The sequence below is a fragment of the Colobus angolensis genome, unplaced genomic scaffold, assembly GCF_000951035.1.
Source record: "Colobus angolensis palliatus isolate OR3802 unplaced genomic scaffold, Cang.pa_1.0 Scaffold140, whole genome shotgun sequence".
NCBI classification, from domain to species: Eukaryota; Metazoa; Chordata; class Mammalia; order Primates; family Cercopithecidae; genus Colobus; species Colobus angolensis.
In genome coordinates, this window is record NW_012114489.1 from 5,900,650 (window position 1) to 5,972,738 (window position 72,089).

General features: G+C 39.3%; 2 protein-coding genes and 2 pseudogenes across 3 annotated transcripts; all 4 read left to right on the plus strand.

The window, feature by feature from the left end:
- The first annotated feature begins 12,506 nt into the window (after nt 1-12,506).
- On the plus strand, nt 12,507-26,152 carry LOC105506864 (melanoma-associated antigen B10). 2 transcript variants are annotated; one of them, XM_011935150.1, is made up of 3 exons: nt 12,507-12,584; nt 20,663-20,811; nt 24,397-25,787. In XM_011935150.1, exon 3 carries the CDS (start codon nt 24,446-24,448, stop codon nt 25,487-25,489), a length of 1,044 nt encoding a protein of 347 aa, XP_011790540.1. In that variant the 5' UTR covers nt 12,507-12,584; nt 20,663-20,811; nt 24,397-24,445; the 3' UTR covers nt 25,490-25,787. The 2 variants fall into 2 exon arrangements, with proteins under 2 accessions (XP_011790540.1, XP_011790539.1); XM_011935149.1 differs by lacking the exon at nt 12,507-12,584 and adding an exon at nt 13,063-13,107 and having other exon boundaries at nt 24,397-26,152.
- LOC105506877 lies at nt 14,666-16,061 on the plus strand (annotated as a pseudogene).
- Nucleotides 26,153-35,372: 9,220 nt separating the features above from the next.
- LOC105506878 (melanoma-associated antigen B10-like) lies at nt 35,373-36,413 on the plus strand. Its single transcript, XM_011935158.1, has one exon. It carries the CDS (start codon nt 35,373-35,375, stop codon nt 36,411-36,413), a length of 1,041 nt encoding a protein of 346 aa, XP_011790548.1.
- A 32,343-nt stretch (nt 36,414-68,756) lies between these two features.
- LOC105506865 lies at nt 68,757-69,300 on the plus strand (annotated as a pseudogene).
- Nucleotides 69,301-72,089: the final 2,789 nt, after the last annotated feature.

Sequence of the window (72,089 nt, forward strand, 5' to 3'; positions counted from 1 at the left end):
TGGTGGCAGGCACCTGTCATCCCAGCTACTCGGGAGGCTGAGGTAGGAAAATTGTTTGAACCCGGGAGGCAGAGGTTGCAGTGAGCCGAGATTGCACCATTGCACTACAGCCTGGGTGACAGAGTGAGACTCCATCTCAAATAATAATAATAATAAAAATTCCATATGTAAAAATATATGTGGGAAAGTATCTGCAACTAATATTACAGAAAATTTAAAATATTGTTAATACATTTAAAAATACATATATTGGCTATCTCTTGTTGGGAAATTATGATAATTTTTATTTCTTCTTTGAACAATTCCTTACTTTTAAAAATAAACATCTGAGTGTAAATATCTGAATAGCATATAATGAATATTTTAAAATATATATTCATAAATCAAGAAATCTCAACCACTACTTCAAACGTATTTTTATTTCTTAATACCAGATGACTTTTATTTCACTAATTAGAATGTACTTCACCCATTACCTCACACTATCCATATTGTTCCATTCTGGGTGAATATATATTTTAACATTCAAACTGTTGCTTTCTCAACTTTTCTGGGTACTCTTGAAATCTTAAATACATATCTAACATTTTACTAAAGATACTATTTGTCACAGTCAACAAATAAACAGCAGGTTTTCTTGTTTTAGAAAAACATATTGTAAAGTGATAAAAATCACTCTAATCACATACCATAGTAAAAATCAATAAAAAGATGTGCACTCCAGGAAAACTGTCTTTTTAATAGGGTTTTTGTAATATATAAAACAAACTAAACTAAAAACTTTAATCTTCCTTAAACACCAATATCATAGATAATAATTTTATACCTTACAGTCTCTTCTAATCTTGTGAGCTTTGCTCCACTGCTACTGTCATTTACTAAAGTACTGACACTTCTGTGATTCCAGTATTTGTCCCATCATTGAAATATTAAGCCTTAAGAGCTCCCTATCTGTGTCTCTATCAACTTAATTACTTTGTTCCCTAAAATGTTCTTTCAAGTGATTTTCCTAATACATCCTTATTATGACTGTCATATTCCATGAACTAATACTAGATGTGTATCCATACCAGAGTTTCTAGCATTCTTACCATGAGTCTTGAGACTTAGGCACCTACACACTAGTTTTGTTTGCCAGTTGTAAACAAGGATATTACTACCAATCTGAAATTCTTTAATATGGCGTTCCAATTCTCTGAAATTAAAAAGTAATACATTTGGCTTGGAATTGGTGTAAGTGAAAAAAATCACATCGATCATGAGTTTAAACTAGACATTCATGTATCAAATGAACCATGAAAACCATAGAGAATAAGCATTTTAGAAATAGATGGCACATCTGCAACATTTTTCTTACAGAACTATCTCTGCTGTGGTTTCTTTCTCAGTTATTAATGTCACCATGACACTCAACTGACATTTTGAAATTATTAATGATAGTGCCACATGTCAATGAACTTTTTGTCAGGGTATCGACCAAAGCATACAAATGTGAGTGACTGGATTCTAGCCTCACTTTTTCCTTTTCCATTTTGGTTTCCATCTTCTTTTAAAGGATCTTAAGTCAAGCACTCTGATTTGCTGAATGAGAGCTAGGCTGTTCAGTCTTTTTTTTTTTTTTTTTTCAGTTGACTCTAGCTCTCAATATGTAAACAACTCAAGAAGGAAATATTGATATGAGAGTTAAATACTGGAATTTCATAACCTAATAAATACTCACGTGTGCAGTGTAAGTAATGGATAAGAGTTGTTCTCGGATGTATTCCAGAATTTCAAAATAAACATATGAGGCTCGAGGGTCTGCTGGTGGCATTTATAACTCATTATTTCTAAAAGGATTCTATTCAGCAAATATTTATTTCATGTTTACTATGTGCAAGACACAGCAATAGATATATACAGGTGCGTAAGGTACAATTCTTAACACTCTAGGAATGCAAGTGTGTATGCTGATTTGGCTCTTACAAGAAGTGCCTCTTCTAACTAGGTTTTTTTTTCTTCTAAATCAGTGGAGTAGTACCTTCATATTTTTGGAACTTCTCATCAGAAATGAGAACCAGCTGTCCTATCACATTCATATCATTCAATTAATGTATGATTTAAACAATGTATTTAATTAACAAATGAATACTATGTATGTCAACATTACATCAAATATTTTGTCATTTCCAATATTTTATTTTATTTTATTTTATTTATTTTTGAGACGGAGTCTTGCTCCATCACCCAGGCTGGAGTGCAATGGTTCAATCTCAGCTCACGCTCACTGCAACCTCAGCCTCCCGGGTTCAAGTGATTCTCCTGCTTCAGCCTCGTAAGTAGCTGGGATTACAGGCATGCGCCAAAACGCCCGGCTAATTTTTGTGTTTTTAGTAGAGACGGGGTTTCACCAAGTTGGTCAGGCTGGTCACGAACTCCAAAATTTTAATTCTTAATCAGTGAGTTGTTAACTTGTTTCCAAACTACAAGCTATTAAGAAATGTAAGTACTTAGAGGATAAAAGGACAGATTAACTATTAATGTAATGTGCCTGCAATAGTTGACACCCTACTTAGCATGACCATTATGTACTACAGCCTACAAAATTATTCTTCATGCTCCCACAGCAGAGCTAGTGCACCATATGGCCATGCTTGTTTTTCATCAAATAATTTTTACATAAACAGCTGGTGAACTGTTTTTATTGTAACAGTGCACATATTTTTTGAGACAGTTGGGAAGGACTGATGCAACTCTAGTCACTGCCTGTTTTTATGTCAGTGTTAAAAAGAAATTTGATTTGATATTTTAAAAATGTAGACTTTTGTATTTGTTTGATCATGGTCAGTTCATAAGAAAGATTTTTTTTTCATTTAGTTCAGTAATTATTGGCATGTTTACACACTTGCAGCAAGAAATAAAAAGTAATCATAAGGGATCTTCAACCTAACATGGTATATGCAGTGTTTATTTTTATGCTCTTTTGAATTTTTAGAAGCAGAGCTGATATGTTGTGGACAATTTTATAGGCAGTTTTAATGTTACTATATTTGGTTTTGAAACATAGCTTCAACACATTCTGATAAGTGACATAATAACCAGAAGATTTTTTAGCAGTTTTGTGTATATCTGTGATTTGAGTTGATCTGATGACTATTTGCTCCAGAAGCACCCCCTCAACCTCCATAACAAGAAATTTTATCTGTGAAAGTCACTAGTGGATTCAAACATACAAATAGAGAAATTTTCTTTTAAATCCTAAGTAATGAGGACCACTCAGATTTTTTTTGTAAGGAGGTTATCACAATGCTTACAATGTTAAATTGTAAATCTTTAAATCTTTACATAAAATTTTATATTTAACGCCTCAAAAATCTCCCTGTAACCAGAAGTTACTCCCATTAGAAAACTGGTAAGGAGTCACGTATCATGACACCTAATTGATCACTTTTTCGTAGAATATTAGAAACCATGCAATATATTTCATTGTGGAGGAGAATGAATGCTTACTATTGTGCCATTGAGAATTTTAAAACCTTGAGGTAAGAACAATTAAGAACATCTACCTGTCACACACTAATGATAATTGTATGTAAAATGTAAGATGAAGAGTTTTCCCAACCCTACGACTTCCATTATATTCACCTATCTGTCCTTTATAGCTTCAATTCATTTCATTTAGTGACTCATATTTTAACAAAATATTTTATTTTATATATAAAATGGAAAAAAGGGACCTTATTACAATTTGCTTAAACTATAACTTTCTGTTGAAGAAACTCATCTGAAATAAGCTTTACAATAGTAAATGCATTTTGCAACTTGTCACTTAAACATATCATAATTCAAACCAATTTCTTTATGTGAATTTTAACTGATGTCCTACTGTTTCTTTTCTCCCAAACATATGATATTCATGTGGATGCTTAGAAAACGAATTAGGTGAGACAATCGTCTTTGGAGAGGTGTTCCCCCCCTCCAAGTAAATCCATTTATATTACCAAAAGTTTAAGTGAAAGAAGGAGAAAATCAGCCACACTATTAAATATGCCACTGTTGGGAGACAATTCTCTATGGGTCACTTGCATTTCTGCACGTCTTGTGAGACACTAGTTGCCCTTTGTTCTAGACTATCTTTTCGAGGAAGTTTGTGTAGAGAACAGCCTTGAAAATACATATAACAATCTCCAGATCACAGGGAAGCTACATTTGCTGCCCATTATGCAAAATCAGGTTTCCTAGGCTCAGGATTCCTCTCCTGTAATGCAATCCACCGCATGTGCCTGTGTCACCCAGACCTTTTCACATCACTCTGTGGGAACTATGGATTGAGGAATCAGTAGAAGAAAATGCTGATACTCTGAAAAATGCTGATACCCTGTGGGAACTGTGGGTTAAGGGATCAGTGGAAGAAAATGCTAGTACTACTGCTATGGTTAATAGTTTTTTTGTCTCTTACCCAAGAGCTTTGTGTCTTCTGCCAGCATAAATGAAACAGTGGCAAGCTAACTTGTTAGTTGGCAAGAAGGGCAAAGTCTCAGACTCTTTACAGTTCTTGACAGCAACCACATATCTCTGTTTTTCCTGTTTGTAAACGAAAACCTATTAATAGACTTTAGGAGATGTAAACATAGATAACGTTTAAATTTTTTTCATTTTTTCATTTTTCTCCTGTTTTGCCTTATGATGAACAATGTGTATTACCAGTTCAAACTTCAAGCCAATTAACTGGCTTAAAATAGCCCATTAAAATTTGATATATGTAATACAGTGAGGAGTAGAAGTAAAACAAGGAATACAGTTTTGACATCAGTTATTTATCAAAGTGAATTTACAACTATTTTAACGTGTCTGCTTATAGTACTGCATTTTAACAGAACACCAAGCTCACTGAGGTTAAGAAATCATGATAAAAGTAAATTCTAGACCCAGTACACTGGCTCATGCTTGTAATCCTACCACTTTAGGAGGCTGAGGCAGGAGAATTCCTTGAGACCAGGCGTTCCAGAAAAGCCTGGGCAACATAGCGACACCTCATCTTTACAAAAACTGTTTTTTTAATTAGCTGGGTGTGGTGACACACACCTGTTATCCTAGCTACTCAGGAGGCTGAGGCAGGATGATCACTTGAGCCCAGCAGTGGGCTATGATTCCAGTGAGCTATGATTTTCCTACTGAGCTCCAGCCTAGGCAACAGAGCAAGACCTTGTCTGTAATAAATAAATAAATAAATACATACATACATACATACATAAATTCTATATTGTTACATATATTATTTTTACTTATTTATGTTCATTTTTACTTTAAATAAATGTCAGAATGTTAAAAATAGTCTATTTATAATAAATTATTATACTATGTATAATATTTAAATTGTATATATAAATATACAGTTGGAGAAATATATGTGAATATTTAATCCATATCACTCTAAGTTCCTTTGTTAATTACTTATATAAATTTTTGTCTTCTTTCTTCTATGAGTAAGTAACATAGACAATTAAGAAAGGTAGGGAACAATTCATTCTACTTACAATTTGCATTGATTATTTTACGAAATTCTCTAAGGTAATTGCATGCAACTTTTTCATAGGATTATATTCAAGAATATAGGGGGAATACAAAGGTACTTAACTACTGAAAATCTGCATGACTTTCTGTCATAGGTTCTTGTCCTACTCTCTTCTCCATGATTTTGTTTTTTAATTTCAGGTACTGCACAATTTCAAACATTTACTCTTGTAAGAGAGGACGTGCAGTTTTACATGCCTGTGTGGTACTGCAAATATTATCGTTGAGTTCTGCATACACATGGGAAGTAGTTTTACTAATTCCATGTCACAGTTATCTACTACCATAATGCTTGCTAGTATTTCAATCTCTCTGTATTTCAATAACATCAGGATTAACTTGCTGGCCCCAATGTTAATCAGAATACTGATGCTGGTGGAGTTAGAGCTCTGGGCAAGCTGACAGATTTGTTTCTATCACCAAAGAACAAGGACTTGCCTGAAGAACAGGTATAGTTTTAGTCAATCATTTTTATGCAGTTACACTTGATGTCTTTATGGTAATCTTGGAAGATAAAATTGGATTATATTTTTTAACCTTTAAGAAACTTTTCTACCTCAGTAGACTATGAATACTGTTAAACGTCCTTCAGATTTGGTCTCAGCATCACTCCACGCTTAGGACTAGACCCTAAAAACCCAGACATAAGTAGACATGAGAAAAGAAATGTTTGGGCATTCCCCCACAGGATTATTAGTTTGAGGATGTTTGATGTCCTTGCTTCCTCTTGTATTACTCCTGTTCTCAGACCTAGAAATTCACAGAAAAGGCAAAACTAACATTTGCACTTAATTTCTAGGCAGTATGCTAAAATAATATGGATGTTAAAAATTAAAACAAAAATGTTGATGATTGGAATATCTAAGTTATAGATGATGAAAGTATTTACTTTCTTTTTAAAACTAATTCTATACTGCTAAATATCTCAACTCATCCCCAAGTCTAATTCTTGGAAACATATAGAAACTGGGTCAGTAATTGGTTAAAGCTTAAATAATGGGACAAAGATTAAGGAGGTGGTAAATATCAGGGCATGAAACACTGTCAATGAAGTAGTGTCCATAAAGTCACTGATTAGATAAGGATTTCAGGAATGGTGGAAGTATCAGAGAGTGAGTAAAAGGATGGATGCCTTCTGCATGAATTACTTGCCAAAATAATCTTAGATCTTAATAGCTGGTTTGTGATTGTAAAATCAATGTGAATATCAAAATATGATTTATATGAGAATAACCACATCAAATACATAGGTAAAGCACAGTAAAGCACAGCTATCAATCTAGTTGCCATTCTCAAAGAGGAATAGCCCATTTTGAGCAAAGTATCACTTATATGTGATATGAACAGCCAAAAAGCTAATCCTTCTAAGCAAGGCCTAGCCAATATATACATGGGTCACATACTATATCTCACTCTCTTTGGGGCTTATGCCTTGTAAGTGCTGTGTATAATTATTTTAGCTCACAGAAATGTGTTTATTCATGACAAGTTAATTATTATTTTTGTTTAAAATAACGTATTGAATATTTCTTATACTTTTGTGGTAGTTATTCAGTAATAGGCTTCCATTATGGGTTTTTTTTGTTCTTTTTTTTTTATTTGTTTGTTTGTTTTGTTTTGTTTTGAGATGGAGTCTCGCTCTGTCGCCCAGGCTGGAGTGCAGCGGCGCAATCTCGGCTCACTACAACCTCCGCCTCCCGGGTTCAAGTAATTCTCTGCCTCAGCCTCTTGAGTAGCTGGGATTACAGGCACCCGCCACCATGACCCGCTAATTTTTGTATTTTCAGTACAGACAGGGCTTGACCGTCTTGGCCAGGCTGGTCTTGAACTCCTGACATTGTGACCCACCCGCCTCAGCCTCCCAAAGTGCTAGGATTACAGGTGTGAGCCACCGTTCCCGGCCCCATTATGGTATATGAATGGATGTTTATTAGTAACATTACATGGTTATGCCACCTATATGATTGTCTTATAATAGTTCTGGCCTCAAAAAGTTACTCACCTAGAACTTACTTAGCATTAATTACAAAGCACCATCACCTTGTTATTTTTGTTATTGTGAAATTTGGAATTTGGTTAATTATGACCAAAAATATTAGGAATCAATTGTAGACTAAGCAATAAAGTGAGTCTTAAAACGTCTGAGATTTCAAAAATCAGTTGAATGATATACAATACTATCACAGTTATAGGAAATTGAAAATCTAGTGAAATTACTCAAATATTGGGCATCTACAAAGCTAAAAATAATTAAGTAATATTTGACCTATGCTTATTAACAAATTAAATAAAGTGGCTAATTAAGCATAACCTATATATAGCTTATTGGATATTTGTTTTCCTTAAAGTTCTTTGTGGTTCTATTCTGATACAATATGTGTATTATTATTATTATGAAATAGTATTAATAGGACATATGCCAGAACCTAAATGTACATATGCATACATCTGTGTAACCAATCCCCAATCAAAATATAGAGTAAACTTTTAGTGCATCATAAAGATCAATCACGTCTTTCACAATAGAACACCTCCACATCACCCCTCCTCTACAGTTTTGATTTCAACTGTACATTAGATTTGCTTGTTCCAGAATTTGTAATGGCTTTTTAAAGATGCAATTGGAATACAATAAACTGCATACAGTTGGTAAGTTTTGACATTTTGGTATTTCTATTCTGTTTCGCTGATCTATTTGCCTGTCTTTACAAAAATGCCACACTATCATGATTAATTTTATAATAAGTCTTGAGATTGGGTAGTATTAGTCCTCTTATTTTGCTCTTGTTTTGCAAAGTCGTTTTGGCTATTCTTGGTCGATTACATGTCCATATTAACTTTACAGTCAGTGTATTAACTTCTACAAAAATCCTTCTGGGATTTTGATTAAAGATAATTTGAGAACTGACATCTAAATCATCTTATTTTCCAATCCTTTTTTTCATCTGTTTCCCATTACTGCATTGGCAGGAACCCCTATTATAATCTGGAATAAAAAGAGTGATAGCAGCTATTCTTATCTATTTTCCAATAGCCAATGTTTTTCTACTAAGTATAATATTTGCTATAGATGTTGGTAGATATCCTTTATCCACTTTGATAACATATCTTTTTATCATGAATTAATGCTGATTTTTACAAAATACTTTTCTGTATCAATTTAGGTATGATTTTTTTCACAATATGTCAAAGCAATATGCCAGTCCTTGATCTGATTGGCCTCAGATCCATTTCTCACTCTTTCCTTGCTCTGTTCTCCAGTGTTCAGGAGATGATTGCAGGCTGCAATTCCTATGTTCTCAAACATTTGGCTGCCATCATGGTTCAGGCAACATAAGGCACCAGCAGGAGGTTAGTACAGTACAGGAGGACAGAAGCAGCTAAAATTTATTTTTTATTTTCTCTCTCTGCATCAGTTGCCTTCAACTGTCTTCTCCATGGCTCTCACCCTCATCATACTTATCCACCTTAGTTCCAGATCCTGTTGACCCCAACTCCAAGGCTCCATTAACATTATCTCCTTTATTTGTTTCTACCCTAGAGACTGAAGAAAATTTCTTAAGCTGCCAAATATTGGCTTGCTCACCTCTCCCCTGTTTGGCTTCTCCATCACTTGAGTAACCAATTTCGTGCATCATATTCAACCTGACTTATGTATTTAAAGTAATTTCTGTTTTCCTGGATAATCTTTAACAGTTATACTTAGCTAATTACACTGATTGATTTTTCTAATGTGAGACCATTTCATTCATAGGAACGACTCAACTGAGTCACTAGCAGTAAAATGTGTTCAAGTCTTTTATATTATATGTAACCAAAACAAAACACCCCTGGGAGACTGAAACCTCCTCTAAATAACTATGTCTCTCTTCTTCACATCATTCCCCAAAATAATTTTTGCACTCACCAGCATTTGCACACACATATTCAAAAAATTCTAAGAGCATAAGGAATACAGAGATATATTCAGCTTGTAAAATAGTCAAGCACTGCACATAAAACTCTATAGCATTACCTGTGGGAAACGAATAAGGTGGTACACAAAGGGATATTTACAGCCTTAAATAAATTGATTAGAAAAAAACAGAATTATTGTAAACATGCAAAACTTCAAGAAGCTAGAGAAATAAAACCATATTTTACCCAAAGAAATAAAACATAGGAAATAACTAAGATAAATGCAGAAATGGTTAATTAAGACAGTGGAGCCTACTAACAAAAGCCTATTCTTTTAAAAGATTTATATAGGAGACAATTTTATAGGCATCTTCATTACAAAAGAAAACTAAGTGATAGTATTTTTTAAATATTGTACAAAATATAGGTGCAGAAGGAACTTGAATACCATAAGAGAACACTGTAAATATTAACAAATGATAGACAAGGGATGATTTCTACATAAAGATGATTTCATCTAATGAAATCAGAAGGAATGGTAGAATTAGAAAAATTAACATTTTGCAACCCCTAATTAATTAGTGGATAAATATACTAATCTTCCAAAGACTGCCAACATCAACAAAAAGGGAGACAAATATTCGGTCTCCCACATAATGGAAGTTACTTCCTTGTAATGAAAGTTCACATCACCTGTGAAGTGATCTTTCCAAATAAAACAAGAGAGAGAATAAAAATTAAATTTTAATATGATAAAACCTCTACCAATTCAAAGAAATACAGAGAAGAATGACATTAATGTTGCACAAAGCAAAAGCTAGACCATGTGAAACTGAACAGAGCATAAGATCTGTTTTTTTTGTAAAAACCAAGATTGCAGGGATAAAGAAGTAATGTATGTGTGTTGGGGGGAAGAATGTATAAATTAATGATCATAAAATGCAATGATAATGATTAGATTTATTTGAACCTGGGTTCAAGAAAGAACACACTTAAATGATGTCAGTGGGTAAATGTGAAAATAACTGGACAGTTAATTACATGAAGGAGTTAACTTTTTAAGGTGGGATAGTGTTATCGGTTGATACTTCTGCCTTTAAAAACACATACTGAAATATTTAAAGATAAAATGATGTGATGTCTGGGATTTGTTTCACATTATTCCAGACATGGTGTTTTGTGTGAGTATAGATGAAGCCAGATTGGACATGTGTTGATGATTCTGAGTTCCAGGTATATTCTCTCTACAGTTGAATATATTTGAGAATTTCTACAATAAAAAGAATATATATAACCATTAAATTTGAAACCCCAAATGAAAACAGACCATTATTTAGGAAAATACGAATGGCCCAATTAATCCAAATAGAAATAAAAATCTGTAATTGAGAAATGCAAAATGAAACTGATCAAAGATCGAGCCACCCTCAAATGTTTTGGGACCAGGCATTTTGGGACCAGTTCTACCAAATAATCAGTGAAAAACTGACCATCTTATGTAAACACAAAAATAACCACCATCTTATGATGTTCAACTCATTTTCCCAGGCTAGCTTTCTTTGATTAAAAAAAACCAAAAAACAAAAAAACAAAAAGACAGCTGAGGATACCCTGGGTGGGGGAGGGGAACAATTGAGCCAAGTCCACCCCATACAGAGGCAAAGATCCTCAATAAACACATAGCAGGTCCAATATTGCAGTTAATTCAATGGAAAAAAAAAAGTCTGCATCCATGAAATGTAAAGAAAATACAACATTAGGAAAAACTGCCTAAAATATTCCCACACTAACAGATTAGATTATTATTTTATTTTATTTTATTTTATTTTTTATTTTATTTTATTTTATTTTGAGATGGGTCTTGCTCTGTCGCCCAGACTGGAGCAACCTCGACCTCCTTAGACTCAAGAGATCCTTGGGCTTCAGCCTCCAGAGTGGCTGGGACTACAGGTGCATGCCACCTTGCCCGTCTAATTTTTTTTTTTAATTTTTTATAGTGACTGACTCCCACTATGTTGCCCAGGATGGTGTCGATCTCTTGGGCTCCAGCAATCGTCATGTGTCAGCCTCCCGAGTAGCTGTGCTCGGCCACTAGATTTTTTTTAATGGGCATTTGATCATGTACTGAGGTACAGAAAAATTTTTCAAAACAAAAGTTCAACACAAATGCCTGATAACATTCCACAAACTAACATCAGAAGATAATTTTCATTTCCTAAAACCTATGGCAAACTTAAATGTGAAATGCTAAATGTTGGACGCATTCTCATTAAAGCAAGGAACCAGACATAAATGTATGCTGAATACATGGCCAGAGGATAAGACTATAAAAACAAATGTAACTTGGAAATATTTAATAAAAATAGAAATTATTTGATGAAAATGTGATCATTTTAGAAAATCCAAAGGAAAAACCACACCCGATCCAAATGAATAAATGACTTCTGAAAAGTGGTGTATAAATCACTGTAGCAAAATCAAAAACCTTGCCGCACAAAGCAGTAGTATTAGAACATGCATATAACATATTTGGTGGAACAAATGAGATCACAATTAAAATGAATTTCACTGCACAATACAATGCAATGTTAGATAAAGTCAAGAGATCTGGGTCTCAAAAAACTGTGTACACCTGTGGCTTCTCTATTGAAAGTAGATCCTTTAGAACAGAAAGTTCCTAATGTCTACATTTGGCCAGTGAAGAGACCCCATGGTCATAATGCACTTACTCTGACATCTCAGAATCTGTCTTGGGCACCCTACCTTTTTGCTGCAGCCTCTCTTCTCCCGTCAACGCTGGTACGCAAACCCATTGTCCGTAAGGGTTTATGTTGCGGAACTGTCCAGAGCTTGTTTGGTGGTTTTTTCCCTAAGGAGCTTTTAGTCAATGAACTAGGAACGAAAATACGAATCTACTTCCGAGAGGAGGACTTAATATTACTACTACTCCATAACAAAGAGGGCGCCACAGAAAACACACGCCACACCGCCCTTGCTGGCAGCCCTGCGGGCCGTGGGCAGGATGCCTGGATGTCACGTACACTTCCTCTTCTGCCGTCCGTGGGAGGTGAGGTCTTGCAGTGCGGCGATTGGCATCTGGTCAGCAGAGGAAGGCATCCAGGTCCTGCGAGGAGGTAAGGCAAAGTCATTGAATAACATTTGAGGGGACCTCCTACCGCAAAAGAAAGAACGCCATGCCGTCCGGCCTCGGCCTTAAGCCGCAAAAGCCCCGGGCAGGGATCCTCTTAGGTACCGCACTCTGCATTATTTTTCTGGAGAGTCAGGGAAGTGATAGCATTGGACTAAGGTGTTGGCATCAAGCCACCCGAGATTGGGGTCTTAGAACCCTCCAGGAGTCAATAAAGGGTGATTATTTCCCTGAGGAGCCTTTAATGAATGAACCAGGAGTGAAAATATGGATTTACTTCCGAGAGGAGGACTTAATATTACTACTACTCCATAACAAAGGGGGCGCCACAGAAAGTTGCGCCACAGAAAGCCACACCAGGCCGCCCTTGCTGGCAGCCCTTTGGGCCGTGGGCAGGATGCCCGGATGTCATACACACTTCCGCTTCTGCCGTCTGTGGGAGGTGAGGCCTTGCATCGAGGCGGTTGGTATCTGGTCAGCAGAGGAAGGCATCCAGGTCCTGCCAGTAGGTAAGGCAAAGACATTGAATAACGTTTGAGGGGACCCCCTACCACAAAAGAAAGAACGCCATGCCGTCCGGCCTCGGCCTTAAGCCGCAAAAGCCCCGGGCAGGGATCCTCTTAGGTACCGCACTCTGCATTATTCTTCTGGAGAGTCAGGGAAGTGATAGCATTGGACTAAGGTGTTGGTATCAAGCCACCCGAGATTAGGGTCTTAGAACCCTCCAGGAGTCAATAAAGGGTGAGTTCCGTAAAACTCCCTTTCTGCCATAGCGGACGGGTGCCCACAGAACTCAGCCTCTGCTCTCAGGCCTGGGTGATCCTAAGTAGGAGTAGCTGGAATTTCCACCTTTAACCTCTCAGGGAGGTGAAGGTATTGGACCACGGTGTCTGCCTCGGGCAGCAGGGGAAGGAGTCCTATGCTCTGCCACGTGTTAATGAAATGCCCCAGTGTGGGCTGTGGGGGAAGCTAGCTTCCCATAAATACGGCGGCCTTACAGAATCCTGCCCTTCCTGTAAGTTCTGGGAGATCCCTGGCGTGGCTGTAAGGCCCCCGTGACCCCTCGCTTTATATTCTGGTGGTGGTCCTGGGGAAGGGTACAAACTAAGGCTAGCACATTCAGGTCAGCAGTGGGAGGAGTCTTCGGGGGTAACCAGGAGTTTAGTTTAGAACCCGGAGCAAAGACTGAGGGGACTTTCTTCCCCAGTACAAAGGGGACCCAACAGAATACCACTACTATGAGCCTTGGTAGCCTTTCAGCATGACTCTCAGGCTAAGGTATCCCTCATTTTATCCTTAGTGGTCACAGGATGATGAGGACATAGATTTGACAGGGCAGTCGGTGGCAGGTCATTAGAGGGAGGTGACTCAGGCCCTTATAGAAGTCAAAGTGAGGACTGATGGGGCTAGGCACTGCCTCTGTGGTCAGCCTTGTGAAGCCCTGGGCAGATTTGTCGTTCTGAATGCACCCCACCCCCTCCCTCCAACTGCATACTCTGGGATATCAGGTGAAAGAGGGCCTTTCTCTGATTGGTATAGGCCTCAAGTCCTCAGAGGGGAAGGTATGAGGCTGTCAAGGTGAGGAGTCATTAGGAGGAACCTGAATTTCCAGAAGAAAAGAGGATTCATAGAGCCCTAAGATTGCTGTCATTCCTGATAGGGGGGTCCCTGGGGAAGATACATCTGAGGCCTCCCTAATATCTTTATCAGGAGTGTCAGGGATGTGAAGGCCTTGCTTGGACGGGGTAGGTTTCAGGTAAGCAAAAGGAGGGCAATCAGACCCTCCAAGAAGCAAAAGTAAAGACTGAGTGAGACTGAAAACTAATTACCTCAAGATAAAGAGGGTCTCACCGATCTCTACATTGCTGCCATTCTACAATGTCCTGTACAATATGTGTATTATTATTATTATGAAATAGTATTAATAGGACATATGCCAGATTTGCAGCAAATGTGGTCACATGAGATTCCTCCTCAGTTCCTTGTCTGGGGAGTCAAGGATGTGAGCGCTTTGAAATGAGGGAGTCAGCATCAAAACAGTTAAGCAGTGAGATAACAGGTCCTGCCAGAAGTCAAGGTAATGGCCCTGAATGTGAACTGAAAGAAACATCATCTACCCCAGAAAAAAAGGAAGCTCCATAGAGTCTGGACCTGCCAGTCACTGTATCAGTCCCAGTAAGATGCAAGTAAGACTGGCAGGCTTCAGTCTAGTTACTTCCACTGATTCCTCAGGGGAAGGGCCCATCAGAGAAGAGTAGCCTCATAGGATCCTTGAACCGTGCTCTCAAAGAAACCTACAGAAACAACTTCCATAAAGTCAAAGTGATATCTTCCTGCTGGAGGATCACACCATCTTTCCTTGAGGTCACTTCATCACCTGCCATCTGTCTCACACTACTACTTATCTCTGAGCAGAGTCATCATGGCTCAGGGTCAGAAAAGTAAGCTCTGTGCCCATGAGAAATGCTGCCAGGCTCGAGAAGAGCCCAAGGATGTGGAAGGTGCTCAAGTCACTGTAGCAGAGGAAGAAGAGTCCCTCACTTCATCTCCTCATTTCAAAGATAGTCCTGAGAGGTCATCTGCTGTCAAAACACCCAGCAATGAGCAAGAGCCTGGGAGAGCTCTAGCCACCACCACTGCTGCAGCTGTTTCATGCACAGCATCTAATGAAGGCATCGACAGCCAAGTTGAGGAAAGGTCAAATGCCTCACAGGCCCAGGCTACCACTGGGCAGTGGCCCAGAGGCCCTATAGATAAGAAGATTGCTGTGTTAATGCATTACCTGCTGTACAAGTATCAAATGCAAGAGCCTGTTACAAAGGCAAATACGCTGAAAAATGTAATCCAGACGTACAAGAGCCACTTCCCTGAGATGCTGAGGAGAGCTTCTGATCACCTGGAGTTGGTCTTTGGCCTTGACGTGAAAGAAGTGGATCCCAACAAGAGCGTCTATGTCCTTGTCAACAAATTAGAATTAGGCCATGATACAAGACTGAATCCTAACAGAAGTTTGCCCAAGACTGGCCTGCTGATGACCATCCTGAGTGTAATCTTCAGCCAGGGGAATTGTGCCCCTGAAGAGGAAGTCTGGAAGGTGCTAAATATGATGGGGGTATACTAGAGGCAGGAGCACTTCATCTGTGGAGAGCCCAGGAACCTCCTCACCAAAGATTTAGTGCAAGAGCAGTAGCTGGAGTATCGGGAAGTGCCCAACAGCAGTTCTCCAAGCTATGAATTCCTGTGGGGTCCACGAGCTTTTGCTGAAACCAGCAAAATGAAAGTCCTAGAGTTTTTGGCCAAGATCCATAGTACAGTCCCCAGTGCCCTCCCATTCCATTATGAAGAGGCTTTGAAAAATGTGGAAGAGAGATCCCAAGCCAGAATTGCAGCCAGGACCTGTACTGCTGCCATGGCCAGTGCGCATTCCAAGGCCATGTCCAGCAGCCTTGCCTGCCCCAAGTGAAGGCTGAGGAAAATGCTTTACTGTGTTTTTGAAGAGGACAGTCAGTGTTTCACTAGTGGAGGGTTGGCTGTGTCTCGTTATAACACAGTACATAACATGTTCTGGGTAACTTGGATATTTGTTTAAACGTTGTTCGTTTTAATAGAAGGTTAAAGTAGCTTAAGAATCCAAGATTATTAGTGATAATAAGTCATACATTTATTGATATTTGTGAGGTTTTAGAGTAGAGTTTTACTATTTTATAGAAAAAAAAACAGGAAAAGTTCCATCCTATTTAGTGATCTCCAACAAGATAACATAGTAGTGGATTAGTAATTTCCTTGGAAATATTTTTTTAAAAAGCAGTAAAATAGTTGGAATGAAGAAATAGAGGGAAAATGTAAAAGATGATAAATGCTTGCATTCCCTTATGTTTAGTCTGTTCTGTAAAATTAAGAGATAGATACTTAGATATTATTAGTTTATTCAATAATGTAGGAGAAGCTACATCATAATAAAACTGACTTCTTGCACACTGGCTCACTTATTTCTCAAACATTACTTGGGCATTTGTTCTTTGGAGGGAAGGCACCATGCTGGTACTGGGAATGTCAGGATAAATAAGACCCAAGCGCGCGCACTGAATTTTAGAGTCTAAGAGCAGCTGTCATGTAAGGAAGATGGTGAGATATACCCTAAGTAAAGGATGAATAAGAGAAGGTGGGAAGATCCAGATCAGAGCAGTCAAGTGAAAGTATCCTGAGGCAAGTGGGTTTGGGGCCTTAGGAAACTGCAAACCCTTCAGTGTCAGTCAATTTTGTTAGTCTGGATGGTGGGTTGGTTGAGGCTGTGGGAGTAGTGAGCAGGGGCCAGATCCTCAAAAAGACTAATGCCTGGAATGAAGAACTGCTTTTAGCAGTTATTTTGAGGTAATAGATAAACCAGAAGTAATTGTAAGACGGGAATGGAAGGTCTTGCATCCTTTTCCAGTGTCGTTTTTCCAGTGCAGTTGGGCACAGTCCACAAACTATGTTTTATGCACATCAGCTCCAGGGACCTTCTGAGAAACAAGAGTGATATTACTTGACATGAATGTGCTCAAAAGCCATTGTGTGTCATTATTTGCTCTGGCCTGGGGAAACAAAGCCCACTAAACTCACTTAATTAAAAGGGCTTTTTAAAAAAATTGTACTTTAGGTTCCTGGATACATGTGCAGAATGTGCAGGTTTGTTACATAGGTACACGTGTGCCATGGTGGTTTGCTGCACCTATTGACCCATCATCTAGGTTCCCTCTTCCTGCCCCTCACACCCCAACAGGACCTGGTGTGTGTTGTTCCTAAAAGGGCATTTTTATTAGGTTGTCTTTAGTATCATTTGGCAAACTCAAGTGAGGGCTAGATTTTTGATATGAGTGAAAGAAATGAAAATAGGGGTGGTTTGGATGGAAGGATAGTTGAAGGGATGGAAGGAATTAGTCTTTGACATAAATTATAGGAGTCTTAAATTGAATCCAACTGTGGAGGACTACCCCACACCCGCAATAAATAAGAAATCCTCATATTTGCATAGTAAATAACTGAGTTTTACTTGCTAAGCGGCATTTTTGGCTGATTTGTGTGCTGTATCATAGAATGCTGCATATTTTCAGACATCTGTTGCTTTAAAAACAATCACAGAGATTTTAATAGGACCTGGGGTCAAACTAATAATAGTAACAAATGCTAGTTATTAAATATGCAATAAATTCTAGGCACTGTGCCTGGAGTTTTCATACATTGCATATAACCCAGAAATCCTACAAGGCAAGGCTTATCACGATCACTTCACGTAAAGCCTGAGCCTCATAGAGCTTTGCAATTTTCCTGACTTTATGTGGTTCATAAGTGTCAAAATTAGAACCATAGTCTGAATTTGTTTAGAACCCACATTGTTCCACTCCTTCCTGCATGAAGCAGATGTTCTGTCTTTTAATTCATTTCTCTTCTCACTACTGCACCGTCTCTCTAGGCAATAAAAAGAAGGAACCTGGGGCCAGTGTACTAAATCCAGATATAATAAATAATGGAGAAAATGAGAATTGAACACCATTTGGGGACTGCCTGTGGGCCTCATTTTCGTAGGGCCCATCCACCCCTAGCTCCAGGGTTCTTTGGGAGCTGATTTTGCCCAGGTGCTGGCACATGGGACCAGATCCAGCACTTCCCAAATTACACTGTTCTTTCCTTGAGTCAGCCCCTGTGAGTCCTTGTGCCCAAATCTGGATCCTTACCTGCTGTCCAGCTCTTCCCTGCTTCCTTCCATGAAGGCTGCACCCTGCTCCCTATGGGAAAGGAAGCCCAGAATAACCTTCCTTCCTTTCTCCTGACTCAGAGCATTCCAACTCCCTGCAGATGTCCTCTGTTTTGTCACATTGCTCACTTGGAACTTCTCTGATAACAGCCCCTTCCATGTAATTGTTTACTTTGGCAGTGAACACTACATGCCTACTCATCTGCTCTGGGTAATTTCGCCACACTCAAGATTTTTTCCGAGTCTACCTGTGAGTCAAGTCAGAAAGATAACTCTGAAGTTAGAGAGGAGGTTTAGAAAGCAGATGAAGTTAGAGAGGAGAATGTAATCTGGTGACTTATTTGAGACTAGCACTGAATCCATACACTAATAAGTGAACTTAACTGAATGGTAAAGTATCAAAGCCTCTGTCTCAAGTGGTGGATAAGGAAAGACCTAGGAAATGACTGTGTATCAACCATGTCCAGAAATTGGATTCCTATAAATCCTGGTATACTAGGAGCATATAGTAGATTTCTGTGCTGACATAACAAATGCCATACAGTAAGACACTTTAAATAACATATTGATTATAACACCCTTCTGTAGGTGAGAAGTATGGGTTGGTTCTGCTGGTTTCTTTGCTCGGGGTTACACAGGCCCAAATCAAGCTGTCAAAGCCTGATAATAAGTGTGTCTTATTGGGACACACTGTGAAGAATCCCATTTCAGGCTTATTCAGGTCATTCTATTAGGAACCCAGTTCTTTGTGGTTGTAAGAAGAGTGAGGAGTAAGTCTTCTTTCTGGCTATCAGTTGGAGCTGCTATATTTTCTCCAGGCCTGTCTCTGGTCTTTGCATGTGGGCCTCTACTTTTGAGTCAGACTTGGGACATTGAACCTGTCTCATTCTTGGAATTTCTCTAACTTCTCTCTCTGCCTTCAGATGGAGAAACATCTCTGCTTGTAAGGGCTCATATAATTAGATTTGGCCCATGTAGGCAATCCAGTGTAATCTCCCTATTTTCAGGTTGGTTTCATAATTTTAATTATATTTGCAAAGTGCCTTTGGCCATGTAACATAACATATTCATGGGTTTCGGGAATGAGGATACGTGAAGCTTCGTGGAGCAATTATTCAGTCTCCCACAGAGGTAGAATATGTCTCTCTGGCAGACATGCCAGCTTTGATAAGAAAAGAAAAAACATAATTCGCTATCATTCTCTTGATTCTTGTCTGTATCTGCCCCAAGGGAAAATCCTGGTTTTTCATTGCACCTAAGGGCACCTGTACATGTGCTTAGGTGTACATGTTCATCAGGTGGTGGGTAGCAGAGACTCACAAGTTATGTTTTCATCAAAAGAAAGAAGAAATTTTTCAGTCTCTTGAGATCATAGAGGTCATTGAAAAGGTCAGTGCAGAAAGGTGTTATTGAGTGCAGCGGGGTGAACCCTCCTTGCTGAGATTTACAGGATTGTTTTGAAAATTAGTGTGATTCTGGATTTGAAATTACCTGTCACATATAGACACTAGGAAATGTTGTTTAGCAAAGATATTTGATATTCTCAGAAACTCCTCCAAGACTTAAGAAGGCTGTTGTCGTAACAGATTTATATTAGTAGCTTTTATTGAGCATGTACTATTGTAATAGTTAATTGGACAGACTGCAAGTGCTCATCCACTTTGTGTCTTGCTTTCCATCCTTGGTTCATATGGAGATTACATTGCCAGTCCACTTGTAGTTTGGAAAGGTCATGTGACTACCCCCCCTTCACACTGAAATATGAATAATAGCATGCTTTTCCCTTTCAGATCAAAGTGTTTGAGAGCCAGTGTGCCACCTCCATGATTTCTCTTCCATGCTGAGATATGGAGCCACAGTATAGAAGCAGCATGGATCCCTGGGACACCTGACAACAAAAAACCCCTATTAATTCATGTCAAAATTTATTTGCATAAGAGATAAACTTTTAGTGTGTTAAGCCATTCAGATTTCAGCCTTTTCCCATTGCATCTCATACATACTTTTTCTGTGTAATACACAACTACTAATTCCATTGTTATTATTGATTAAATATTTTAACTACCAAGAAAATAGTGCATGTATTCTTGTTGCCAAAAATTCTAATACGGATAAATCAAAATTTCACTTCATTACTATGTCCCTCCAAAATTCAATCCCTCCTCAAATGTAACCACATTTTTTAAATCCTGCATGTAGTATTTTTAAATGTATTATAGGCTTTTTCTTATATACATGTGCAACAAAAATACACTGTGAGGGTTTTTTTGTTTGTTTTGTTTGCTCTTTTTTCTTCTTAATTTTTATTTACTTATTTATTTTTTTTTTAGAGACGGTGCCTCGCTCTGTTGCCCAGACTGGAGTACAGTGGTGTGATCATAACTCAGTACAGCCTAGAAGTCCTGAACTCAAGCAATCCTCCCGCCTCAGCCTTTCAAGTAGCTAGGAGTACAGTTGGGAGCCACCGTGCCTGGTCATTGTGAGTTTTAAATATACATTGATAACTGTTTACATATTGCTCCACAATATGCACCTAAGGATAACTGTTTACATATTGCTCCACGATATGCCTTAGAATTTTGATATTTCAATAACACATTTCTTTTTACTTTGAGAAGAAAGGATTTACTCGGAATGACAAGGTTCTAGGAAATGTACCTTAACAAGAAAACCTCAATTAGTAAAGGACATTAAGAAAACCAGGCACTAGAACAATTTCCAGAATCCACAAAAGAGATCATAAGCTGAATAAAGTCCAGAGAATTCAGGGCATGAGGTAGTCAGGGATCTGTATCCAGAGTTCAGCCATGGGGTAGCAATGGGACCAGAAGGAGTAAAGGTGAGGAAACTGGTGGTGTCTTGGACAACTTTTCTGAATAGGCTTGGCAATCTCTGAATCATCATTACCAGCATGAAGTTGTAGGCTGAGCTGTCCAGAGGCATGCTCTGCTAGAGTCTTCCCTTCCCACTGCTCAGGCAGAGTGTGGCTTGCTCCCATGCATCACCCAGTTATAATATTAATTGATTCTGGGAGAGCTACATCTCTTCACTACTCTGGTGGTTCATTGCACCCTTTCCAGTGTAGCAGGGTTGAGAGTTGTCTTGATGCCTGATAAGAAAGAGTGTATGTGGCCCTTGGGTATGTGGCCCCTTGAGTATGTGGCCCTCCCACCACTGAGGTTGCAGCTGTGCAAATGGATGTGATTGATGATTAATGACAGTTAAAACAGGGCAAGTAGTACCAATGAGTAGTGGTACTTCAAGTACCACTTGTAGTGTAGATTCAAGGAGGGGGGAATTGGAGGAGGGATTTCCTGAGACTAACTACCTCACTGACTCTGTAACTAAAAGGCTGAGTGTGCATATGTCTTTAAAAAAGGATCCAGATATTATCCCCAGCTCCAAATACTTCCTACCATCACTGACTTCTTTGCAGAACAGAGAGTGGATTTTTTGTTGCTGTGTCTGGTGGCCTTTGTTGCCACCAAACACTGTAGTAGGGTGCTGGTTTTCAAGGCAAGTATTTCCAGAGTAGATGGAGAACCATTGTAGATGCTGCAGTTCCTTATTGAATTGACTACAGGTAACAAGTATAGGTTGAGTCCAAATCTCTATCTTCATTACTGTTATAACCCTGACTTGATTCGAATCAACTGAAAATTTTTATAAAGGTGATTCTGCACTAGCCATTTGCAAAGTTATCAGATGATCTGTAGTAAAATTTACATCACTTCTCACTGTGAGAAAGGGGCATTGGGCCAGGTGTCATTCTCAGATCCACAGAGGGAGGAGTCCCAGACTCTAAAAGGAATAAAAATGAAGACCCTGATGAAGTTTTGAAAGAGTCACCCACTCCATAACAGACTGCTCGACCACCCCTGCTGTTAACGTTTCTAAGCCAATGCCTCAATGTTAGGCCCAGAAGCCTCCTCAGTTCACCCTCTGTAGTCCAGGGATATAGGACTGTGGGGTGAGGTGGTTGGGGACAAGGCTTTTTTTTTTAAAGCCAAATAACTCAGATCAGGAGGAGGAGGAGTCCTAGGCCCCCCGGAGTCAATGAAAGACCACTATGCAACTTCTGTCAGAATTCCCCATTCCCACAAAACACAAGCCACCCCCTTACTTCTAAGAGCTGCACCCCTGCTCTCTTAGGTCCCATATGGGGGTGGCTAGAATTGGCTTCCCCAACTTCTGACTCTAACTTCTCAGAAGAATGAAGGCATTAGTCTGGGCAGGGTAGCCTCAAATCAGCAGAAAAGAGAGTTCCAGAGATTTCCAGGTCCTGTCAGGAGTTAAGTTAACGACCTTAAGTGAGATCTGAGGACACTATTTATACCAGAAGAGAGAAGGGCCAACAGAATCCCAGCCCTGTGTAAGCCCTGGGAGGCCCTGGACAGGGATCCTCTGATGTAGTGCCCTTTGAATTCCCAGGATCCTGGGAGGTGACAGCATTGAACCACGCTTTGGCATCAGACCAGTAGAGAGCAGGGTTCCAGACCTTCCAATAGTGATGGTGAAGACCCTAATATTTGAGGCAACTATTCACACCAGATCAGAAGGGCCCCACAACATCTAGGCTCCTGCTGTCAGGCCTGAGAAGCCCATGAATGGAGTGGCCAGATATAACATTCTCTGAGTTCCACCTCTGGAGTTTTAGGGAAGTTAAAAAACTGGTGCCAGAAGGAGGTGTTAAATCAGCAGAAGGAGGAGTCCCAGGCCCTCCTAGGAGTTAAGATAAAAACCCTTTGTGAGGTGTAAGGGTAATAGCCATGCTCTTGCTGTTAGTGGTAGACAACCTTGGGCAAAAAAACCTCTTATATAGCACCCTCTGAATTCCCTCGTTGGAAATTCAAGGAGAGGACAGCATTGGACCAAGGTTACGGCCTCAGGCCAGCAGATGGAAGAGTCCCAGGCCCCAACAGAAGTAAAGGTGAGGAAACTGAGTGAGATCAGAAGGAACCACCCACCACAAAAGAGAGGGGTTCATAACAGAGTCTGCCCCTGCTCTCAGCCCAGGGAGGCCCCAGGTGGGAGTAGCTATTGTGACAATTTCTGAATTCCATTACTGCTTTCTCAAAGAAGTGAAGAGGTTTAGGTTGTCAGAGGAGCTATTTCCAGGCCTTGCCAAAAGGGAATACAAGGATCTTGAGTGAAGTTTGAGGGGGACTTCCACTCCAAAAGACTGGGGCCCCATGGATTCATGACAGGTCCAGGACAGGGCCTGATGAAGCACCCTCTGAATTCTGGTGAGAACTCAGGGAGAGGAGGGCACTGGACCAGAGTGCCAGCTTCTGGTCAGCAGAGGAGGAGTCCCAAGCCCTAAGAAGACTAAAAAGAATCCAGAGTTCTGAGGGAGCCATCCACCCCAGATCAAAAGGGGACAGCACAGAGTTCCATCTGTGCTGTCAACCCTGAGGGACTGTGGGGTAGATATGTTAGGCTGACTTTATCCTTTCGTAACTCAGAGATCTGAGGGCCTTGCTCTGAGGGGATAGGTCTCAGGTCATCACAGGGTGAAGTTCCAGGCCCTAGTAGAAGCCAAGGTGAAAACCCTGAGTGAAGAATGAGAACACTAAGGATCTCAGAATACAGAAGGTCCCTCAGAGTTTTTCTGTTGTAGTCATCCTAGATGTCCTCAGGCAGGTGTGGTCAGATGAGTTTCTCTTTCAGTTTCTCTACCAGGGTAGCAGGGAAATGAGGGGACTGAAATGAGGGGTCAGTCAAGTAGAGGGATCCCCGAACCTGCCAGTAATCAAGAGGACAGTTCTGAATGTGAACTGAGAAAAGAGTCCCTACCCAAGAACAAAGGGGCCTCCACAAAGCCTGGACCTGCCAGGCCTGGCTGTCATCACCCAGTAAACCCCAGGCAGGTCTGGCAAGTGGCAACCTAAAACATACCCTAGTTATTTCACAGAATACTCAGGGGGCAGGGAAATCAAAGAATAGGGGCCTTGTTTTTCCTTGAGTAATACACCAAGAAAACTTGCAGAGGTGGCCATCAATAAAGCTAAAATTGTATCTCTCTGCTGAATGGGCACATCCCATTTCATCTTCTCTCCTCCAGGTCACGGGATCACCTGCCCTTTTGGCTGCTGCACCTGAACGAAGTCATCATGCCTCGAGGTCAGAAGAGTAAACTCCGTGCCAGGGAAAAACGCCGTCAGGCCCAAGGAGGGCTGGAAGATTTGATGGATGCTCTGGCCATTTTAGAAGAGGAGGAAGAATATCCCCCCTCCCCCTCTTCTTGTTTGAAGGATGTTTCCCAGAGTTCACTTGATGGGACAGCCAACAATCCCCATGGACTTTGGGAAGCCCTATCCATCAGCCCATCTGCTACAGCTGCTTCACACACAAGACATACCGAAGGAGTCAACGACCAAATGGAAGAAAGGCCAAGATGCACACAAGATCTAGCAGCCACTGATAACTTTCTCAGAGGCCCTGTAGATGAGAAAGTAATTATGTTGGTGCATTACTTGCTGTACAAGTACCAAATGAAAGAGCCCATTACAAAGACAGATATGCTGAGAAATGTAACCCATATGTGCAAGAGCCAGTTCCCCGTAATCCTGAGGAGAGCTTCTGAGCACCTGGAGCTGATCTTTGGTCTTGACCTGAAGGAAGTGGAGCCTAATAAGCACATCTATGTCCTGATCAACAAATTAGATCTAGACTGTGATGCAAGACTGAGTGATGAAACAAGCGTGCCCAAGACTGGCCTGCTGATGACTGTGCTGGGTATTATCTTCACAAAGGGTAATTGTGCTGCTGAGGAGGAAGTCTGGAAAGTGTTTAATATGATGGGATTATATGATGGAATTGAGCACTTCATTTTTGGGGAGCCCAGGAAGTTCCTTACCAAAGATTTGGTGAAAGAAAATTACCTGGAGTACCAGCAAGTGCCCAACAGTGATCCTCCACGCTATCAATTCCTATGGGGCCCAAGAGCCCATGCCGAAACCAGCAAGATGAAAGTTCTTGAGTTTTTGGCCAAGGTAAATAATACAGTTCCCAGTGAATTATCAACCTGGTATACAGAGGCTTTGCAAGATGAGGAAGAGAGAGCCAGAGCCAGAGTTGCAGCCAAGGCTCGCATTAGTACCATGGCCGGTGCACGTTCCAAGGTTAAGTCCAGCAACTCCTCCCAACTGCAGTAAAGTCTGAGGCAGATTCTTCACTTTGTGTTTGAAAAGAAATCCACATTCTGAGCTGGGGGAGGTCAGGGTGGGACTGGAGACAACAAGGTGAATAACATGTTTGTGTTAATGTTCTATGTGATGACTTGGAATTTTTTAAAGATGATGTTCCTTTAATAGATGGTTAAAGTAGCTTCAGTATCTAAGTTTGTGAATGACATTGCTCAAATTTTTCTGTATGTGAGATTAAGAGTAAGCGATGTATTGCTTTATAAGTCAATTTGGGAAACTCTCCATTTATTTAGTGATCAAAACATGATATGGTAGTAAATTGGGCATTTCCTAATTCAATGTGAAATAATTTAGGAGTGTAATAAATGGGATCAAGAAATAGAGAAAGGAGGGCCAGGTGTGGTGGCTCACACCTGTAATCCCAGCACTTTGGGAAGCCGAGGCAGGCAGATCATGAGGTCAGGAGATCGAGACCATCTTGGCTAACACAGTGAAACCCTGTCTCTACTAAAAATACAAAAAATTAGCCAGGCGTGGTGGCGGGCTCCTATAGTCCCATCTACTCAGGAGGCTGAGGCAGGAAAATGACGTGAACCCGGGAGGCGGAGCTTGCAGTGAGCTGAGATCACGACACTGCACTCCAGCCTGGGTGACAGAGTGAGACTCCATCTCAAAAACAAAGAAAAGAAAAATAGAGAAAAGAGTAAAAGATGGCTAATTATTACATTCCCTATTGACTTTTATTCTGTTGTTATGTAAAATTAAGATATATATGCCAGGATATGCTTACATTATTCAAGAATATATAATTACATTGTAATAAATTAGGCCTTTTGCCCACTGGTTCATTTATTCCTCAAACATTAATTGAGCATCTGCTCTTTGGAAGGCCTTGTGCTAGGATGTCAGGATAAGGAAGATCTACCTGTGCCCACTGGATTTTAGAATCTAGGGGTAGATATTACATAAGGAATATGGTGAGATACCTACTAAGACCTAAAGGACAAGTCAAAGAAAGTGAGAATGTAGGGGGAGGGTTATCTAGATGAGAGCATCAAATGTAAATATCTTAAGGCAAGTGGGATTGGAGGTTTGGGAAATTGAAAGTCTTTCAGTGTGAATCAGTTGTGTGTTTTTTTTTTTTTCCTCACTCTTGTCACCCAGGCTGAAGTGCAGTGATGGGATCACAACTCACTGCAGCCTCAACTTCCTGGGCTCAGGTGATTCTCCTACCTCAGCCTCCTGAGTAGCTGAGACTACACGTGCACGCCATTGTGCCTGGTTAATGTTTTACATTTTTAGTAGAGATAGGGTTTCGCCATGTGGCCCAGGTTTTTCTCCAACTCCTGGACTAAAGCAATCTCCCTGCCTCTGCCTCCCAAAGTGCTGGGATTACAGGTGTGAGCCACTGTGCTTGGTTGGTCAGATGAGGCTCTGAGAGTGGTGAGCAGTGGCCATCCTCTCTGAAGACATGTTCAGGGTTGAAAGACTAAGGTCTGGAATGGACAAGTAATTATAGCAGTTGCTTGGGCTCATGGATAAACCAGAAAGAAATCTTCACCTGGGGCAGGAATGAAAGGTTTCCTGTGCTTTCCTAACTCCAGTGCAATTGATCACAAACCATGTGTTCTATGCACATCATCTCCAGCGAGTTTCTGAGAAAAATACTGTCTTAACATGGGATGCTCAGAAGCCACTTTACTGGCACTCTTTGCTCTGGCCTGGGAAAGACAGAGCCTGTGTTATTTTATTTTGTGTTGCTATAATAGAATGCCAGAGACTGGGTTACTTTTAAGGAAAATAATTTTTTTCACAGTAGTGGAGGCTGGGAAGTTCCAAGATCAAGGCGTTTGGTGGCATCAAGGGAGGGATGTCTTGCTGGGCCATCCCATGGCAGAAAGTGAGGTAGTAAGAAAGGGAAAGCGAGAGAAAAAGGGACCAAACATACTTTTTGAAACAAACCCACTCTTGTGATAAAGGTATTAATCCATTTATAAGGGCAGATCTCTCACAGCCTGATTACTTCTCATCAGGCCCTACCTCATGATACTGTTGGATTGGGGATTAAGTGTCTAACACTTGCTTTTTTGGGAGACACATTCATATCATGGCAGAGTCCATTCCATTAATAGGGTGTTTAGACTAGGTTATCTTGAGTGTAATTTGGCAAACTCAAAGCAAGGGATAGGTGTTTTGATGGGAGTGAATGAGGAAGTCCTTGACACATTTTCTAGGAGCATCTAGTTGAGCTGCATCTAGCTGGGGAAGATTCTGCCAACACACAATATAAAAAATGTATATTCTCAAAAAGTTTTTTATCAAGTAAGTAACGTTCTCTTGGTAAGAAGCATTTTGATTGATTTGGTTTTCCATGTCCTAGAGGGCTGCATATTAACATCTCCAGGATGAAAAATAAATTAAAAATTTCCAAGAGGGGAAGGTTGGTAGTGTTAGCAATCTAAAACATAATAGAAACAACTGTTAGTTATCAAAAACCCAGTACACACTAACACTGTGCCAGCTGCCCTACACAGATAACTTACATTCTAAAAGTCAGACTTCACAAGGTATATGCTAGCCAAAGAACAAAATGACTTCATCAAGCCCACTTCACAAAGAACTTGAGGCTCATAGAATTTTCAAGTTCACATATAAGTGACAAGGCTGAGTTGAGACCTCCTGGTCTGAATTCCTCTACAGCCCACACTATTCCACTCCTCTCAGCCTGAAGCAGATCTTAGGCCTATTAATTCATTTCACTTCTCACTACTCCACAATGTCTCTCAGACAAAGAAAAGAAAGACCCTGTTGCCAAAGCACTAAAAGCAGGCCCTAAAATGGAAGGTAGAATGAGAATGAGACACAATCTGGGACTGTCTGTGGGGTTCATTGGCCTGGAGTCCTCCCACCTTTAGCCCAGATTGTTCTGGAGCTGACTCTGCCCTGGTCCCTTCACATGGATTCAGTCCAGCACTTTCCCACATTACTGTGCCCTTCCCCTGGGTCTTCCCCACTGTGCCGTTCTGTCTGAACTGGAACTGACCTGCTGGCCAGCTTTACTGTGTCCTTCTCTGGAGCCTGCACTTGCTCCAGAGGAATAGACAGCCCAGACTTACCTACCTTCTCCTGGACATAGAGACTTCCAACTCCCTAGAAGCCCCACCCCTCACCTTGGATTCCCCCTAACAGCAACAGCCCATTCTATGTAATTGTTCACTTCAAATAGTGAAGCTTAGACACCTATTCAAACCTGGGTGCCTCCACCACACTCAAAGTGCTTTCAAATCTGCTGGTGAGGAGAGTTTGATTTGTGATAGAATCAACTGATACTTTATCCTGAAGCAGAGCTATAATCCTGAAGTAGAGAAGAGGTTTTAGAAAGCAGGTGAGATTAGAAAAAGAAGAGGTTTTAATCTGGTGACTTTTTGAGTGTTGCTACTGAATCTATACACTGATGAATGAGCTCAACTAAGCGCCAAAACTCAAAGCTTCCCTCCTAGGTGTTCAATGAAGAAAGACCAAGGAAATAACTGTGTAGCAACCATCTGAAGAGAGTGAATTCTTACAAATTCTGTAGTCTTTCCAGAAAGTTGTAATAGTTTTCTATGGTAGCTGTAACAAATTACCACAAATGTAGTGGTTTACAACAGCACACGTTTATTATCTTTGTAGGGTTTATTGTCTGCATTTCTGTACATGTGAAGGATGGAATGGTTCTGCTAGATTCTGTGCTCAAATTTTCACAAGGTTCAAATCAAACTTTCAGCTGGCAGTCTTCTTATGAGACTCTGAGAAGATTCTTCTTCTGAATTCATTCAGGTTGTTGACAGAATCCAGTTCTTTGTGGTAATAAGATTGAGGTCCTGTTTCCTAGCTGACCGTCAGCTGGAGCTGGCAGGCCTCTCTCCAGTCCTTGAATGTGGGCTCATACATTTTGAGTCAACACTTGTAGGTTGAATTCTTCTCGCACTTGTAATCTCTCTAACTTCCCCCCTGCTGCATCTCTCTTCTGCCTCCAGCCAGAGAAAGTTCTCTGCTTGTGAATTCTCATGTCATGATATCAGACTTACCTGAATAACCTAGTGTAATATTTTTATTTTAAGTTCAGTTACATAACCTTAATGCTTCTGCAAAGTGCCTTTGGTCATATAACAAAGCACATTCATTTTTCAAGGATAAGGGTATAACCATCTTTGTGGAGCAATTATTCAGCCTACTATTGATGTAGACAATGTGTCTTTGGCAGTGCTTTGATAAGAAAAGAATAAAATTAATTCACCATAATTCTCCTGACTTTTGTTTCTATCTGCCCCAGGGGAAAATCCTACTTTTCAGTGTGTGTAAAGACACACTGCACAAGTGTTTAGGTGTGTTAATCAGGTGGTAGCAGAAACTCCCAAGGTATTATTTAGACCATGCACTAAAAGGAAGAATAACATCCTCCATAGTTTGAGATTATTGCAAAGGTCAGTAGAGAAAGGTACTATTTAGTGATGAGAGACAAAGGATCATCCTTGCTGAGATTTTCATGGCTCTTTAGAAAATTGGTGTGATCCTACATTTGAAAATAACTGTCACATGGTACACACTAGAAAAATTTCCCAAATTGCAAGGCAATTTTGGCCTTCTTAGAAACTTTTCCAAGAATAGAGATTGTTGTCAAAACAAAGTTTCGTATTTGCTTTTTATTGAGCATCTAATAGGTAATAGATTGTGGAAGAGACTCCAAGTTTCCATCCACTTGTTTTGCTGTCCTTTCTGGGCACATGGGGAGACTGTATTCCCCAGTCCATTTGTTGTTAGGGCCACTGAAATATAAACAGAAGCTATGTTTGTCATTTTCAGGCCAAGGCATTTGAGAGTCAATATGTCAGTTCTATGCTTTCTGTTCTATTCAGCAGCAAACGTGGAGCTCTCATGATGAAATGTGGTGCCACGTGATGGAAGTAGCCTGGATTCCTGGGTCCTCTGACAGTGAAGACACCCTGTTAACTCACATCAGATTTTATGCGTGTGAAAATTAACTTTTGTTGTGCTAAGACTTTAGAATTTCAGGCTTCTTCCATTACATCCACTAGCAGTGACTATTAGAATATTGCACAGTTCCTATTTCCGTTGTTAGTTTTACTCAAATATATTAATTACTCAAATATTCTTGATGCTTAAGAAAATTCTAACACTATGGATAAATCACAATTCTGCTCCCTTACTCTGTTCCTCCAAAATCTATTCCCTACCAGAAGTAACCACCATTAAAAACCTTGACTCTTTTATTTTTATGTATATTCTAGGCTTTTTTCTTACATACATGTGGTAGGAAAATACATTGTGAACTTTTAACATGTATATATACTGATGTACATTTTGTTGTACCTGTTGCATTTGTCACTAAATAAAATGGATGCAGGAACTTTCCATGAGAGCACGTATAGATCCACCTCACTGTCTAAGCTACTACCAAGAATTTCAAAGGACATATGTATCATAATTAACAATTCTTCTACTGATGGATGTATAAGGTGTTTTCCATTTATTGCTATGACTAATAAGATTGAAATAAACATTACTGAACATGACTTCTTGGGTAAATGTAGATGTTTTATTACAGGAAAGATGTAGAAAAGTATAAATTCAGTTAAAGTGTAAAGAATGTGATTGTCAATTTTTTTGAATACTACTAAACTTTCATTCCAAAAATGTTGTATACTCTCACGGGTGTTTTATTTGATAAATTTTAAACTTGGGGTAAATGTTTAGCCAAGTTGTATTGTTTCACTGCTATTTCAATTTTAATTTCCATTTTCTAAGTAGATTGAACAGAAAATGAACTTAATCCCTCATCCCAAGTGAGACATCGGTAGTGATGTCTTGAGCACTGAGATTTCTCTGGGCATTTGCTTTAAAATTCTCATATGTCAAGAAAACATTTGTCTTCACTTTGAGAAGAAATAACTTGGTTAGTATGACCAGGGTTCAGAAAATGTGCCCTGACAGAAAAACCTCAGTTAGTGAAGAACATCAAGAAAACCGGGAACTAGAACAATTTCCAGAACCCATGAGAGAGATCACAAGCTAAACCAAGTCCAGAGAACTCAGGGTAGGGAGTGGTCAGGGATCTGTATCCAGAGTTCAGCATGGGATAGCAATGGGACCAGAAGGAGTGAAGGTGAGGCAACTGGTGGTGTGTTGGACAACTTTTATGAATAGGCTTGGCAATCTCTGAATCATTACCAGCATGAAATTGTAGGGTGATCTGAGTGGGCAGATCTGCTGGATGAAAGGCCAAGAGGCATGCTCTATTAGACTTTCCCCTTCCCACTTCTCAGGCAGGGTATGACTTACTCCCTTGCATCACCTAGTGATTATATTAATTGATTCTAGGAAAGCTCTCTTCACTACTATGGTGGTTCAGTGCACCCCTTCCAGTGAGAATAAGAAAGATTGTATCTTGTAAGGGAAGCTACAATCTCTTATCAGTCATCAAGGCAGCTCTCAACCCTGCTACAAGTGGATGGGAAGCTGTACAAGTGGGTGGGATTGGCGATTAGACAGTTAAAACAGGGCGAGTAGTACCAATAAGTAGTGGCACAGAGTGTGTCACTGCAAGGAAAAAGAAACTGGAGGGGGAGTTCTCTGAGACTTCACTGCCTCTATAAGTAAAAGGTTGAATGTGGACATGTCTTGAAAAAGGATCCACATATTATCCCTAGCTCAGATTGCCTCTCACTTTTCCTGCCTTCTTTTTACACCAGAAGAAATATATCCTTCAGCTGTGTTTGGTGGCCTTTTCCCACCAGATACCAAGTGGTATAGGGGGCTGATCTGCTATGCAAACATTTCCAGGGTGAATGGAGAAGCAGTGTAAATGATGTTAAATTCACTGAGGGTGACAAGTATATGTGAGACACAAAGATATCTCTTTATTATTGTAATTACCCCAACCTGAATAAATGGAAAACAAACAAATACTTTCTGTACCAGCCACTCTCAAAATGTCATCACCTGGGCCAGGCAAGGTGACTCACACCTGTAATACTAGCACCTTGGGAAGCGGAGGTGGGCAGATCCCCTGAGGTCAGGAGCTCGAGACTGGCCAGGCCAACATGGTGAAACCCCATATCTACAAAAATACAAAAATTGGCCGGGCGTGCTGGCGCCTGCCTGTAATCCCAGCCACTCGGCAGGCTGAGGCGGGAAAATCACTTGAACCCTGGAGGAGGAGGTTGCGGTGAGCCGAGATCACGCCACTGCGCCCAGCCTGGATGACACAGCGAGACTCCGTCTCAAAACAAAACAAAACAAAGAAGAAAGTCCCTGATCTGTAGTAAATGTAATAAAATCTAAAACTGTGAAGTGAAAACCGTGGATCGCTGTGTCAGATCCAGGCCAGTAGAAGGAGGAATCCTAAACCTAACAGAAGTAAAGGCGAGGATTCTGTGTATATTTCTGAGGAAACTGCCCTCTGAAAACAGACTGACAGCACAGTGGCTGGCTTCTGCTGTCAGTTCTGGGAGGCTCTGGTATGGCTGTGAGGCTCAGGAACCCCTTCACTTAGCCTTCTGGAAACGAGGGTGATGTGAGTAAGACGCTGGTTTTAAGGCTGGTTAACTTGGTAACCAGAAGGCGACCTGGCCTGGAGTCACTAAAAAGCCCCTACGTGAGTTGTAAGGGAACTGCGCAACACAGAACAGTTATCAACCCCACAGGGCCTAGCCCCAGTGCCAGCCCCGGAAACCCCCAAATAATCTTTCCCGGAAGTGTTTGCACCCCGATATCCGGCGGTGAGGTCGCAGGAAGTGAAAGCGTCTGAGAGCGCTGGTGTCCAGTCGCCTGAGGGAGGAGTTCCAGACTGTGGCTGAAATTAAGTAAGGACCCTGAGTTAGGTGTAGGGCACCACTCACTCCAGACTAAAGGGGCTCTGAGAGAATTCCGCCCCTGCTTTCAGCTCCGATAGAGCCCAGACAGGAATCTCTGATGTAGCGACCCCCGAATACCTTTTAAATAGTCCCTGAGGAGACTGCGCGGGTGAGGGTGTCTGACTGAGGAGACTGCGCGGGTGAGGGTGTCTGACTGAGGAGACTGCGCGGGTGAGGGTGTCTGACTGAGGAGACTGGGCGGGTGAGGGTATTGGACTAGAGGGTGGGCTTCAGACCAGCAGAGGGAGAGTTCCCAGGCCCTAACAGGAATAAAGGCAAAGACCCTGAAAGAACGGCAATAAAGGGCTTCCCCCTTTCCGCCAGGTTTTCAGAACAGAGGGGCCTCGCAAATTCCAGCCCTTGCGGTCAACCTTGGGAAGGCCCCAGATGGGGGCGGAAGGACCTGAGTCACACGGACTTTCTCCTGTGGTGTTTGAGGGAAGTGTTGGGGTGAGGGCGGGTAGCATCACTCACGTCATTCGAGGGAGGAGCTTTGAGCTCTGCCTAGAATTAAGGTAAAGAGCCGGTGTTAGGTGTGAGGGGACCACCCACCCCAGACTAGAGGGGCTCCCAGAGAGTTATTCCCCTACTTTCAGCTCTGATAGAACAAAGACAGGAATCGTGGGATGTAGCGACCTCTGAGTACCTTCTAAATGCCCCCCGAGGAGACTGAGCCAGTGAGGATATTGGACCAGGGTGCGGGCTTCAGACCAGCAGAGGGCGAGTTCCCAGGCTCTAATAGGAGTGAAGGGGAAGACCCTGAATGAGGTCTGAGCAGACCTCCGAAGCCCTGAGCACAGAGGTTTCTCACAGAGCCCTGGCCATGCTCAGTCCTGAAAAGCTAAGGTGAATGAAGGTAGATTGATGCAAGGAACCCTGACTTCTGCCTCTGGTATCTCAGGAAAGTGAATGCCTTGGAATGGGAGCAGAGTGATGTCAAGTCAGTAGCAGGATGATTCCCAGACCCTGTTAGGGGTTAAAGTGAGAATATTGAGTGAGGTCTCAGGGAACCACCCACCCCTAACAAAGGGAGCTTCACAAAGCCCCACCCCTGCTGTCAGCCCAGAGAGGCTTTGGGCAAGGCCCTCCCTCACATTATACTTGTGAGGGGCTAGGTGGGAGGGTGGTCAGGGACATGAGGTCTTTAGTCTGAGAGGGGCAGTTTGGTGGCATTAGAGGGAAGAGACCCATAGTCTTCTGGAAGTCTGTGTGTGGACACTAAGCAAGGACTGAAAGAACTACCCACCCCAGAACAGTAGGGGGTCACAGAGCCCTATTCAGACCTTCACACCTGAGTGAACCTGGATCAGATATATTAGGCTGTGGTCTGCCAAATATTCTCATTAGGGCTTTCAAGGATATGAAGGCTTTGCTCAGAGGAGATCGCTCTAAGGTCAGCAGAGGGAGGAGTCCCAGGCCTTAGCAAAAGCAAAGGTGAAATCACTAAGTGAGGACTGAGAACACTAATTACCCCAGGATAGAGAGTCCCACAGAGCTTGGCCTGTGCTTTCATCTGTCTCTGTGTCTCCAGGCAGGTGTGGTCAGATGAGGTTTCCCTGAATTCATCTTCTGGGATCACAGAAGTGAGGGGTCAGCATCAAAGTAGTAGATCAGAGGGACCCCAGGTCATAACAGAAGTGAGATAATGATCCTTAATGTGAACTGAGAGAAAGACCTCCTGCCCCAGAACAGAGCCACTTCTCTAAATCCCAGTAAGTCCCAGGCATATCTGGCAAGTAGTGACAACCTAAGTCATACCTTAGTTAATTCCACAGGGTTCCTAGGGAACAAGCAGATCAGGGAATAGGGGCATTATAGGATTCCTAGAGCAGTGACTTCAAGGAAAACTGCTGAGGCGGCCTTCAATAAAGTCACGGAGGTGTCTCCCAGTTGAAGTGACCCAATCATCTCATCCTCTTTCCTCTAGGTCACAGAGCTCACCTGTCTAACTGTCTACTACTGTGTCTAAAGTCATCATGCCTCGGGGTCAAAAGAGTAAGCTTCGTGCCCGTGAGAAACGCCGTCAGGCTCGAGAAGAGCCAGAGCCTCTGATGGATGCTCAAGCCACTGCAAGAGTGGGAATAGAATTTTCTTCCTCTTCCTCTGCTCATTTCAGTAGTGCCATCCAGAGCTCAACTGCTCCCAAGACAACCAGCAATCCCCACGGGCCTCAGAGAGCCACATCCACCACTACTACTGCTGCAGCTGTTTCATATTTAAGATCTAATGAAAGCACCAACAACCAAACGGAGGAAAGGCCAAGATTCTCACAGGCCCTGGCTGCCAATGAGCACATGACCAGAAGCCCTGTAGATGAGACGGTGTTTATTTTGGTGCATTACCTTCTGTACAAGTATCAAATGAAAGAGCTTATTATAAAGGCAGCTATGCTGAGGGATATAGTCCAAATTCCCAGGAGATACTTCAGTGAGATCCTACGGAAAGTTTCAGATCACCTGGAGATGGTCTTTGGACTTGACTTGAAGGAAGTGGATCCAGATAGGCACATCTATTTCCTCATCAACAAACTGGTACCAACCTATGATGCAAAGTTGAGTGATGACAGACGTGTGCCCCGGACGGGCCTGCTGATGACTATCCTGGGTGTGATCTTCACAAATGGTAATTGTGCCACTGAGGAACAAATCTGGCAAGTATTGAATGTGATGGGGTTATATGAGGGGAGGAGGCACTTCATTTTTGGGGAGCCCAAGATCATCACCCAAGATTTTGTGAGAGAAAATTACCTGCAGTATCAGCAAGTGCCCAACAGTGATCCTCCACGCTATCAGTTTCTATGGGGTCCACGAGCTCATGTAGAAACCACCAAGATGAATGTCCTAGAGTTTTTAGCGAAGATCCACGATACTGTCCCCAGTGCCTTCCCAACCTGGTATGAAGAGGCTTTGAAAGATGAGGAAGAGCGAGCTCAAGCCAGACTTGCAGCGAGGGCTCGCATTAGGGCTGTGGTCAATGCACGTTCCCAGGCCATATTTAGCAGATTCTCCCACCCCTAGTAGAACTCAAGGCATTCTTTGCCTTGTGGTTGAAAGGAAAAGTCCACATTCTAAGCTGTAGAAGGTCAGGGTGGGATTGGAGGCAACACAGTGTATAACATGTTTGTTTTCTTGTTCTGTAATAAGTTCCTGGATAGTTTTTTCAAAATATTGTTCCTATTATCAGAAGGTTTGAGTAACTTTAGAAACTAAGTTTATGAATGACATTACTTAAACATTGCTGTGAATGTAAGAGTAAGAGTTTTATTATTTTGTGAAACAAACTAGAAACATTCCATTTTACTTGTTTGAAACAAGATATTATGACAGTAAATTTGGTTTTTTTTTGTTTGTTTGTTTGTTTTTTTGAAATGTGAAAGGACACAGAATTGTAATAGTTGGGATCAAAAGTGGAGAAAAAATAAAAGACTGTAAATTGTTGGTTTCAGTTACCACTTTTAGTCTGTTTTTTTGTTTTGTTTTTTTTTGTACAATCCATTTGTATATACATACCTGAATATATTTAGTTTATTCAAGAATGTAGGAGAAATTAAATCATAATAAATTAGACCTCTGTCTCAGGGGTTTATTTTTTTCCCCAAATAATAACTGAGCATCTACTCTGGATGGCTTGTGTTAGTATTTGCAATGCTAAGGTGAACAAGAATCATCTATACCCATAGAAATGAAAAGAATTGGAGTAGCTAACATGAAAGAAAGACGGTGAATGGCTTAGTTCAGATTGCTATCACAAATTATAGATTGGGTGGCTTAAAGATCAAACATTTATTTCCCATAGTTCTGGTAGTTGGAAGTCTGAGACCGAGTTTCCAGGTCAGGTTCTCAGTAAAGGCTCTCTCAATGCTTAACAATCTTCTCCTTGTATCCTCACATGGTAGAGAAAGCTGTGGTCTCTTCATCCCCTTACAGAAGCACTAATTCAATTCATGAAGGTTCCACCCTCATAACCTAATTACCTCCCCAAGGCTCCACCTCCAAATACCATCACATTGGGGATTTAGGGTTCAACATGTGAATTTTTGGGGGGCACGGTAATTCCATCCATAGCAGTAAGACAATCTAACCAAAAGGAGAAGTCAAAAGAAGGTGTGAGGACTTTGGGGTTTCAGATGAGCAGCTGCGTGTAAATGCCCTGTGGCAAAGGGTTGGGGTTGGGAAACTGCAAGTCCTTCAATGTGACATAATTTTAAATTAAGCTGAGTTGTGGGTCAGATGAGCCACAACTCATCTGGGAGTGGTGGGCAGAGGCCAACACCTCAGATGGTGTGTCTCAGACTTGAGAAGGCTGGAATGGAAAATTGCTTTTAGTAGTCACCTTTAGGTCACAAATAAACCAGAGAGAAATCTCCACCTAGTGCACAAATGGAAGACGTCCTGTATGCTTACCTCAGTGTGGGTGAACACCGTGCACAAAAAGATGATTTAACAAGGTGCACGAAAATGTGATTTACACCTATTACCACAAGGGAGTGTCTCAGGAATAATGGTGATACTCATATAAGAAGCTCAGAAGCCACTGTGCTGGCAATCTGCAGTGATTTGGGAGAGGGACAGCCCATCCATTAAATGGGCATTTCAACTAGGTTATCTTGTATATAATTTGGCAAACTATAAACTAAAACTAGATTTTTGGGGGGTGAAATAATTGCAAATACATGTGGTTTGGAGCGAAGGGCAGTTGGAAGGGAGAGACTGAGGTAGACCTTGACACAATTTCTAAGAGCTCTGAGTTGCATCAAACTGGATAAGACTCCTCCATACCAACAATGAATAACATGTCCTCAAAAAAGTTATATAGTGCAAAACTTAGTTTAAGCAACATTTTGGCTGATTTGTTGTGCTGTATGCTAGTGGGCTGCAAATTATCTGACAATTCCTGGATAAAACAAAGCAAAGCAAACAAAAAGAGGGAAAATTGGTAGATTTGGGGGTCAATATAAATATAATAATAACTGTAATTTATTAAAACCCAATATAAGGTAATGTGCCAGATGCCTTGCATAAAGTAGATACATTCCAACATTCCTACTTTTTTTTTTCTTTTTGAGATGGCGTCTCACTCTGTCACCCAGGCTGGAGTGCAGTGGCACGATTTCGGCTCACTGCAAGCTCTGCCTCCTGGGTTCACGCCATTCTCCTGCCTCGGCCTCCCAAGTAGCTGGGGCTACAGGTGCCCGCCACCACACCCGGCTAATTTTTTTCTTTTTTCTTTTTCTTTTTTTTTTTTTGTATTTTTAGTAGAGATGGGGTTTCACCGTGTTAGCCAGGATGGTCTCGATCTCCTGACCTCGTGGTCTGCCCGCCTCAGCCTCCCAAAGTGCTGGGATTACAGGTGTGAGCCACCGCGCCTGGCCCAACATTCCTACTTTACAATAGGGTACACTGCAAAGCCAAATACGTGAGCCAGGGAGCAAGAGGACTGTTTATCAAACCAGATTCACAGATGAAGAGGCTCATAGAACTCTGCAGTTTTCCCGAGTTTCCCTGACTTGTAAGTGATAATACTGGGACTAGACCCCTATTCTGAATCGGTCTAGAGTCCACATTGTTCCCTCTCCTCCTTGACTAAGCTGACTTGTGTCTCTTAATTCGCTTCTCTTCTCACTACTGCACTGTGTCTCTGGGCAATGAAAACAAGGAACCTGGGGTCAATGTACTAAATCCAGATGTAATAAATAATGGAGAAAACGAGAATTGAACACCATTTGGGGACTGCCTGTGGGCCTCATTTCATAGGGCCCATCCACCCCTAGCTCCAGAGTTCTTTGGGAGCTGATTTTGCCCAGGTGCTGGCACATGGGACCAGATCTAGCACTTCCCAAATTACACTGCTGTTTCCTTGAGTCAGCCCCTGTGAGTCCTTGTGCCCAAATCTGGATCCTTACCTGCTGTCCAGCTCTTCCCTGCTTCCTTCCATGAAGGCTGCACACTGCTCCCTGTGGGAAAGAAAGCCCAGAATAACCTTCCTTCCTTTCTCCTGACTTAGAGCATTCCAGCTCCCTGCAGATGTCCTCTGTTTGCCACATCACTCAGCTTGCAACTTCTCTGATAACAACAGCTCCTTCCATGTAATTGTTTACTTAGGCAGTGAACGTTATGTACCTGCTTATCTGTTCTGGGTGCTTCCACTCCAACCAAAATTTTTTCTAAATTTGCTTGTGAGTTGAGTCAGATTTGAAACAGAATCTGCTAGTTCTTGGCATACAACTCTGAAGCTAAAGATTTTAAACAGAAAATTGGATGAGAAAGACAGGAGAATTTAATCTGGTGACCTATTTGAGACTAGTCACTGATGAATGAGCTTAACTAAGTGGCCAAAACCAAAACCCCCCATAGAAGTGGTAAATGAGGAAGGATCAAGGAAGTCACTGTCTAGCAACCATCTAAAAAGATTGGACTCTAACAAACCCTGTAGTCCTTCCAGGAAGTTGTGGTAGATGTCTCTCAATGCAGTAACAAATTACTGCAAATTTAGCATTTTACAACAACATACGTTTATTATGTCACATCTCTGGGTGAGAAATCCCGGTTGGCTCTGCTGATTTCTCTGCTCTGGGTTTCACAAGGCCCATACCAAACTCTCAGAGCCTGTACTCTTATTGTAAGGTTCTGGGATGAACCCCCTTTAGAACTCATTCAGGTTGTTGGCAGATTTCAATTTTTTGCACTTGTAAGACAAAGGCCCTATTTTCTGACTGCATTCGTCTATAGCAACCATAATTTCTTGAGACCTTTCTCTAGTCTTTGCATTTATCTTGTGTCAGCAATTGCAGGTTGAATCCTTACTACACTTGCAATCGTTCTAACTTCCTCCTCTGCTATATCTCTTTTCTACTTCTATCCGGAGAACATCCTCTGTGTGTAAGAGCCCATGTCATTAGATTGAGCCCACCTTGATAATTCAATATAATCTACCTAATTTAATAGTGGTTTCCCAAAGGAATATAAATCATTCTATTATAAAGAAACATGCACGTACATGTTCATTGCAGCACTATTCACAAAAATAAAGACATGGAATCAACCTAAATGCCCATCAATGATAGACTGGATAAAGAAAATATGGTACATATACACCATGGAACACTATGCAGCCATGAAAAAGAATGAGATAATATCCTTTGCAGGGACATGGGTGAAGTTGGAGGTCATTATCCTTAGCCAAGTAACACAGGAACAAAACCAAATGCCACATGTTCTCACAAGTGGAAGCTAAATGATAAGAACACATGGACACATAGAGGAGAACAATACACATTGGGGCCTTTGGAGAGTGGAGGGTGGAGGGTGGGAGGAGGGAGAGGATCAGGAAAAGTAATTAATGGGTGCTAGACTTAATACCTGGGTGATGAAATAATCTGTACAACAAACCCCCTTGACACAAGTTTACCTGTGTAACAAATCTGCACTTATATCCCTGAACTTAAAATAAAAGTTAAAAAATAAAATAAAAAGTGGTTTCATAATCTTAATAGATCTGCAAAATGCCTTTGGCCATGTGGCATGACATACACATGGTTTTCAGGGATAAGTGCATGTGTATACTTTTGTAGCAATTATTCAGTCTGCCAACACTGTAGAAAATGTTTCCCTAGCCTTATAGAGTTTATGAGAAATGTAAAAATCATCTCCACGTTTCAGCTAACTCTTGTCTGCATCCGCCCCAAGGGAAAATCCTGGTTTTCATTGTGTGTAAAGACACCTGTGTAAGTGTTCAGGCATATTCATCAAGTGATAGATAGAAGACACTCAGAAATTATGATTTTAATCAGGTAGTGAAAGGAAGAAAGAAATGCTTGGTATACTGTGACTATTGTAAGTGGAGAATGGTGCTATTGAATAAAGAAGGGTAAATCGTAGTTGCTGGCAATTCTTAAACAGTCCATTAGAAAGTTAGCGTAATTGTGGCGGGGCACGGTGGCTCACGCCTTTAATCCCAGCACTTTGGGAAGACGAGGCAGGCGGATCACTGGAGGTCAGGAGTTTGAGTCCAGCCTGGCCAACATGGAGAAACCCTGCCTCTACTAAAAATACATAAATTAACTGGGTGTGGTGCTGTGTGCCTGTAATCTCAGCTACTTGGGAGGCTGAGGGAAGAGAATCGCTCGAATCTGGGAGGCAGAGGTTGTAGTAAGCCAAGATCACGCCACTGCACTCCAGCCTGGGCAACAGAGCAAGACTCCGTCTCAAAAAATAAAAAAGAAAAGAAAAGAAAAAAGAAAGTTAGCGTAGTAGCGTAATAGATGAAAACATCTATTACATAGTAGGCAGTAGAAAAACTTAGCCAGTTGCAGGGCAATGTTGACCTTCTCAGAAACTTCTCCATGAATGAAGAAGACTTGTATACAAATTGTGAAGACTACACCTCACTGATCACCCACTGTGTAACTGTTTATGGAAAGTTTGCAAGTGCTGTCCTTCCTGGGAGGGGAAGACTACATTCCAAGTTCACTTATACTTAAGAAGAGTTATTTGACTACCCTTGCAACTGACATATAAAAAGAAACAGTGCTGCTACATTGTAGTGCATTGGCGAAAGGACAATAAAAACAGCCTGCATCCCAGGGTTGCCTAACAGTGGAGCCCCCCTGTTAACCCACATCAGATTTTAAGTGCATGAGACAAAAACTTTTGTTGTGCTAAGCCTTTCAGATTTTAGGCTTCTTCCATTAAATCCTTTTGCAGTTACTGTATATGAACAATACACAGATACTATTTCTATTTTGTCTTATTGAAACATTTTAATTACAAAAATAATAGTGCATACATTCATGATGCAAAAAAATCTGACAATATGGACAAATCACAACCGCTTTCCTTACTTCATTCCTCCAAAATTCAACCTTCCTCAGAAATAACCACAATTCAAGTTCTTGTGCATATTATTTTAAAATATATTTTGGGTTTTTCCTTAAATAGATATACCAGAAAAATACATTGTATGTTTTTAATATACCTGGACAATGATGTACATATTCTTTTGCCTCTTGCACTTGTCACTTAATGAAATAAATGCTGAGTCATTCTGTGAGAGCACCTACAGATATGTCTCATTCTTTTAACTACTTCCTAGAATTCTAAAATATGTATGTGTCATAATTGATTTAAAAATTCTCCTCCTGATGGACATGTAAGTTGTCTTCCATTTTTTGCTATGACTAATATCATTGATATCCACATCACTGAACATAAATTATTGGGCAAATGTGGGTGTTTTCTTGTAGGAAAAACATGGAAAACTGAGAATTGAATTAAAGTGGAAATAGTGTGATGATTGTAAGCTTTCACGAATATTGCTGAAATTCCATTCTGATAATGCTATACCAATTTATATTCTCACGTATTAATGTATGTGAATATCTTGTACTCTCACAGGAATTTTACTTGATCAATTTTAAATTTATTCATTCTCTTGGGTGAAAATACGTTCTCACTGTTATTTTGTGTTTCCGTGTTTTCGAATTATGGTAATCCAAAATTAATTCAACCCCCTATCTTTACAAAGCAGGGTTTCTGCAGTGATGTCTTCTGTACCAGGACACCTCTGGGCATGCTTTAAAATTCTGAAATGTCAATGAAAATTTCCTTTTACTTTGAAAAGCACGATTTTGGTCAGAATGACTAAGTCCCAGGAAATTGTCCAGAGAGGGCACTTTCAGTAAGTGAGAAACATCAGGAGGGAGACAGAATAATTTCCAGAGTCCATGAGAGAGACCACATGCTAAACCAAGCTCAGGGAGCCTGGGGCAGACTGACAGTCAAGGATCTGCATGCAGAGTTCAGCATTTCGTTGAGAACGAATCAGAAAAAGAAAAGGTGTGGAATCTTGGAGGGTCCTGAACAACTCACGCGAGCAGTTTGAGGAATTTCTGAATCATTTTTACCCATCTGAGGTTGTAGAGTGATCTGCGTGATCTGAGTGGGAAGATCCATTGCGGAACATCACACAGGCATGCCTGATACCTTACCTTAACTTAGAATCTCCCTACTTACTGCCAGGCAAAGTATAGCTAGCTCCCCTGTGTCACTGAATGATGTTTTTGATGGAAACTGGGAGAGCTCTTCACTATTCTGGTGGGCTGTACTTCTTTGCCATTGTACTGCAGCCGTGAGCTGTCTTGATTCCTGCTGGAGAAGGGCATTTCTTCCCTTGTACACAGTGCCCTTTCACCATTGAGGTTGGTGCTATGTGTATGGGAAAGATGGCAAATGATGACAGTTGAAACAGGCCAGGGAGTACCAGAATAATGGGAGAGAGAGTGTAGCTGCAAGCAGTGGAAAATTGGAGGGGAAATTCCCTGAGGCTAAGTACCTCAGTGACTCTGCAAATAAAGGTTTCAATATGGATATGTCTTGAAAAAAAGATCTTGATGCTCTCCCTACCTCTGACTGTCTCCCTTGGTTCCCGAGTTATTTGCTGCCACAGGGTAAATGTCCTGTGGCTCCGTTAAGGGGTCTGTGTTGCCACCAGATACTGCCTAGGGTAGAAGGCTGGCCCCAGGCATAAACATCTTGCAGGATGGGTGGGGAATTACTGCAGATGATGCAGTTTATCGTCAAATTGACTGGGGGTGATGGTGATATGTGTGTTCACCAGTGCCCAGTTCTCCCACTCAGCCCCCTCTGCTTGGGGGCCTCCGACAGCTGACAGAGGGGCAGAGTTCTGTTGAGTTGATTGAATTAAAATGTAAAAAGCATCTGTACCAGGCGTTCTCAACATTTTCAAAAGATCTGTAGTAAATTTTATTACCTTTTACAGCAAAGTGAAAGCATTGGGCCAGGGTATCAGCTTCAGGTCAGCAAAGAGAATTCAAAGCCTCAGCAGAAATAAACATGAGGACCCTGAGGAAGGGCTGCCGGAACCACTTAACACTGGAACATACTGCCCCACCCACAGGCCCCCCCAACCCCTCTCCCCATCCCTGAGCCCCTGGCGTCAGCCTCAGGAGCTCCAGGCATGATTGTTAGGTACAGGGACCCCTTAATTAAACCCTGTTGCAATTGGGAGTTGGAAGATGGCAGTGATGAGAAGGACAGGGAGTTAGCCTTTGTCTAAGGCTGGCTGATTCAATTCAGTAGAGAGAGCACAGCACTGTCCAGTAGTTCTTTCAAAACCTGAGTACTGCAGGTACTTCCTTGTCTAGAACAGAGGGAGTCAGCTTAGAGGACCACCCCTTCCGTCAGCCCTGGGAGGCACCAAGCAGGGGACACAGGAAATAGTTTCTCATTTTTTCTGCCTTGCCTCTGACACTTCAGGGCAGTGAAGGCTTTGATATGTGTGAGGAGGCATTAGGTCAGCAGATGGAGGAGTCCAGGCCCTGTTATAGGCAAGATAAGTACTCTGCGTGAAGTTTGAGGGAACCACCCACCACAGATTGGAGGGACTCCCACAGAGTCCAGCCCCTGATTTCAGCCCTGTTAGACCCCAGACAGGGATCACTTGATTTAGCACCTTTTGAATTCCCTCAGTGAGGACTCTGGGAGCTGAGAGTCAGCAGATAGAGGCGTCCAGGCTCTGCCACATGTTAAGGTAAGGATTCTGAGTAAGGTCCGAAGGAACTTCCCACATCAGAACAGGAAACTTCACAGAACTCTGCCCCTGCTGTCAGTCATGGGAGGCCCCCAAGGAGAGGGGGCAGAGTGGAAGAACTGGGCACTGGTGAACACTAGTTAAACATGCCACAAGTTGCAATATTCATGCAATGTTTAAACCCTTTCTTTAAAATAAAATTAAAATTGTTTTATATTTAGAGAAAAGTTGCAAAGATAAGACAGAGTTCTCTTACACTCAGTATTCACTTTCCCCTATTGTCGTTGAGGGTGGAATATCCACACAAATTATCTGGAATTCTTTATAAAACATTTGCGGGCAGGTGAGGTGGCTCACACCTGTAATCCCAGTACTTTGGGATGCTGAGGGGGGGCGGATCACGAGGTAAAGAGATCAAGACCATCCTGGCCAACATGGTGAAACCCCATCTCTACTAAAAATACACAAATTAGTTGGGTGTGGTGGCACACGCCTGCAGTCCCAGCTACTCGGGAGGCTGAGACAGGAGAATCGCTTGAACCCAGGAGGCGGAGGTTGCAGTGAACTGAGATCGCACCACTGCAGTCCAGCCTAACGACAGAGCAAGACTTTGTCTCAAAAAAAAAAAAAAATTGCATATTCTCCTTGATTTACTTATTCATTCAATCATTTATTTGTATCAGTATGAACTTGTGGATTTTTATCTTATACTCCAGGTTATAATCCAGTATTAGGTTACTTTATTAGATCAAAATGTTTCATTGGTGCTACAGTCTTACTTCTAAGCCTTCTTAGCAGCTAGATATTGGAAAAATTCTGTATACTAAACATATATGAACATAGATCTGCAATTATATGGATATTTATCCATCTGTACCTATATTAAGCTGAACATTACTCTTATTGATGTTTCTAGCTCTATTCTAGTATCACATAATTCATTTTAGCCATCCCCTCTACTTGCCTCCATAACAAAATTGGCTCCCACTGTCCAGCATCTGTAGACATAATCATTTATATAGTACTAGAATATTGATTTCAGATTGTTGGCCTTGTGAGAAACAATTATAATGTCTTTGTACAGTTCCTTTCTTTTTCTTTAGTCTTACAGTCTCCACTCATTTCCAAAGTTACTTAGGTCAGCACTTCTTTTTCCCTATTATTTTCAGTGACATCATTTTATACACTTTTAATACAGCTAGATTCTTTTAGTTGCAGTCTGCATTCCACGCTCATATACCCAGATTTTTGAATTGATTTTTATTTGTATACATTAACGTTCACTCTTTGTATTATAATGTTCCATAGGCTTTGAAAAATGCAATCCGTCTCATATCCATCAGTACAGTATCATACAGAATAGTTTCACTATCATAAAAGATTCCCTGTACTTCATCTATTCAACCATTCCCCACAATACCTTGAAAGCTACTGAACCTATTATTGTCTCTGTAGTTGTGTCTTCCTAGAACGTCACATAAAGCTTACAACATGTAGTATTTTCAGATTGGCTCCTTTCGCTTACCAATATGCATTTAAGATTCATCTATGTTATTGTATGGATTTATAGTTGATTGCTTTTTATTGCTGAATAGTATTCCGTTGTATGCATGTATCACAGTTTATTCATTCACCTATGAAGGACATCTTGGGTTCTGGTAATTATGAATAATGCTGATAAAAACATTTTTGTGCAATTATTTGTGTTGATGTTAAGTTTTCACGTTTGGCCAGCCGGACCGTGTAAGACTGTTTAACTTTATAAGAAATTGCCAAACTGTTTCCAAAGTGGCTGCACCATTTTGCATCCCTACTATTATTGTGTGAAAGATCTAGTAGCATCCTCACCCATAGATGATATTTTAGCCCTGCTAATATGTGTGTACTAGTATAGTAAATAATTGTCTTAGTTTGTATTTCCTTAATGAAAACTTATGTTGTGAATCCTTTCATATGCCTGTTTGCCATAGAAAACTCTTTTGTGAAATATGTTTTCACATATTTTACCTATTTAAAAAATAAGGTTGTGTATCAGTATCCTAGGACAACTATAACAAACTGAGTGACTTACAACGAAATAAATCTATTCTCCCACAGATGCAGAGGCCAGAAGTCTGAAATCAAGGTGTCAGAAATGTTGATTCTTTCTGGAGGCTCTCAGAAAGGATCCATTTAATGCCTTTCTCCTACCTTCTGATGGCTACCCAGCAATTCTTCACATTCCTGGCTTATAAACCAATCACTTCAATCTGTCTTTATCTTCATACAACCTTCCCTTCTGTGTGTCTGTGTTTCAAATCTCCCTTGACCTTTCTTCTACACTTGTCATTGGATTTATGGTCCAACCTAAATCAAAAACAATGTCTTCTTGAGATCCTTAATCTAATTACAGTTGCAAACTTTCCAAAGAAGGTCACTTTCACAAGTTCCAGGAGTTAGGAGATAGACATATCTATTTGAAGTCACCATTCAACCCACTACTGGTTGCTTGTTTCATTATTTTTGAAGTTTTAGAGTTCTTTATGCATTCTGGATACCAATCATTTATCAGTTATGTGATTTGCAAGTATTTTCTCCCAGTATTGTCTTTTTATTCCCTTAACAGTGTCTTTCATGAAGCAAAATATTTTAACGCTAATAGAGTCCAACTTATCAGTGTTTTTTTTCTTTTATTAATTATGCTTTTGGTATTGTATATATTAATAAAACTCATTCCCAAACCCAAAGTCATATAGATTTTCTCCTATGTTTTCTTCTAGAAGTTTTATAGTTTTGCATTTTGTTTTAGGACTATAATCCATTTTGAGTTAATTTTTTGTGTAAGGTCTCAGTTTAGTGTCTAAGTTAAATTTTTTCCATATGAATATCCAACTGTTCTAGCACTATTTGCTGAGAAAAAATGATCATTTTCCATTTATTTGCCTTTGCACCTTTGTGAAAAATCAGTTTGCTGTATTTGTGTGAGCCTATTTCCGGGCATCCTATTCTCCATTCCATTTGTTCTTTCTTTCACTAACACTATACTGTCTTGATTACTGTAGATTTATATTAAGCCTTTAAATCACGTAGTATGAGTCCTCAAACTTTGTTCTTATTCAGTATTGTGTTGGCTATTCTAAGATCTTTGTTACACCATATCAGAGTCAGTATGTTGCTGTCTACAAAAAACTTGCTGGGATTTTTATTGGAATTGCATTGAGTCTATAAATCAAGTTAGAAATAACTGACATCTTAACAATAGTGAGTCTTCCATTCCAGGAACAGAAAGTACTGCTCCATTTATTTAAATCTCCCTTAATCAGTGTTTTGTAGTTTTCTGCATATGGATTCCGTACATATCTTATTAGACTTATACCTAAGTATTTTTGTGTGATTGTAAATATTTTTGCTTTTTAATTTCTGATTCCAATTCTTTATTGTTGGTAAATGGTAAAGTGATTATAATTACTTGTTTCAGAAAGGGTTTTTTTTAGATTCTTTGCGTTTTCTACATAGACAATCATTTCCTCTGCAAAAAAAGACAATTTTTATTTATCCTTCTCCTATATGTATAATTTTTATTTACTTATTTTGCTTGTCTTATGCTAAATAGGGCTTCTATTATTATATTGAATAGGAATAATGAAAAATCAACCTCATCTCATTCCCAATCTTAGGTGGAAAATATTCATTTTCTCATCATTAGGTATGGTGTTAGTGATAAGTTCTCTTATATACCCTTTATCAAATTAAGGGAGTTCCCTTCTATTATTAATTTTTAGATGTGTTAAGTATAAATCGGTATTAAATTTTTCAAATTATTGTTTTGCATCTATTGATGTAATCACATTTATTTTATATTCAATCTGTTAATATGAATTGCATTGATTGATTTACAAATATCGACTCAGTCTTGCATTCTGGAATGAGCCCTCCTTGGTCATGATGTGTTTCATTCTTTTTACATATTCCTGTATTCTATTTCCTAATATTTTATGAAAGATATTTTTTATATTCATGAGTGATATTGGAGTATTGTTATTTTTCTAGTAATGTATTTATTTGGCTTTGGTATTAGAGTGATGATAGCCTCATAAAAAGAACTGAGAATTTTGTCTCTTCTATTTACTAGAAGATATTGTGGATTATTGGTACTTTCTCTTCCTTAAATGCTTGGTAGAATTCATCCAAGAAAACCTTCTGCATCTGGTGATTCTTTTTAAAGGAAGTTTTAAACTACTGATTAAATATCTTGAATAGATACAATACTGTTCAGGTTATTTATTTCAACCCATGTGAATTTGGGTAGTTTGTGTCTTTCAAGAGATTGACTCATTTCATCTAAGTTATCAAATATGTAAGCAGAGTTGTTTGTAGTATTCCATTATTACTTTTTCAATGTTTATAAGATCAGTTGTGAGTTGTGATGACCCCCTTTTATTCCTGATATTGGTAGTTTATGTCTTCTCTCTCTTTCTTGATCATCCTGGCTAGAGGCCAATAGTTTATTTGATTATTTTGATAATGTTATTGCTTTTCTCTATTGTTTTCTTGTCTTATTTCTGCTCTGTATTTTTATTTCTTTTACTTCTGCTTCTTTTAAAAGTTATCCCCTTTCTTCTATTTATTTTTTCATTTGCTCCTCTTTTTATGATTTCCTATGGTAGAAGCTTAGGTTATTTACTTTAGATATCTCTTCTTTTCTGATACATGAATTTGATCTTCTAAATTTCTCTAAAAAACTACTTTAGCAGCAATCCACAATATTTGGTTATTTGGATTTTCATTTTTATTTAGTTCAAAATATTTTTAAATTCCTTTTGAAACTCCTTTGACCTTTGGGTTGTGGAGAAGTGTGTTGTTTAATTTACAAATATTTGGGAACTTTCCAGCTATCTTTCTGTTATTGATTTCTGATATAATTATACTGTTATCTGAGAACATATCTTGTGCAATTTATATATTTTTTAAAAAGTTGTTACTGTGTGTTTTATGGCCTAGAATGTGGTCTACTTGGTGAATGTCACAGGTGAGCTTGAGAATAATGTGTATTCTGCTGCTGTTGGTTGGAATACTCTATCATGTCAGTTAAGTCAAGTTGGTTATTAGTACTCTTCATGTCATCTATATCCTTGCTGAGTTTCTGTTTGCTGTCTATAAATTACTGAAAATGTATTAAATATACTGTAATACTGTATCTTTTTACTTCAATCAATTTTTGCTCCATGTATTTTGATGCTCTGTTAGATACATGCACATTTAGAGTTAGTGTGTCCTTTTGGGGAACTGACCCCTTTATCATTACATAATTTCCCTCTTTGTCCCTGATAATTTCCCTTGTTTTGAAATCTGTTTTGTCTAAAATTTGTGTAGCTATTTTAGCTTTTATTTGATTAGTGTTGTTATGGTATGTCTGTCTCCATCCCTTTACTTTTTTTAAACTGACTTACTGTAAAATATATTTTATTGAATTTCAAAGTAGTATTCCTACATGAGAAATTTTTTTTAAAGCTAAAATCAAGTTTTACAAGCATGCATTACAAGACAAACCATGAACAGCAGTGGAACAGACATCAATTCATACTATAGACTACATGAATTTTTTCTATTTATTAGAGTCATACAGTAACAGTAGCAACACAATGATCATAGAATAAAATCATAAATGTCATAAGTGAGTTCTGACTAGACTCTGACAAGTCTGTCATTCTTTTCTTGACAGCCAGATAAGCAACAGAACTTAACTGCTTAATCCAAAAATGTTAAAGATCTTTATCTAGCTGGAAATGACTACAATTGAAGACCCATTTCCAGCTACCTACCATATTTGCCTAGCAGGTTAATTTCAACATCAAAGAAAGTCATCTGGCTGACTGTACCATGCATTGGCTAAAGGGACAAGTTTGCTGTGTTTTATGTTCAGCTTGGTGTATTTCCTGGCTTATCCTTTTCTTCCCTGCACCTTGGTCTTGAGCGTTCTGAGACTCAAGTCAGCTGAGAATAAAGGGAACCTACCAGCCAGTTGAGAGATATGTTGTTAACAACATAATCTATCACATCATCTCAAAACTCCTTCCTTTTCTACAGGTGACCCTTTTTTGAAGTGAGGAGGTCATTGGACACTTTCTTGAAGGAGACAGCATTGTGGAACATTAATAGATGTCACTAGTCATCACTTCTAAATTGTTGGCCTGATCTTGGGTGTTCTAAGGTAACCCTTGAATGTTGGACAAGGAAGGTGTGGCAGATGATCTGGAGCTGTTAGGTTGTGGGCGATAACCATTGTACAGGGACTCTGTGCTAAAAATAAGACAAGGAATTAGTGAATCCAATGTGTTTTAGTTCAATTATAGTACAAGTTTAGTTCAAATACTGTAAGCTTGTTATTTACATATATGTGAATTTTCTTTGCTTTTTAAAAACTTATACATTTTACATTTAGAGCAGTTTTAGGTTTACAGAAAAACTGAGCCAGAAATATGGTTTCCATTTATTTACCCCTTCCCCTTTCACACACAGTTTTTCCTATTATTGACGCCTTGCATTAGTGTGGCACATTTAATACAATTAATGAATGAATATTGATAGATTATTATTAATGAAAGTCCATCATTTACATTAGGATCCATTATTTGTGTTGTACAGTCCTACAGGTTTTGACAAATGCATAATGTCATGTATCCACCATTAAAGTATCATACAGAATAGTTTCACTGCCCTAAAAATCCCCTACCCCTTTTCTTTTAACCTGAGTGTGAATATGCAAAGTAGATTTATCAACAGCATATGGTTGAATCTTTTATATTTTTGTATCCAATCTGACACATTTTTCCTTTTAGCTATTGTGTTTAGAGCATTCACATTTAAATTGATTATTAATATAGTTGTATTAAAAGGGTCTCACTCTGTCACCCAGGCTGGAGTGTAGTGATGTGATCTTGGCCCACTGCAACCTCTGCTTCCTGGACTCAAGTTATTCTCCTGCCTTAGCCCCACAAGTAGCTGGGACTACAGGTGCAAACTACCACTCCTAGCTAATTTTTCTATTTTTTGTAGAGAGAGGGTTTTACCATGTTTCCCAGGCTGGTCTCAAACTCCTGAGGTCAAGTGATCTGCCTGCCTCAGCCTTCCAAAGTGTTAGGATTACAGGCGTGAGCCACCACACCCAGCCTTAAAATCTATTCTTTTATAACTGTTTTCTGTCTATTGCATCGGGGGTGTTTTTCTAGCTGCCTTTTTTTTTTTTTTCATTGTCTGGTTATACTTGAGCATTTTATATGATTTTATTTAATCTCTTCTCCTGATAAACACCTCATACTTAAAATTTTTTCAGTGGTTTTCCTACTGTTTGCAATATACATTTTTAAATAATTTAAGCCCACACTCAAATAACACTACACTATTTAACATGTAGTATACATTCCTTATAACAGTAGGTTTCCAATTTCTCCCTCCATCCCTTGTAACATTGTTGTCGTTCATTTCACTTATCCATATGCTATAATCAGCCCATACATTGCTATTAATGATTTAAAGCAATAATTTTTAAAGTTAAGAATGACAAAAAATAAATATTTCATTTTACCCCCATTTATTCCTTCTCTGATGCTCATTTATGTTCATCCACATTTCTGACCTATATCAGTTTCCTTCTGCATGATGAAGTTAACATCTTGCAGAGCAGGTATGCTGGCAATGAATTGCTCCAGCTTTTGTCTGTCTAAGAAAGTCTTTACTTTTTCTTCTCCTTTGAAAGATAATTATGTTAGATACAGAATTCTTGGTTTGAACTTTTATTTCTTTTAACACTTTAAGGATTTCAGGATTTCATGTTATTCTATTCTTGCTTGCCTGACTTCTGATGAGAATTTTGCTATAATTTTAATCTTTGTTTTCTGTAGGAAAGTAATTCCAGTCCACTTTCTTCATAATTTTTTCTGTCTTTGTTTTCTGCAGTTAAAGTATGATATCCTAGGTATAATCTGTTAGAGTTGCTATTTATCTTGCTTGGTGTTCTCTGAGCTGACTGGGTCGTCTATGCTTTGTTGTCTGTCACTAATGATAGAAAATCCTTCAGCACTATCATGACAAGTATTTTTTTCGGCCCCATTCTTTCTTTATTTTCCTTCTGACATTCTAATTACCTGTATTTATACCTTTTTATATTTTCCCATGGTTCTTGGATATCCTGTTAATTTTTAATTCTTTTTATTCCCCTTTGTGTTTCATTTGGTGAGGTTTTTACTAACCTATTCTCAAGTTTAGTAATTATTTCTTCAGCTGTGTCATGTTAACTAATAAGCCTGTTAACAGCATTCTGCATTTCTCTTATTGTGTTTTTGATTGCTAGCATTTAGTTTTGATTCTTTCCTATAGTCTCCATCTCTCTGCCAACATAATCCCTGTTTGGTCTTGCATGTTATCTGTTTTTTCAATTAGAGCCCTCAAAATTCTAATCATACCTATTTAAATTTCCTTGTTTGATAATTTAAACATCTGTATCATGTTTAAGTCTGGTTCTGATACCTGCTTTGTCTCTCAGATTGTTTTCTTCCTTGCTTTTTGGTATGCTTTATAATTTTTTGTTGAACGCCAGACATATGTCAGTGTTAGGTACTAGGGAACATATGCTTTTAGTGTGATGATTGATATTGACATGGTTAGGAGTTGGCTTGTGTTTAATGTTTGTTATATTATAGGTACTAGAGGCTTCACATTCCTCTAGTGTCTTTGATTGTTTTATCCTCTCTTTGCTTTAGGGTTTCTCTTTGTATTGGTCCTCAGAGAGCAGCTGTGTGCAGATCTTTCGGCTGTAATCCACTGTTACTATACTAGAGGCTTGTTTCTGTGGTGGTGGGATGTGGGAAAAAGAAAGTGTTCTATAATTTTTTTAAAAATTAAATCTTAGTATTTTAGTAATCCTGCTTTTAGGGGGAATGATCACAAATACTTCTGTCCCTCCTCCAAGAGTATAACACCCCACCCACCCACTCCAGCCCTTTGCTGCTTTTCCTGGCTGCATCATTACCAATCTATTTTTTTTTAATCCTTGTCCCATGTTGACTATTTTTTTTTATTACATAAGACAGGAAGGCTGAAAGGAGCTATAGTGGGGTGGAAATTAATTCCTTTAGGTGGGATAAGACTTCTATGTTACTCTGGAGAATAGATCTCTGTAATATGGAAGGATCTGGAAAGATTATATAATGGTTATTCTTCTCCTTCCCCCTGCCAGAACCACCAGGGGATTTCTCTCAGGTCCTCATTTTGAGAACCTGGTGGAGTTCCTGGAGGGAAAGGCTGCATTAGTGTGGTCCCTTCTGTGATAGCAACTCCTAGATGTTTTTGCAATCTCACACTAGTCTGCATTCAGCCTATAGCAATTTGTCAATATTACTAATGAACTAATTGGTTCCACTGTTACGGCTTTCAGTAGCTTCTGCTCCAGGTAAGCAAACAACTGTAATTATTTGAATGTGCCTGTCTCTTCAGATTTCAGGGTAGCAAGTTGCTCTGTGATTCCTTTGACCTCAGTTCTCTGTTGGGTCCAAGAAAAGTCATTGGTTTTCAATTTTTCCAGCTATTTCTTGTTGTAAAGATAAAAGAGATAACTCCTAAGCCCTTTGTATGTTGGTGCTGAAACCAAAAATCCTTAAACCCTTTATTTTGATATTATTTTAGACTAGTGGAAATTGCAACCATAGTACAGAGAGTTACTATGCGCCTTTCTCCCACTTTCTTCTGAAGATATCAACTTACGTAATAATAGTCCAATTATGGAAATGCAGAAAATGACATTGGTATAATATGATTAACTAATCTAAAGTCTAACTTGGATTTAAACATTTTTAACATGTAATCATTGCTTTTGTTGTTTTGTTTCATGTTCTTTTGTTTGGTGTATAGTTTTATTGAATACAAAGACTGAATAAGGACACCCCAAGAATAGATCACATGAGCCAGTTTCACTCACACAGAGGCATCTATCCTGAATACATTCATAACATGTTTAATGTAAGAGTGAATAAGTAGACTGTATCCAAGAAACGCAAAAATGATATAACATTAGAGAAAAATGGTTGATTGCGATTTATCTACATTGATAGATTAGAGGAGAATGGCATTTGATCATTTCCTGGGGTACAGAAAAAGCCTTTGGAAAAAAATATTTAACACTGATTCATGGTTTACAAAAAAGCAAAATAACATTGAAATAGGATTTCCATTTCCTAAAATCTACAAAAAGCTTACAGGAATGTGAAATGTTAAAAGCATCCCCATTAAAATGAGGACCAGGACACAAATGTATGGTAGCATCTCTACTGTTTTAAAGTGAACTGAAATACATAACCAGAGCAATAAAAATACTAAAATAAAACATATGAATATTGAAAGGACAGAGATAATAAATGGTGACAGTATGTTCTTCTAATTAGAAAATCCACAGGAACCAGTGCACAAAATACTCAACAAACAGACTTCAGAAAGCTGCTGTATGTGTCACTATGGCAAACTCAGGAGCCTTGCCATACAAAATCAATAAGTAATAAGAATAAATAATAGAAAAATATCTCAACCATAATAGCAGCAAATATCCAAATTTACCTAAAAAGAAACCTAACAAAAATGTACACCATCTTTTTGGAGGCAACTATAAAAATCCCAAATAAATAGATCAGTGCCCTGTGTTCACTTATGGGGAAAAGAATATTATAAAGATGCCAATCCTCCTTAAATTATTTACAGATTCACTGCCAGCTGTGGACTGAATGTATCCTCCTCAAAATTCGTATGTTGAAGCCCTAATGCCCAATATGACATTTTTTGGAAATAACACCTTTAGGGAGATAATTAAGTTTAAATGAGGTCATAAGGGTGGGGCCCTAATCCAAAAAGAATGGTTTTTAAGAAAAGGCAGAGAAACCAAAGTTCTCTTTTTTGCAAGAACATAGAGAAGAATCCATGTGAGGACACAACAAGAAGACAGCTGTCTGCTATCCAAGAAGAGAATCCACAGCAGAAACCAACCCTGAGGACACCTTAATCTTGGACTTCTAACCTCCAGAACCTGGAGGTAAATAAATTTCTAGGTTAAAAAAAATTATGTTGTTTAAGCCACACAGTCTATGTTATTTTGTCATGGTAACCTGAGCAGACCAATACACTACCTTACATGTAGCATTCAAGATGGCAACCAGAATTTGGCTAATATTTTCCAAAATCAACCCTGGAGAAACTATAGAAAGAATGAGAGAACAGTATCAACAGCAGCAAAGAAGCAAAAATGAGAGATTCCTGAGGGACAATAAGATTGGGTTGAACCATTACTTATGTGTGGGAAACAAGTGGGGGCATACCCTCAAGTGGAAACAGGGCCTGTAGCCAGAAATAGAAGCAGATGACAGAATTAGTTGGACGAAATATTTTGAAGTGTGGCTCTTGCTTCTTCCCAGTGTGCCTTGAGACAATGAATTTATACTGCTTCACTGAATAGTACAATCTGAGATGGCACCTCAGACCCTGTGTGCCAGTACCATATGGTAATATCATGACAGCACAAAAGTTTGGGTTGGCTGAAACAGCATGATTCTAGAAGCTGTGCTGAATAACTACCCAAAACTGGGATGCTGTTTTGTGATGCAGCTTCCCCATATGTATCTAGCCTGAGACTTTAACCCGTTCTCAAGGTTTTCAGTATGGAAATGACCCAGAGCTTTCACGGAGTTGGTATTTCCCATAAAGCCTTTAATGAAAAAGCCAAGCGAACTCCCTACTTCTCCCCTCCCCCAACACCCAAGGTGGAAATCTGACAGAACAACCTACCCCAGAGACAAGGAGCCCAGCTTGTGCTGAGCCGCAGCCCTCCTTTCACTCCTGGGAGGCCCAGAGCAGAGCTATCAGCATGAGATACCCTCTGACTTCCACCTCAAGGGTCTCAGGAAGATGAGACCCGTAGTCTGAGGAAGCCAGCCTAGGCTGTTCAGAGGAGAGACATGATTCGGAGGAAGAAAGGCCCTCCACTTCCTCCCCTCCTCTTTATGGTGTTAATCGCCAGAGCTCCCCTGGTACTGGGCCAAGTACCAGGGAAAGAAGAACTCAATGTTCATAGAATTGGGTAATGTGTCTACTTCCCACAGCTAGTAAGTGACAGGATGGGACTAGACTCCTGGTCTGCATTCCTCTAGAGCTCACACTGTTCCACTCCTCCCAGCCTGAGGCAGATCTTGGGTCTATTAATTTATTTCTTTTCTCAATACTCCAAGATGTCTCTCAGACAATCAAAATAAAGATCCTATGGTGGAAGCACTAAAAGCAGGCCTGAAAAAAGTAAGGTGAGAATGAGACTCAGACACAATCTGGGACTGTCTGTAGGGTTCATTGGCCTGGAGTCCTCCCTCCCTTAGCCCCAGATTCTTCCAGAGCTGACCCTGCCCTGGTCCCTTCACATGAGTCCAGTCCAGCACTTTTTCACATTACTGTACCCTTCCCCTGGGTCTTCCGCAGCATGCCCTCCTGTCCAGAATGAAACAGACCTGTTGATCAGCTGCACTGCAGCCTTCTCTGGAGCCTGCACCTGCTCCTAGAGGAACACACAGCCCAGACTCACCTGCCTTCTCCAAGACTTAATTGACATTCCAACTGCCTGTAGGTCCTGCCCCTTACTGTGTCCAGAATTCATTCCTTCCAGTGGATTCTTGGTCTCACTGACTTCCAGAATGAAGCTGCAGACCCTCACAGTGAGTGTTACGGTTCTTAAAGATGGTGTCTAGAGTTTGTTCCTTCAGATGTTCAGATGTGTTTGGAGTTTCTTCCTTCAGGTGGGGTCATGGTCTGGCTGACTTCAGGAGTGAAGCTGCAGACCTTTGCAGTGAGTGTTACAGCTCTTAAAGGTGGTGCCTCTGAAATTGTTTGTTCCTCCTGGTGGGTTTGTTTTCTTGCTGACTTCAGGAAGACAGACCTCTGCAGTGAGTGTTACAGCTCATAAAGGTAGTACAGACCCAAAGAGTGAGCAGCAGCAAGATTTATTGTGAAGAGTGAAAGAACAATGCTCCCACAGCACGGAAGGAGACCCAAGTGGGTTGCCACTGCTGGCGCCAGTGGCCAGTGGCCAGTGGCCAGTGGCCAGCTTTTATTCCCTTATTTGGCCCCACCCACATCCTGCTGATTGGTCCATTTTACAGAGCACTGATTGGTCCATTTTACAGAGTGCTGATTGGTCCATTTTACAGAGTGCTGATTGGTCCATTTTCACAGAGTGCTAATTGGTGCATTTACAAACCTTTAACTAGGCACAGAGCGCTGATTGGTGCGTTTTTACAGAGTGCTGATTGATGCATTTACAAACCTTTAGCTAGACACAGAGCACTGATTGGGGTGTTTACAATCCTATAGCTAGACAGAAAAGTTCTCCAAGTCCCCACCCCACTCAGAAACCCAGCTGGCTTCACCTCTCATTACCGTGGACCCTCTTGACAGAAGCAGCCCCTTTCTTGTATTATAACTGTTCAGTTAAAACAGTGAAGCTTAGACACCTTTTCATCTCTCTACATGCATCCACCACACTCAAAGCATTTTCAAATCTGCTAGTCGGGAGAGTCTGATTTGGCACAGAATCTACTGGTTCTTGCTTTATAACCCAGAAGCTAGAGAGAAGATTTTGGAAACCATCCTGAGGTTTGAGATCGAATTTTAATGGGGTTAATTATTCTAGACTGGCCTCTGAACACAAACCAGTTAGTGAACTTACCTAGGTAGTCTCAAATCAAAGCCTCCTTATAGGCAGTCAGTGAGGAAAGACCACTGGAATTGGTGTGTAAGCAAACATCTACTGTGGCTAAATCCCTAAACACCCAGGAGTCTTTCTAGGTGATTAGAAAATGGTTCCATGGCAGATGTGGTAGCTTTGATAAGAAAAGAAGAAATAATTCAGTATTCTTCCACTGCCCATTGTCTTTCTGTTTACTCCTAAGGAAAATTTTGGTTTTAAGTAATAGTGCAGATATTCTCACTGTCACAAAATTCTACCAATATGCATAAATCACAATTCCCCTTAGTTAGTATATTTTGTCAAAATTCATACCTCTCCTCAGAAGTAATCACAATTAATAATGTTTGTTGTTTTAAAATGTATTCTAGACTTTTCCTTCCATACTGTGCTATAAAAAGTACATTGTGAGTTTTTAACATACAACATACATGGATAGCAGTGTACATATTGTTTTCCCCTCTTGCCATTGTCACTGAATGAAGTGAATGCAAAAATCTTTCTGTGAGAGTACGTATAGATCCACTTTACTCTTTTAACTACTCCCTAGAATTCTAAAGTGTGTATGTGCCGTAATTAATTTAACCAATCTCCTCCTGATGGACACATTAGTTGTTTCCCATTTGCTGCTATCATTTGTAGAACTGATATCAACATCACTGACCATGAATTCTTGGGCAAATATGCATGTTTTCTTACAGGAAAGACATAGCAAAGTGTAAACCGGATTAAAGTGGAAAAAATGTGATGATTGTAAATGTTTATTAATATTTCTGAAATTCTGTTCTAGTAAAGCTGTTCCAATTCATTTCTTGCATATTAATGTATGTTGATAATCTACATTCTCATAGGCATTTTATTTTATCAACCTTTTAAATTTTGGTCAAACCTTGGGGCGATAATATATGATCTCACTGTTATTTTAATTTCCCTGTTTTCTAAGTAGGTTGAGCAGAAAATTAACTTAATCCCTCATCCATAGATAGTGGAATTCCTTTAGTGATGTCTTGGGTACCAGGATTTTCCTGGGCATGCTTCAAAATTCTGAAATATCAATAAGATACTTCCCTTTACTTTGAGGAGGAAAGATTTGATCAGAATCACCGGGTGCTAGGGAATGGGTCTATACAAGATACTCTCAGCTAGTGAGGAACATCAGGAAGACCTGGGGAGAGAGATCATCAAGTTTATAGAGCACAGGTCCCCCGAAGGCCAGGATTCCATGATATATTCTGTATATAACTGTTATACCATTGTTGTCAATATTATAGATGTAGGACCTCTTATTCCAACTTAAGCCTTCCCCATAAATCAAATATCTGACTTGAAGGCAGAGAAGTCTGGGTAGGGGAACTGCAAGACAATTGTCCTGTCTGTTCAGCGCTCCTTCATCCCATTCAGGCCTGAGGTCACTTAGACCACACATCACTGGGGTTTCCTAAGCACTACTGGGAAAGCTTGGTGCTAGAAGACTCTTCCTCAAACATGAACTTGACATTCCTGCACAAGCATCTACCTGTGTGGATTCCATTCTGCCCAATACACTGTATCCCGATTTTGTTGCTTAGCTCTCCAGCACTGCAGAAATGTGGTCACCTACCTCTGCATGCCCAGCCTACCTTGCCATCCCTTCTCTTGTTTTCAAACCCCTCATGGCCCACCACACTCCCACCTGGACACATACAGGCGCATTCTGTCCTCCTATCCACTCATGTCTTTTCTATTTTCAGCACAGGACTGGCTGCCCTCTCTTCAACTCACCATCCTCATTAGTAACTTGCATAGGGCTTGCCTTCATGCTGACCCCAATCCCTGTCTCCAGTCCCTTTCTAGCCCTGTTTCAAATTCTCCTATGGGAAAGAGACCTCTCCTACTCCCTTTACCTAGTATCCTTTTAACATTTAAGAGAACGGTGGGATTTCTTGTCACCTATGTCTGTTTCTTTTGAAAGTCTTCTCAGTTCATGTCCATGCGTGCAATCCCTCAGCAAGTGCAGGGTGCTTGGCTAGCTTTGCTTTCATCTGTTGTTTCTACTCCCCAACATGGCATACAATGGCCTTGTCTGATGCTCACATGGCTCAATCTCACCAAATCTATTACAGATGTGCAGCTGAATTCCCTTTAATATCATAATACAGAGGGGTTCTTACACGTGTCCTAGTATTTGTTGACTTGCATAGTCACCAGGTCTTTGGGTACTAAGTGGAAAGAATTGGCCCTACTCATTGGTACTCATAATAATCAGATGCACTCAAGAAACAAGAGTATAATTCCATTTCTCTATGCCCTTCGGGCTGTTGTAATATGTTTTTCTTCTACATATGGCATACATCTTAGCATAAAATGTTAATACTTTTGGATTAAACAGTCAATTATCTTTTAAAGACATTTAAATATTTAGTGAAATCTTTTATACTTACCCATGTAGTTACCATTTTCAGTGCTCTTAATTTCTTTATGTAGATCCAGATTTTCATCTGGTATGATTTTCCTTTTGCCTGAGGAATTCCTTTAACATTTCTTTTACTGCACATCTATTGGTGATTAATTCTTCCATGTTTTGTATTTCTGAAAACTTTTCTTATTTCATCTTTGTTTTTGATGAAATTTTCATTCAGTATAGAATCTTGGTTGACTTTTGTTTTCTTTCAGTGCTTTCTTTCAAGATATTCCTTCATTCTCAACCCCTATTTTCTACAAGAAATCTGTTGTCTTTGCATATTTGTTCCATTGTACGTCAAGTCTTTTTCTCTGACTAGGAGTATGTTTAATTTTATGAGAAACTGCTGAAACAATTCTCAAAATTGTTGCAACACTCATACAAATTATCAGTGTTTTGGTCGTTTCACACCTTTACTAACATTTTATGCCATCATTCTTCTAAATTTTAGCCATTCTAATAGGTGAATGCTCTTGTCTACTTTTGGTTTTAATTTGAACGTTCCTGATGTGCTTGAATACTTTCTCAAGGGCTTATATGCCCTGTATTTATCTTTCTTTTCTGAAGTGCCTATTCAAATATTTTGCCTATTTTTACTAATTTTATTTTTTATTGTTGTTGTTTGCATATTCTCCATATAAGTATTTTGTCAGATACAGGTATTATCCATATCATATTTAAGTCTGTAGCTTTCTTATTAATTTTCTTAATTATATGTTTTATTCAGCAGATTTTTACAATTTTGTTTAATTGTGTTTTATCATTTTTTATTTTATTGTTAATATTTTATGGCTTTTGTTTAAGAAATCATTGACTACTCTCAGCACATAAAGATATTCTGCTATTTTGTATTTGAGAAGTTTTAATGTTAGCTGTTGGTTTTAAGTCTATGATGCAACACAAATTAATTTTTGTATTGAGTTAGATAATGGCCAAGGTACATGTTCATCAAGTTGTTCTACCACAATTCATTGGAAAGATTTTCATTTTCCCATTAAATTTATTTGCTAATTTGATTGAATTTTTTTTAGTAGTAGGAAAATTTAATTCACCGCTGTCAACCACGACAGAGCAAATAGACTAAAAATAAGAGCATGAAGGATCTGAAGAATAGAATTAATAAGGTTGGTGTAATAATCACATACTGAACTTTATTATAATAGAGAATGCACAAGCTTTTAATTAGATCCACGGTACAATTATATATTATAAAGGTCAAAAAGAAAATCACAATAAATTAACAAAAAATGAAATAATATGATCCGCAGTATTGGACCACACATTTTCAGCATAAATAGAATCAAAATGAAGATTAACTAGTTGGAAAAGACAAAATTAATGGATAATATAAATTTGATTTTATTTCTGGATTCTCTATTTTGATATATTTTCCTGTCTTTAGGATAATCGCTGATTTGCTTACTGTATCTTTATTGTGAATATTGAAGTCAAATGGCATAAGTATGCTAATTTTTTTTCCTTTTTCAGGACTCATGGCTATTTCCTTTAACTGTCCTTTAAATGTAACATATACATTTTAAAATCAGCTTATTGACTTCTATAAGAAAATCCAGCCATGATTTTGGTAAGAATTATTTTCTATCAGTGGAATAATTTTGCTTCTTCTTGTAGTTTCAATTTATGTACTGAAATCATTTAGCTGTTTCTTCAGAAATCAAAAATGAACACATTTGTAATAGATGTTGTAAAGTATTTGTCTACTATTTCTGTCATCTCTGATTTTTCTCCTAATTACAAGTTATCTTTTCCCTCTTGTCAGTAACATTTTCATAGTTCTTTGCACACCTAGTTTTTTTTTTATTGTATACTGGACATTATGGATGCTAAATTGTGATTGACTGATCTTGTTATTTTCCTTAATAAAATTACTCGGAAAGCAGTTAGTTCATTTGCATATCATGCTACTCTTTTCTGGGCCCATTTTAAAGCTTTGCTAGGGATGGTCTACAGTAGCCGTCACTCTTGGACTACATTCGGCCTATTTTTATGACTGAGACTTTTTGGAAGCTCTACTCACTTGCTTTGCATTCTCAAAGAGGACTCCCCCCTCTGTCTATTTACTATCAAAATATCCCAGCCAGGTTTGTGTTCCAGTAGTTGTTCAGCTCACTGATCTCTAGAATAATTTTTTTATTCCCCTAGTAGTTGCTCTTTGCCCTAATTCATGGAGTCCTGCCCTTCACATAAGCAATTTAGTGTTCAGTGAAAGACCAAAGAGGGCCATTCTGCAGATTTCTGAAGCATTAATTATACATAGCTCATTTTTCTCTAACAACTTGCCCTGCAAATTCCAGCAGTCTGACTATTCCCAAATTCTGATCAGTGTGTCATCAGTTCAGTAAGTCCATTGTGTTCTGTTTCGGTTAATCCTCCTTGCACCACAATTTAGATATTGTCTCCAAGCAAAAATCCAGGGTTATCTGGAGGCTTGTTTCACTTAGTTTCCTTTTTTCAGGAATCATAATTCTTTGCTGTTTTCCAATGTGTGAAAACAGTTACTTCATATATGTTGCCTATTTTTATAGTCATTTATAGCAACTAGAAGTGGACATTCTGAATTTGTTTTATAATAGCAAATTTTAAAACATTTAATTCTAACTACTTTTAGGCTTACAGAAAAGTTGCAAAAATAGAACATAAAGTTTCAATATATCCCTTGCTTAGCTTCTTCCAGCATTCACATCTTAAACAACCATGGCATTACCATAACCAGAAATTTTACGTTATCATAACAGCATTAACCAAATTAACTGTCTCATTCATGTTGGGAACAGGCCCTCAAATCTGGCCATAAACTGGCCCCAAAACTGGCCATAAACAAAATCTCTGCAGCACTGTGACATGTTCGTGATGGCCATGACGCCCACCCTGGAAGGTTGCCAGTTTACCGGAATGAGGGCAAGGAACACCTAGGGTGGAAAACTGCTTAAGGTGTTCTTAAACCACAAACAATAGCATCAGCGATCTGCGCCTTAAGGAAATGTTCCTGCTGCAGATAACTAGCCAGAGCCCATCCCTTTGTTTCAGCCCATCCCTTTGTTTCCCGTAAGGAATACTTTTAGTTAATCTATAATCTATAGAAACAATGCTCATCACTGACTTGCTGTTAATAAATACGTGGATAAATCTCTGTTCAAGGCTCTCAGCTCTGAAGGCTGTGAGACCCTGATTTCCCACTCCACACACTATATTTCTGTTTGTGTGTCTTTAATTCCTCTAGCACCACTGGGTTAGGGTCTCCATGACCGAGCTGGTCTCAGCACCTTCAAACGTCACCATTTTTTCCTCTAATGTTCTTTTAAGAGTCTCAATAAAGATCCCATATTGCATTTATTTATTTTCCCCTGGATTTGTACAATCTGCAGCAGTTCCTCAGCCTTTCCTTATTTTTCATGACCCTGATAGCCCTGAAGAGTATTGATTAGTTATCTTGCTGAATGTCCATCAATTTGTGCCTTGTACATTCTCAGAATTAGACTAGGGGTCTTACATCCTTGAAAAGAGAATCATGGAAATGGTGCCATGTCTTTCTCAGTGCTCCATATTACAGTGTTCATGATGTCAATGTGTCTTATTACTAGTGATGTTGACCTTGTTCTTCTCATCTAGGTGGTCTCTCCTGGAAATTTCAACTGTAAAACTATAATTATTTTTTCTATAGTGACCAAATATCTCAGGAGAAATACTTTGAGGGTATACAAATATCTTCGCCCCCAAAACCCTTGCCCACTTATTCTAGCACACTTCAATGGATCATATATGCAGTCATAACCACTGTGATATCTGCCTAGTGATACTTTCTATTTCCTTCTTCCTTTATGCATTTATTAATTGCAATTTTGCTACAAGGAAAAGCTGTCATATCTCTTCCACATACTTATTTAATTAATTATTTGTTATCATCATCATTGTTTTATAAATATTTATATTATTCTTTGGGTTATTATCTGATACTGTCATTAGTTATTGTGTTGCTCAAAGCTTTGGCCATTAGGAGCTCCTTCAGGTTGACTTCTGTGCTCTTTCAACAACCTCCTCCCATATTTTTTGAGAACTTTCACTTTTCTGGTACCATAAGATGTTTCAAGCTCCTTTTGATTTCCTCTACCCCTGCCCTGGAATGAACCACTTTTCCAAAGATCCCTGGTTCTTTAATAGAGGCATGGTGCTTAGAAACCAACATCTGGGCACCAGATATGCTAATTACTACAGGAGCATTATTGCTTCTAGACTTCTCAGCAGATAGGACTAGTAAATATTTGTGTATTAGCCTATGTGCACACATATCTATTTTTATATACCTGTGTATGTATATGCATAATGAGTTCATACTGACACCTCAGATTCCAATTCAACATCACAAGGATCATTATAGTTTTTTTCCTTTCTTTATTTGTAATTGCCTTCTATAGCAGTAAGGCACCCAGTTTTTATTATCTACTACATATTTACTTATTTGTTCAATTCTAGTACACAGAAATTCGTTTCAGGATGTCTTACCCCAATACCCCCATAAGAAACGCATTTACTGACTAGATAACAGCATTTGTGCACAATTCTTTTTGTCTATATTCTTACAGTATTCAGTCAACTTCCCATTTTCCAAAGTTATTTAGGTTAGTTCTTTTCCCTCCTGCATTCAGTGTGGTTATGTTTTTCACTTTTATTACAGGTATTTTCATTTGTTAGTGTTGGGATGCCATATTGGATTTCCCCCACTTTCTAATTGGTTTCACTCTTTGTTTATTAATGGCAGTATTTCTTAAGAAAGTATTTCTTTCTATTTATTAATTCCTTAACAACAGGCATTATCATACATACAGTATATTGCTTCATAATATTAGCTGGTCATGACTGTAAGAATGTGCCTGAAATATGTATCTTGATATTTAAATTGGAAAAAATCTATGTCTGTCTTGTGCATTGTGGGGTGCTTTGTTTATTCAGGCAAGTGCCTCATACTTATTCACTTTTTTCTACATACTAGTTCAAATACAGCAGCTGAAATGTTTCAAATGTTTGCACATACCAGTGCTTAATCTGATCATATGCAATGGATTTAATACTTGAAAACAAGAAATTTAATGCCTCCATATGGCCATTAAAACCAGCTGAGGCACTACTATTTGTCATGATGTTGATGATGAGCCCTTTACTGCTTGTGTCTTTTTTATTATTGTTGCCAAGTAACTGAACAACTCATGCAGCATTACCAAGGATAAGACCTTTCCCTATTAAGAAGAAAAAGATGACAACCTGCTGTGTGAACAATAGGGAAACTACCCTTATCATTCTTGGCACAAACGCTTCATCACGAGGGGTGCATCTTTACAAAAAAACTCTTTGAAACTTTTCCTGTAAATATTCTGTTCCTGTCCACTGACATGAAATTTTTAAAGAAAAAAAATATGCTAACTTGCAGGGAAAAAAATGGAGATAAAATCCAGAAAATGTATTATACATCTGTCTTTATCAAATAGTTGGTATCTAAAGGCTCCACATTAGGAGAGATGGAAGCAGTTATTACTACCACATGGCATCTTGCCCTACTTAATTCCAACAGAAGAAGCCTCCTCCCACTGTGTTGTAGAGAAGATGAAGAATCTCAAGTCAGATCAAAGGCCAAGTTGTGATTACTGTGAAAAGAAAAGAGGAGGATCGCATATTCTTTTTCAGCTATCTATCCTTTTAAGACATAATGTCCCATTTGAAATATTTGCTGCATGAATGTCAAAAAAGTATCAGATGGTGAAATAATAGCGGTAGCTCAAATCTATGAAAAATGGAGGTTCATGGAAGCACAGATACTAAGCTCTTTCAAAACACATCTTCTTAGTATTCCACAGTGATTCCCCCAAGAATAAAATCACTGACTTAAACTCTCGTCTAATATTTAACCCCTTTTTACAAGTAAGAATTTTTTTTCATATAACATGGAAATGTAGAAATTGATGCTTTTAGATTTATCTTCATGTCTTGGATTTTGTTAATAGTTAGACATAATCTTGCTCTATTATTTAATAGACCATTTATGTATATGTTTTTCTGTACAGTTGACCCTTAGACAACTCAGGTTTGAACTGTGTGGATCTACTTATACATGGATTTTCTTCTGCCTCTGCCACCCGTGAAACAGCAAGACCAACTGTTCCTTTTCCATTTTTCTCCTCAGCCTACTCAACATGAAGATGATGACTATGAAGACCTTTGTGATGATCCACTTCACTAAATGAGTAGTGAATATATTTTCCTTACGATTTTCTTAATAACATTTTATTTTCTCTAGCTTATTTCATTGTAAGAATACAGTATATAATACATATAACATACAAAATATGTGTTAGTTGACTGCATTACCAGTAAGGCTTCTGGTCAACAGTAAGCTATTAGCAGTTAAGTTTTGGGGGAATCAAAAGTTATGCTCAGAATTTTAACAGCATGGGGTTTGGTGCCCCTAACCCCCATATTGTTCAAGGGTTAACTGTATAATAAACAAGCAAAGCATACTATAGGAATTTAAGATGTACAGCAAAACTTGATGTGTCCCTCTTTAAAGCACATGTTCACCCTTAAATATATCTATGTGCTAAAAAATACTATGTGCCTTTACACTGTTGATGTGGAGGTAAATTAGCATAGCCATTATGGAAAACAGCATGAAGGTTCCTCAAAAAACTAAACATAACACCTACCATATGACTAGTAATTCCAGTTCTGGGTATATATCCAAAGTAACTGAAATCAGCGTGTTGAAGGGAGATCTGCACTTCCATGTTCATTGCAGCAGTATTTACAATAACCAAGACACAGATTCAACCTAAGTGTTCATCAGCACGAATGAAAATAGAAAATGTGGTACATATACACAAAGGGATGCTATTCAGCCTTAACAAATAAAGAATTCCTGTCATTTGTGACAATGTGAATGAACCTGGAGAACTTTATGCTAAGCGAAATAAGGCAGGCACAGAACGACAAACACTACATAATCTCACTTATACGTGGAATCTAAAAAGGTTGAACTCAGCTGTAGCAAGTAGAATGGTGGTTACCCAAGGCTAAAGATGAGGCGAGTATTGGGGAGATGTTGGTCAAAGGATACAAAATTTCAGTTAGATGGGAGGAATAAATTCAGGAGATCTATCATACAACACGGTGATTATAATTAATAACAATGTATTGTATACTTAAAAATTGCTACCACAGTAGATTTCAAATGTTCTAACTACAATAAATGATAAATATGAGTAATGATTATGTTAATTAGCTTAGTTTAGTCACTTTACAATGTATACATATGTCCAAACATTATTTTCTGTATCATAAATATTTACAATTTTAATTTGTCGATCAAAAAATACTAACAGCCTTTCCCAGGAATAGCTGAAATTATTCCTTCTCCATTTAAAAATTCCCTGTAAATAGGCAGTCTAATACCAAAAAAACTTCAGCATTGAATAAGAATACTTCAGAGCTCTAAACATTTTAACTATTCTCATTCATGTACAAATGTGTTAATCATAAGAAAAGGAATGCTAGGCCCTGCCCCGCCCCTGCTCCGTGGCTGCTGATTTTCTCCGCGGGCACCTCGAGGGGTGACCTGGAGATATGGGGAGTACTGGGGGGAACCCTGGCTGGGTGCGGCTCGCGCTCTGCCTGGCTGACTTAGTGCTATCGCTCTACGGGCTGCACGTGAAGGCCGCGCGCGCCCTGGGCCGGATTACCGCGCTCTCTGCGACATGGGCACCGCCATTAGCTGTCCCGCGCATCGTCTCCTCCAGGTAGGGCAGGGTCTTCGGATTGGTGCAGCACGTGCTGGGACAGGACAGCATCCTCAATCAATACAATAACATATTCCCTTGCATCTTCTACACACTACAGCTATTGTTGGGTTGCCCGTGGACGCGCTGGGCCTCTGTCCTGCTGCTGCTGAGCTCCCTGCTGTCTCTGGCTGGTTCTGTCTACCTGGCCTGGATTCTGTTCTTTGTGCTCTATGATTTCTGCATCGTTTGCATCACCACCTATGCCATCAACGTGGGCCTGATGTGTCTCAGTTTCCGGAAGGTCCAAGAACCCCAGGGCAAGGCTAAGAGGCACTGAGCCCTCACCCCAAGCCAGGCTGGCCTCATCTGCTTTGCTTTGGCATGTGAGCCTTGCCCAAGGAGGTATATCTGGGTCCCTAGAAGGCCCTAGATGCAGGGCCATCTAGAGTCCCTCCTCCCTCTGCCATACCCACACATGACAATGGACCAAATGTACCACATGCTCGCTCTTTTTTCCACCCAGTGCCTCTGACTCTGTCCCCAAGGGCTGATCTCCGAAGCTCTTGCCATTGCCCAGGGAGTGAAGGTTCTGAGCAATACAAATTTTTAAATTTAAAAAAAAAAAAAAAGGAGTGTTAGTCTATAGAGAAAATAGCTAGAGGACACTTTTCCTGATTTATGTGTTTACCTTCAATTGTCCACTTGTTAATGCACTATAAATAAATTAGTCAGATTTATTAACATTTTTATTATTCGTGTTCTTGTTACATAACAACACCAGAGAAGCAGCAGACAATTCTTTATCACAAGGAAAAGCTTTTGTTTCCTTAATACATTTTGACTCATTATAGATTACAAAGCCAAAAGGTTTGATTTCTTAAAATAGAATAACATCGTGCTGGTATAAAATTATATATGAAAACATAATGGGGGATTCAAAGACTTAGAAGAAGGGTTTGGGCAATAAAAATGTCCAATGTGGTCTGAATATATATGCTAATTTTCATTGCTGGTCACCTTATAAAAGGAGTTCTGTCTATAACAGTCAGTGCATTCACCTATAAAACAAACATTTATTGGATATCGAAGAGAAAATTTATCAGATCTCCTAATTTTTATTGTAGATGTCAAACTTTAAGTTTGCAACATGCTCACAATTCAGTTATGTGTCTTTCATTTTGTTAATCTGGCCTTAGTGTCTGTATCCATGTGCAGTTTTATTATCAGAAACTTGAACAAATGTATGATACAGTATTTCCAAAAGTAACTCAAACTATTTGTCTTAGGTGTGATGAATGCAAATTAATTCTCCCCTCCCTCAGGGTATTTAAGTATAGACTCTTTTACATAAATCATATATTAATATATACAGTGTATCTTTGAAAAGTTCTAACATTGAATATGCAAAATTAAAACAAATCCAGCATTAAAATCAGTTACAAAACTTATACAAGTCACATGTTCAGGGATACTGGAATGAATGAGCTTATAGTCATCATCTCTGAGCTAACATTTCATTTCTCCAAGCCAATGTCTCAAACCAAGAACCTGATGATAAATTTTCCCTCACTGAAGAATAGGGATATCTGTTAGACCTATTTAAAATTTTTTGAATGATGTTCATTAACTCTAGTGATTTTTTCTCTTAAATTGTATCTTGATATTGAATAAATGATACCCTATTGACATTACTCGGTCTGAGAATCCAATATTGTATACAAGTTGTTGTGTGTATTGATATATTATATATTTTTCCTACTTAGAAAAGGGCCAGCACCTTTCATTATATTTACAAAAAGAGTTTAGGGATATATTGCACAGCATGGTAACTATAGTTAATAATAATGTATTGTATAATTCAAAATTGCTAAAAGAATAGATTTTAAATGTTCTCATCACAAAAAATGAGAAATAGGTGAGATGATAGAATATTAATTATCTTGATTTAATTTTTCCACAATATATACATACATCAAAACATCAGAGTGTACCCATAAATATGTATATTATTCATCATTAAAAATAAAATAGGCTGGGCACAGTGCCTCATGCCTGTAATCCCAGCACTTTGGGAGGCCAAGGTAGGTGGATTACTTGAGGTCAGGAGTTCGTGACCAGCCTGACCAAAATGGCGAAACCCTGTCTCTACTAAAAATACAAAAAATTAGCCAGGAGTATTGGCACACACCTGTATTCCCAGCTACTTGGGAGTCTGAGACAGAAGAATCGCTTGAACCTGAGAGGCGAAGGTTACACTGAACTGAGACTGTGCCACTGCACTCTAGCCTGGGTGACAGAGCAAGAGTCCATCTCAAAAAAAAAAAAAAACAAAAATGAAGTGTAGATGTAAGATTATTAAATGTTTGATCTAAATCAAGATTCTGTCTTGATTCAGGTAGAGGGGAATGCATTCTATGAGACCTTCAACAATGACCACTACAGTTGTACACTGCTGTGTATTTCACTAGATTGATAATATTTAAGATGTTGATGGATCATTATCTACAACAGGTTATGTGATAAAATTGTATTTTACAAGCTGTTCTGTTTTATGGCTATGAATGTGTATATATATCTCATTTTATCACAGTTCTATATCTTTAAAATAAAAAATTCAGTGAATCATAAAGAAAGGCAATATTTAATTAGAAATAAAATGAATTCTAAATCTTTCATGAATGTATTCTGTGCAGGGAATTCTTAATGCTTTCCATTATCATGAGAGATAATATCAAGCCCAATTATTTCAAGTCAGGCTAAATCTTTCTACATTGAATGTGCTGAGATAAAAGCTCTTCAGTTTATAGGTATTTTACCTAGAGCATAGGCCTTGGTCTTTGAAATATTTTCAGTGAAATTTATTTTTCATTATGCATTAAAGTTCTACTAAGTTTCTCACATGGGGCTTCCAATTTGGTCTGTCTTTACAAGGTTGGCTAGCTAAAAATAAAGTTTTGTCAGTTGCTCCTCTGTTTGTTCTCATATATATTTCTCTCCCATTCCCATTTTGTATCACGTGGGGGCTAACCCCAGGAGAAATACTTCTCCCAGATTCTTGAGTCAGCTGATTTTAACTATAGTTTGCCAGTTGGAGACACTATCAGAAGAAAGAAGAACGAAGGGAGAAGAAACGGTATTTTTCACAATCTGCCAATGAGGCATGTTCAACACTAGCTGC

Coding starts and splice junctions, on each gene's coding strand:
- LOC105506864 (XM_011935150.1), top strand. CDS start 24,446: ATGCCTCGAGGTCAGAAGAGTAAACTCCGTGCCAGGGAAAAACGCCGT.
- LOC105506878 (XM_011935158.1), top strand. CDS start 35,373: ATGCCTCGGGGTCAAAAGAGTAAGCTTCGTGCCCGTGAGAAACGCCGT.